This window comes from Bidens hawaiensis, unplaced genomic scaffold (genome assembly GCF_021521415.1).
Source record: "Bidens hawaiensis isolate Kalapana, Puna unplaced genomic scaffold, B.hawaiensis_p1.1 tig00034734_1, whole genome shotgun sequence".
Classification (NCBI taxonomy): domain Eukaryota; kingdom Viridiplantae; phylum Streptophyta; class Magnoliopsida; order Asterales; family Asteraceae; genus Bidens; species Bidens hawaiensis.
The window spans coordinates 56,704-128,792 of record NW_027496036.1 but is presented as its reverse complement, the minus strand read 5'-3'; the positions used below and the strand labels follow the sequence as shown (position 1 = coordinate 128,792).

General features: G+C 36.5%; 2 protein-coding genes across 2 annotated transcripts; one reads left to right on the top strand and one right to left on the bottom strand.

Moving 5' to 3' along the window:
* Positions 1-22,813: 22,813 nt before the first annotated feature.
* On the top strand, positions 22,814-42,783 carry LOC143586632 (putative linoleate 9S-lipoxygenase 5). The gene is made up of 9 exons (XM_077068131.1): positions 22,814-23,140; positions 39,447-39,736; positions 39,845-40,082; positions 40,175-40,504; positions 40,663-40,748; positions 40,822-40,912; positions 40,994-41,315; positions 41,413-41,676; positions 41,928-42,783. The coding sequence occupies exons 1-9, from the start codon at positions 22,909-22,911 to the stop codon at positions 42,682-42,684; spliced, it is 2,610 nt and encodes an 869-aa protein (XP_076924246.1). The 5' UTR covers positions 22,814-22,908; the 3' UTR covers positions 42,685-42,783.
* Positions 42,784-62,336: 19,553 nt separating this feature from the next.
* Positions 62,337-62,798, bottom strand: LOC143586631 (uncharacterized). The gene has a single exon (XM_077068130.1). It carries the CDS (start codon positions 62,796-62,798, stop codon positions 62,337-62,339), a length of 462 nt encoding a protein of 153 aa, XP_076924245.1.
* Positions 62,799-72,089: the final 9,291 nt, after the last annotated feature.

The following is a 72,089-nucleotide window of genomic DNA, read 5'->3' as shown; positions in this document are numbered from 1 at the left end:
TTTGGAGATGGAGATTATGGCACCTGATCAGGAGGGAGCAAAGAGAAGAACTTGAACAACCAAATCCAACACTACCACACTCACCACCACCAACCTCACCACATCAAACACCACCTCAAACCCTTACCCTAGACCAACCAGAAACATCCACACATCAATCAACAACACCACCAACCTATAACCTAAGCCAATCAGAACCAATCTTTTCTAGCCCACCTCAAACACCTACCACCAACCAACCTGAATCTGAACCATTTCCTACATCAGAACCTACAAGTCCACATGTTGATAAATTTCAAAGAAATCATGAGTTGATGTTGGAAAATGATGAATTAAAAAGAAAAGTTGAGGAGGTCAGTGATGAGAATGCTGAGTTGAGAAGAAAGAATGAAGAAATAACTAATGAAAATGAAATATTATTGAGAAAGTTAGCTGAGGCTGAAAAGATGATTCAAACCCTGGTGCAGGAGGTTGAGAAGATCTCAGCTGCCCCAAAACAGGGGGAGAATATGGATGATACTGATGTGAGCATGGATGATGTTGAGAGTGTTGATAATATTGATGCTTTGAAGATGATAATGAACAATTATGATGATAGTGATGAAACTGTAATGGAAGTGAGAGGAGAAGTAACCAATGATGATGAAGAGGTTGTACTGACAGAAGAACTGACTGAGATTGTGGATAAAGAAATGACTGTTGAACTTACGGGTTTGAATGCTACTACTGAGGAACTGGTATACACTGAGCCAGAAGATGATCAAGAGGCTAGTTCCAAGGGCAGAGCATGATTCTGAATTAGATCAACTGTTCAAAGAAATTGATGAATATGAAACTTTTGATGAAGAAGATGAAGTGCAGTTGAGAAAAAGGAAAGAAAAAGGTAAAGGGATAGCAACAGAGGAAGAACCGATTATGTATGCTGAGAAAGATGTAACTTTTAAAGATGATGATGCTGCTGCTGCTCTTGAAGAGCAAGAAAGAATAATCAAAGAAACTTTGGAGAGGGAGAAAATAGCCCTATCACTGACTCCAGAAGAAATAGCAGAGCAAGAAAATCTGATCAGACAAGCCAACATTGAAAAAGAATTGACTGAAGATGAGGCTGAACAAGAAGTTATAGAAGAACTGATCAAAATGAGCAGGGTGGAGGAAGTGGACAACTCTTTGGCTTTGGTAGTAAGCATGTTTCAATCTAAAAGTCAAACATCAGAAACTGCTGCTGAACCAGCCACTGGTATAATTTTTGAAGAGGAGATTGGCGAATCAATTGCTTCAAAGACTGCCAAGAAATGGGCTGAACAGGTAAAAGAGGATTTGAGAAAGAACCCCACTAATAACTAGCCAGAAAGAAGATTTGAAAAGACTTACCAAAGAAGAAAAAGAACATCTGAACAAAGCCCTATCAGGGCTACACCTCTGCAAAGCCTAAGACCTGATGAACATATGCAAGGTGTCCCTGATGTAACAACTAGAGATGAAGCAGATCATCCAGCTCCTGATGAACCAAAGATAGATGCTATGAATGATCTGACAGAAGAGGATGACTCTGAGAACTCTGATGATGACAATAATGATAAACCTGAGAATGATGAAGGGAAAATTGTAACAACAGCTAATGTTATGTCCCCACAAGTTGAAATGACTGATGTACACAGGGCAAACTTTAAGCTTAGTATGTTGGAAGCCAAAAGGCTGATGGAACAGAAGAACAAAGATGCCAATAAATACAAAGATTATTTGAGAAGACATGGTTACTCTGAAAAAGATTTGGCACACTTCTCTTTTGATGAATTGCAAAATTTATACATTAGTGAAAGAGAGAAAGTAGTGGAAAGATGTGTTAAAGAAAATGAGGAAATTGAGTTGGAAGAGTTGAAAAGAAAATTCAATGGAATGTGTGGATATTTGTTGGAGAAAGGCATGAAGCCTGAAATTGTGAAGAACTTGGATAAAAAGACAATTGTGGATCAGTATAACAGAAGGAAAAGAAAAGAAAAATCTACAAGGGTCCAAGCTGAAAGCACAGTTCAAGCTGAAACAACTATTGAGCCACCAAGGAAGAAAAGAAGAATTCAGACAATAAGGGAAAAAGAAAAGGAGAAACTAAAACATGTTGAAATCCCTATTGTTCAAGAAGATGTAAAACCTGAACCAGAAAATGAACCATTCATGCCTTGGGAGAATGAGGAAATGATAAACATCCTAAGGAACATAATGATAAACAAGAGAGGGATGACTGAAGAAGACTTTAATGTGTTAGAGAAAGAGGATTTGAAGACTCTCTTCTATCTTCAGAAGGATGAGTGGGAAAAGGCCTTGAGAGAAGGAGAGAATCCCAGATATTATGCTGATGGCAGATTTGTACCTGCTAGACTGGCAAGAACTCCAGGAATGATAAAAATGTTAATTGAACTGGAGGCCGCAGGACATGACATTGTGGAGATAGCCAACCTTCCTACTGAGATGGTGGAAGCTATATATGTGAAGACATTCAACTTGGGACCTCAAAAGCCCAAGAAATCAATTCCATTCAGACCTCCATTTCATCAAAGATTTCCTAGAGGAAGAGGTCAAGAAGGAAGAGGTGAATCAAGAAGCTCAGTACAACACAGAGCAAGACCACAATCTGATGTGGATCTACCAAGAGAGCTGTACTATGATTCGATCACAGATTCCCTCAAAGTGATTATGGAGAGTAGGTTGCTAAGAGAGATTGTGGTCAGAAGTGACTTCCGTGAGTATAATGAAGATCAATTAAGAAGAATGGCCACACTTCACTTATATGACTACGGAAACAGGGACAAATCAGCAGGAAGACAAATGAATGATTTATCAAATTACTTGCATGAAGAAGCTGATAAAGGATTCAAGTTTTTGAAAGAAAAGAGAAGTTGGAGAATGATTCAACTCCACAGATCAAAAAGGTCAGAAAAGCTGAAGAGAATGGACATGGCTGAACTGAACTACCAAATGAGTGTCTGAGATCAGAATCCACTGTCCAACATTGATGCGTGTATAAAATTGGGAAGAAGAATGAGAAGGCCAAACTATACAGTACAGAAGAACGGTGTCATTGCTGAAGTTGAATACAAAGAAGACACTGGTCACTATGTGCTGAGGAACTCTGATGGAAAGGCTTTGGCGACAATCAAGAAGGATGCAGATCTGACATGCTTACACAATGATGATCTTATAGATATAAGAGACTTGGTGATACCAGAAGGACACACTCACTACCAAGTGCTCAATATCTTCAGAGAAAGAGCTGCATCTGTAATCCAGCTGAGAAGACAAGCAGCCTACAATGAAAGGAAAAGACAAAATAGATAGAATAGGCTTTTCTTTGTAATGTCTTCGGACAACTTTTGATTATGTAATTTTGTTTATGTAATTTGATTGTGAAATTTTACTTTTATTTTGATGTGTATTTTGCTAAGTGTAAGTAACCATAGAGTGTTTTGGGTCAGGTGAGGTGTTCCAATCTAGGGGGAGATTGTTGGGTCAAGAGTTTGACCCAAATGAGGAGATTTGACCTAAACGAAGTATATGGAAGATTGGAATCTTCTCAACCTCCTCAGAAACTGCTAAGTATTGAATCCAAGCACACCTTGGAACTCTGAGCAAGCTTTTACTTAGCCGAGTACGAGATTTTGCCTCCCGGGTAAGGTTTACTTCAAATAGTCTTCTTAAGTGGATATCCGAGCAAGGTATGCTTTTTAGTGATTTCCCGAGTAAGGATCACTGATTTGGCATCTCCGAGCAAGGTTCACTTTGTCAAGCAGGGTTGTTCTTCAAAACCAAGTATTTTACTCATCCGAGTAAGGTCTGGTTAACCAAGTCTAAGAAGCCAAGTAATTGGAAGACCGGGCAAGGTATTTATTAATAAATATGGTCCGAGCATACTTGATGAGTTAAGAGAATATTTCTAAAGTTATATCGAGTAAGGTTCAGCTCAAGCAAGGTACAGTGATTCCCGAGTACGCTTTGCTAATAAGTTATTCAATGACAAAGAGCTGAACAGGACCATAGAAGAACAGAGTTGCTCGTAAGGAGTTATCGGGCAAAGTCTGATAAATTCAAGAAGACTGAAGTCTACTCGGTGAATATTTTACTTGGTAAAATATTCTTTAAGTAAAGTCTACCCGGAAACTGATTCTCGAGTACACTTCTATGTTTACCAAGTCTGAAGGAAGGCCGAGTACACTGCGTACTCGGAGACTGAAGATTAATGAGAAGCCTACCCGGAAGACTTGTTTTACACTTTGTTTTATTTTTGAATATGTATTATCGGATAGGGTTTCTAGAAGGAATGACAGCTGTCCTAGGTTGGCAGGCCTATAAATAGAATATTTAGGGTACGCCGCCAAAGGACATAAGGCAGACAGACACACACACACTACATACGACACATTAATTGAGAGTATTTTATGTGTGACGGCTGTCCTAGGATTCCTTATAAACCCTAAATCGATTACCCCGTTTGTATGATGAACATTATATAAATGGAAATCTTTTGAGTGAATCCTGTGTGTGCCTTCTATCTTTGAATATTCATTGCAACCGTATGTTTGTTATTGATTCCGCCTTTAACAAACGGTCATCTTTCTAAATATAGTAACCCGTCATTAACTCTCTTGTCAACACGATTAATTTTGTGTGAGTTATGACATGATTGATTAAGATCCGAGCCGAATCGAACATATCAGGGGACCTGACATGAACCATCAAAGAAGCCCCGTATGTCTGCTGGGGCTGTGGTAATCATTGGAACCCCACCACCACGTCATACAACGCCACAAAGCTCGGCGGTGCCGCTAACTACTAGCACTCTGATGCTTACTTTGACGACGACGTTGGTGTCACACGAGAGGCTCGGTCTTATTCCTCAAATGGCGTTAACCGAGATACCGAGACCTCCTGCTGTGTTGTCTACAGTATCTCCTACTACATCAATGAGACCTCCTCCTCCGCCAACAACTATTTCTCCTCCTCCTCCACCTCCGCCTAGTGATATCTCATTTATGAGAATTACTCGACCTCAAGGACCTGTTCAACCTGTTCACCCATCCGTATACAACTTGCCGCCAAGTCATCAAACTGAAATGCTGCTAAATCTGCTACACCTATATGAAAATCAAATGGCAGCTGACCGTCAAAATCAAGAACGACTCATGGAGAATCAACGACGAATGATGAGTTATATTTCTTTCTGTCAGAAGGAGACTAAGTCATTGCATACGATTGTTGAGTCTCAGGGGGTGAAATTAAAGGAACAAGAAGAGTTGATTTTACAATTAACTTGTAAAGAAGATGCCCTCAAGAAACTCAAAAATGACGACGATGATCCTGACGAATCTGGTGCAGGAGGTGAGCCTAAACAATCGCATGGTTCATCCTCTAGTGTTGGTGTTAGTGGCGGTGATGATTCGAGCAAACAAATTATTATTTATCAAGATCCAACAGCTGCCAAGCCAATTGAAATGATTGCAGCTAACACAGTGATATTTGTTGATGGATCAGGGGTGGTTAAGAGTGTGGTGAATAGAGACGAGATACAGGTTGGTGAGTTTGTAGAAAGATCTTTGACACGGGAGCAGATTTCAATACTGCTTGGGCTGAATGATGATCAGCTAAATGCTTTAGAAGCTGAGTCCGATGTTGAGGTAGAGAATGAGGAAGGGTTGGAAGTTGATCCGTTGATTCAGATGAAAACGGATTTTTTTTATGAGAATGAGATTGAGATGGAGGATGTGACTGCTGATGAGTACTCGGACTTGTATCAACACACGAACGTTGATCAAGGTGCTCCGGTATTTCAAGAAGAGGTGTTTAAAGAGACTAAGGATGAATTGGAAAAGGTTGTGCAGCGAACAGTACCCTCACTCAAACAAGTGACTGATGAGGACGTAGAAAGATGGTTCAAACGTCATAAAGTAGATCAAGAAAGAAAAGATACTGCTGCTGCTTGGGTTAAGGCTAATCAGGTGACTACCTTCAAGATCGTTTCAAAGGTACACGGTGACATTGTTTCATGGGCTTATGATTCGGACCTTAAAGTATGTATAGTCAAGTGGGAAAAGGGTGTCCAGTATTACGAGAAGATAATGGATGTTCTGACATTACCGCGGTGGGATGTTCGTACCCTCGCGAGACGTCCATTTATCAATCGTGGGGGTTACCGAACAGCTGAGTGGTTTCACCAACACTTACTGTTCGAGGTCAATCATGGCTTCAAATTCTTCAAGCCCTAGGTCCCAAGACGTAAGCGCATTGACGAGATTGATCCAAGGACCGGCTGGAAGAAACTTGTCTTGAAAGTGAAGCCGCCAAAGACGATGAAAAAGGTTCATGTGAAGACAATGCCACAAGATATTTATCTGTCTTTCAACCGTTGGTACTATGACAATCGTACTGGCGAGGCCGTTATTGTTTCGTGGTCGAGACTGCAAACCGAGCTCATCAAGATAATCGACCCGATGTGGTTGGTTAATTTATCAGAGACCGACAATGACGTGCTCTTCAGGAAGAAGATTTTGATCGAGCGCCGAGAAGATTATGACCTGGCTATGCAATTCCAACGATTCGTTCGTGTGTGTCATGAGCATGGAATTCATAGTTGCAGAGACTGGCAGTCCAAGCGCTTCAAATAATTTAAAGACAAAGAGCTCAAGACGAGGGGGTGTCTGTTAGTGCACGGTTTTGCGTCTTGAGTCTTTGTATTTATCGTTAATGTTTTATTTATGTTTAATGTAATAAATAGTTTATTTATTAATCAGTTCTCTAAGTTAAAGGCTAGTTCGCTAGGGGATGTTAGCGAACTAGCCAATCAATGTATTCCCTCCTGATTCGTTAGGGAAAGTTAACGAATCAGGGGGTGCTTCGCTATGATTATTTATGTAACGAAGGGGAAGCTGGTTCGCTAGGGGATGTTAGCGAACCAGATTACCCTCTATATATAGTGAACTACTGTTCACTTTTAATGTAAGTTTTTGAGCTAATTAAAGTATTTTTCAGTCCAGATCTCTCTCAAAGCTTCACCTAATATTATACAGATGATATATTGATAATATATACACATACATAACACTGAATCAAAGTTAATTATGAGCTAGATCCTTAATCATATTAATAGTATAAACGTAGATCTGAGATCAGATTGTAGTTATTGTTATTGATACGAATCATACGGGTTCAAACAGAGTGCGTTCTTTCATAACGAATGGACTCATTCGTTACTTTATAACGAATGGCCACCTATGATGAATGGACCTTCATAACGAATGAACTTCATAGAGAATGGACTCATTCGTTTGATCTGGCTAACGAATGGACCTTCCAACGAATGGGGGTTCATTCGTTAGTTCTCCACAACGAATGTTAGTTCATTCGTTGTTCTTCCTTAACGAATGGGCATAGCGAATCGCTTAACAAATGTAACTCGTTCGTTATTCCTTCTTAACGAATGGGCATAGCGAATGGCTGTTCATTCGTTACACGTGCCTAGGGTTAGGTCAGAGAATGTCAGAACATTCCCTGACATACCCTAAACATTCCCCTATCGCCGGCGCTGCCTTTCCAGCGCCGTCATCACCGGAAAACCGGGATCTCGCCGGAAAAGCGAGATCTCCTTGAATTTTCACCTTTCTTCACTGTTTTCATCCTGTTTGATCAGGATCTGAGCTAGGGTGACCCATAAGTTTTACTTTCTATCGATTTATGCCCGACCTCATCCTGACCTCGTGACTTTAACGGTTGAGGGTGTCGGTTGATCGTTTCGCGACTAGATCTAGTGGGTTTGTATCCATATAAGGTCATACTATTCAAACCTCGGATCAATTCTCGGTTTTCCTTCTTGGTTTCGGTTAGAGAAAGACAGAGAGCTTATGTATGTGTTTTGGGTGGTGTAAGGAATGAGTGGAAATGGATGGATTAATGGATTAGTATGGTTTATATATTATGGGTCATGGGCTTAAGCCCATGGTCTTTCTTCCTTCCTTGTTAATCCAAGTCCATTACCCACATTTATTTATCCCAACACAAGCCCAACTCATAATAACTCATATTATTATTTTATTAACCAAAACAGGAAACGGGATGTTACACGAACCCGTACCCAAGACCCGTTTAACATCTTGGACCACAATTCTCGTAATAATTTTGGTAATTGAATCGTGTATGTTATTTTCTTTGTCATAATCGGCCTAACCGACACTGTAATTAGGAAAACCAGATCCTAGTTGATTCGTATTACAATTATACCAACTCGTTTATTGTTATATGATGCAACGACCTCCATAATACAATCAAACTATTAGAGATCATCCTTACAACCTCGAGAATCAAACCCCCATACTTAATTGTGTTATCATGAACTGTTGATGCCGTTTATAATCGCATTTAGGTTGTCCGTTCTCGTCGCCTACACCATCCATCCAGTCGTGTTAAAGGTAATTAATAGGTGATTCATGATCATCATTACCTGCAGATCAAAAATCCTAATTTAATTTAACAATTGATAAACAGATTGGTCGGTTGATAATTAGGGTTCTTATAATAATTTGGGGGTTTTTGTACATTTTTGTATATAATAAACTGTTTTTATTTATTGCTCAATTGACAACCTAGAACAGATGGTTGGTCTGTGTGTTGAGATTATGGTGGTCGCGGGTTCGAACCCGGCCATCCTGATTTATAGGCTTTATTTCTGTTAATTGTTGTTATTTGTTTTAACTTTTTTTAAATCAATATTAATAAGTATTAATTAGTAATAAATCATTATTTTATCACACCGACATCCTTGAGTACGTTCTTATCAATTAATCTCGTTAAGTTCGTATATATATGTGTGTGTGTGTGTGTGTGTGTGTGTGTGTTTATATGTATGTAAGTATTGTAAATATATATTAATAATAAACTTTAACTTATTAAAACCCAACACCATCATTGAGGATTCTTGCCGTTAAACGTCTTTATAAACTTACTTATATTTATTATATATATATATATATATATATATATATTAAACGTACTAAATAGATTTTCCTTAAAAGATTTAAACAAAATATTTATTTATATCCTATCACATATCATATTTAATTAACTACACGTTATTATTATTATTATTGTCTATTTATTTATACATTAGTATTTTATTTACACAAATAATTATAAATATATTTTATATTAAAATTATTTATGCAAATTATGTATTTATAACTCTAATTTTATGATTTTTGTGAAGTATACGTAATGGTGATTCTATAAAATAATAAAAGTAAGAATGCTTTAAAATATAATAATAATAATAATAATAATAATAGTAATAATAATAATAATAATAATAATAATAATAATGGGTTGCGAAAATATTAATAATAGAAGTCAATCAACCGATCAATAAACATTATAATCCCAAACATAATTTAATCACCTCGAAATCTTAATTCAATAAATTATGTTATATCATTTATAATTAATTTATATTATTATATGTAACAAGGAATCCTTGTCAGTGTATCCCGAAGGGTTCATCATTCTCACATCATCATTTTAATTTCATTCCTCTTATCAGGTGAGTATCTCACTCCCCTTCTTTTTACTCATGTTATACTGTTTTTGGGGACATATGTGTTCGTAGATATTTCACTATTATTTAATACTCAAACTTGCAACTGTTAAGTCATGTGTGTTTAACAATTTATGCCTAGCGTGTTATATGCTTATTTGCTTAATTGCCCGCATTCGGAGAAGTCCAACATATTATCATACTAGAATGATCATACGCCCGTCGTATTAGCCGTCATTCAGTTCATCTGACATCGAGCTTACCAACAACATACTTACTTGCTTATTGGTTAAACTGTTTATCCCACTTGACACAGTTTCTCTTTTATATTATTATTATATTGTCTCAAATCTAGTGTTTTATTCACTCAACCTAGTGTTGACAAAACCTATTTGTATTTTTAACACATATGCATGTCATCGTGTGATGTGATTCTTAAGCTTGTTTTGAAGAAAACTTAAGATTGCATGCTAGAGAAAACAAACAAGAATTTATATTTTATTTTTGTCTTTACTTATCTTATTTATGGTTTATGTACTTGGTATTTGAAAATTGTTGGATTAATTTAATTTAAAATAATATATATTGTAATTTTAATTATTGCATGATAGTACCTTGAGAGTTGTGAGCAATCAGCTTACGCCCCAGCATTTCCGCCTTAGGTTGAGGTGTGACAAAAGCTTCATGTTCAATTTTGGAATGAGGCTGTTAACACTGCTTGCTACATGCTCAATCGTGTTTTGACGGCGAATAAGCTACAAAAGACGAGTTACAAGCTTCTGAACAACCGTAAACTTAATTTAAAGTTTTATGAACCTTTCAGGTGTCTTTGCACAATGTTAAAACATCATGCGAGAAAATTCGAGGAGAAAGCTATTGAAGGTTACTTCTTGGGCTATGCATAGCCTAAGAAACGTGTGTTCAATTTCTTTTCGGTTTGTGTTGAATTATGGTATCATGTAGACTGCCAAAGCTATACAGCACCTCCTGCCGGCAAGTATCTTGATTGAATGTTCGATTAAGAGAGTTTATTTAATTCTTTTACTCCCATAGTTGATCTCCCAGATGAAGACTTGGTGCGTGCTTACTTGGAAGATGAATTGTTTTCCACATCGATGGCTTCTAATTATAATGATGAAGTGAATGATGATCATCCTGAAACATCTGATGCAGGTTCTGTATCACCGGATGATGGTCATTTTGTTGATTCTTCTTCAATTTCGTTTGTTGATATTTCTAAGGTTGGGGAGTAATCTCATAATATTTATGAGATTGTAGCTGAATGGAATCTGACTAACTTAATTGATCATGTTGTTGTGCCTATATATACGACACTTCGGATTTTTACGTATCCTCCTCAGGACAACATCATTGGTTGATGGTTTTCGTACACGACATCATATTGTTAATGCAGGTGATTATAATGTATTGTGTGCTTATGTTGATATGCATTCGTCGGGAATCACGAGTGTTGTTAAATACACTTGCTTTCTTTCTCAAATTTATTGAGTATTAAAATATATAATTTACTATAAAACGATTACAATAAAGTGGCAGGCAAACGGACAACAAGCAGCGCCGCAACCCCCTTTTGAATAGCAAAACCAATCCTGCTAAAAACGAAGTTTTGGGACCTAGAAGCTGAAGAGGTTCCGAGTACGACGCGCTAAACCCTACTCAAAAATTTCACAGCCTCTGGGGCCAGAAAACCAAATGTATCAAAAGAAAATGGTAGAAAGACATGTTGATTATCTAAACAAGCTTTCAAATGGAAGCGATAAGACATGTTGATTTCTCAAATGGTAGCGATAAGTGTTAGTATGGCCCTTGAAGATTCGTCATGGGTAGAAGCAATGCAAGAGGAATTGCAACAGTTTATTCGACTGGGTGTATGGGATCTCATTAATAAACCTAATCGGGTTAAAAAGCCTATATCGGCTAAATGGGTTTTTAAATGTAAAAAATGATGATTATGGGGTCATCTTAAGGAATAAAGCGCGTTTGATCGTGCAAGGGTTTCATCAACAAGAAGGCGTAGATTACCCCGAAGTGTATGCTCTTGTTGCAAGACTAAAGACTAAAGTATATCAAATGGACGTTAAGAGTGTGTTTCTAAACAGGGAACCTCATGAAGAGGTGTTCGTGAAACAGCCTCCTGGTTTTGAAGATCCTAACTATCCAGACTGTGTTTACTATTTAAACAAGGCTCTTTATGGTCTAAACCAAGCCCCGAGAGCTTGGTACAATACGCTTGCTGACCATCTTACGGATAATGGCTTCAAACCAGAAACTGTGGATTGTACTCTTTTCTACAAGACTGTCGGAGAAGATATGCTCCCCGTCCAGATTTATGTCGACGACATTATATTTAGCTCAATAAACAACAAGCTATGTAAGGACTTCGAAAAGTCGATGCAGACCAAGTTCGAGATGAGCTCGATGGGGGAGATAAATTTCTTTCTAGGGTTGCAGGTTGAACAGACTGAAGACGAAAACTTCATTCATCAGACAAAATATGTAAACGACGTCTTGTGCCGACTCAAGATAACTGCCGGAAAAATCCCTTCTACTCCTCTTCTTGTGGGTCATAATTTGTCACCAGACGAATTGGAGAACATTGTTGATCCGACCCTTTACCGAGCTATGATAGGTTCTTTAATGTAACTAACTACGTCGCGTCCTGATAATATGTTTGATGTTTGCTTGTGTGCCAGGTAACAAGCAAGTCCCTGAATGACTCATCTGGCGCGGTTAAAGCGTATATTTCACAATCTGAGGGGTAATCCTGGCGTCGGGTTATGGTATCCCAAGGATGATAGTTTTGATCTTACTGCTTTTTTCGGTTCGGAATACGGAGGATGCAAGATCAACTTCAAGTCAACTACAGTGGGTTGTCAATTTCTAGGAAGCCTGCTTGTTTCCTGGAAATGTAAGAAGCAGACAACGGTCTCCACATCAACCGCATAAGCCGAATACGTGGCAGCCTCGAGTTGTTTTTTACCGGTTTTATGGATTCAGAAACACTTGCGGGATTACGGTTTGAAGTTTCTTACTACTCCCATATTTATTGATAACTCTGCTGCTATTTGTATCACGAAGAACCCTATGCACCACTCTTTAAAAAACATATTGATATTAGATATCATTTTATTTGTGGATGCTATGAAAAGAAATTAATTGACATAGAGAAGGTGCACACGGATTATCATAAGGCAGACCTTTTTACCAAAGAGTTTGATAAAACGAGATTAAAAATTTTTGCTTGGTCTATATGGTTTAAAATCTCTTTCTTATATCCAAGCTCGGATAATCATTTTTAGTTTGTATAGTTTTGTTTTGTTATGTTTCGTTTTCTTTAATATTTTGGTTTTTGGGGGAGAAAAGGGAAAAATACAAAAATATTGTGCTTTTAGTTTGTACAGATAAAATCCAAAAAAATCAAATATTTCAAAAGTCCAAAAACATTGAAAAAATGTGCACATCAAAATTGAGTTTTGAAGCAAAAAGAGAATATGATTAATACAATGATCATCTAGTCCCAAATCCTGTAAGAAATAAGCTTAAAAGGATGTGTGCTTAATTGTATTAGTTCATTGGTAGGCTTTAAAACAAGCAAGTAAGAAAAAGTAAGTGATATAAACATAACGCTAGCCGAATATAGTGTATTAACATCTTTAAGCATGGTTAATGTATGTTTTAAGTCTTAAAATGTTTGAAAGATTGTTGTGTGTGCATGCGTTCATTTTGCTAATAAATTCAGCTTATTTTTCTTTTTCTTTTTTCAGAGAAATTCAACTTTATTTTTTTCTTTATATTTGCTTGAGTCTTGGACTCTCTACGCGTGTAGGAATACCAATCTGAGGGTTAAGGCCAAAGTATTATGCTTTATTTTCTTGGTGTTTCGTACAAGCCTTGGACCTTCTCTATGTATACTATAAAAGTCATGTATTGAACTGGAGGTTAAGGCCATATACAATTTCAACTTATTTTATCTTCTTATTTAGTTAAAATGGAACCTTATCTGCATGTAGTAAGACTGATCTTAAGGGAAAAATTAACCTTCTTCTTGATTTTCTATTTGTTATTTTTGCAATGATTCACAGCTATTCGTTTTTAGTAAATAAACGAACATAACATGATTAAGCTTTTATTGTATGAGATAGTTCAATTGTGTCTGAAATATGGGGGTCGTTTATGATTTGTGCTTAATTGAGCAAATTATATCATATCACTGAAATTTCAGAAAAATTTGTTGCTAGAGTTTAAGTGGACAACAATACCAATAACTGACTTAACACACGTCATAATAACGCTGAAATATAAAACTGTGGTGGAAGGGCGATTTGGTCAATATGATTCTCTGCTCAACCCACATAAATATGTACTGCTTTCGTATAATAGATTTCATATTTGTCTTAGTTTTAATTTTGTTTTTATTTCGAAAATATTCAAAATCCAAAAATATTTTTATTTTTTTCTGCTTTGTTTACGATTTTCGAGCTAACGGGTAAAATTGGTGAAAAAGAAAATACAAAAAGATTTTCTCACGTTTTTTAAGTTAATTCTTTAAGTTATGTGTTTTTCATGGAAAACACGTTTAGGTATTGGTTTTTACCCCAAGTGGTAAAATTTTTAAGGTAAGGTTTATCAAAACAAAAGGTTTTGATACATAATCATCTATTGGAATGTTAAAATGAAATGTCATTTTTACATTGTTATTTAATATCCCATTCGTTACACTATTGTAACGAATGGAACTCATTCGTTAACTTAAATGATAACGAATGAAGGTCATTAATAATGAAAAATGATAACGAATGTAACTTTTCGTTTGTGTTCATTCGCTTCCGCTGGTCTGATAACGAATATCCTCATTCGCTATGATTGAGATAACGAATGAAATACGAATAGCTTGCTATTCGTTATATTTTTAAGTTAAAGTTGATTTGTTAACTTTTGTTAACGAATGACTAAACGGATGGAAGTCTATTCGTTAGTTTTGACCTAACGAATGAGCTCATTCGTGTGCCTAGGGATCCAGGTAAATCTGACATTATATATACCCCATATGAAGACGAATGGGTCATTCCTTTTCCTCGATTTACTCACTTCCTAAACGAACCCTTGGCCAATTTTTCCAGAAATTTAAACCATCTCTAAATCACTTTTCATTGATAAATTCGTGTTCATAACGTATAATTGATCACAATGGTATGAATTTCGTCAAAATTAATGGACATATGAGGGGTTAATTAATGGGTTTATTAAACTAATATTGTTTTAATCAAATAAATAACTTAAATGTTATTGTTTGATCAATCAGTTAATTAGGATCGACAGGCGACATTATTACGATCATAATGATATTAGTTTTATAGTGATTCATATCGGTTTGAAGTTCAATTACACTTTTGAATTGCTTGTTTTACTGCTATGTTGAGCTTAATATTGACCTTAAATGATTGTTAGTCAAACTTTGATATATATCAAATATTTTTCGTTATAAATAATGAATGTAGGTTCATTCGTGTCTACAGTGGCCGAATGAACTCATTCTTCATACTTTGATAATGAATAGTTACATTCATATTACTTTATAACGAATGACACTTCATTCGTCTTGTATATGTAACGAATGGACTTAGTTGTTACTTAGTCATTCATTATTCAGCTATTCGTTATTTATTTAATAACGAATCGTCTCATTCGTTGTAACGAATGGACTCATTCGTCATAATGAATGGATAACGATTAAGCTATGCTACTTTGAACAGCATGATGTATTTCACTAAGTTTTAGTGAAATTTAGAAATGTATATAATGCTCGGGTTTACTATTGTTTGGGTTTCTCTTACAGATATGGCAGATGAACATATGGTTGATGCACCGGCACAGGAAAACCCAGTCATTCAAGATGAACCACAGGGACCACAAGTTCAATCTCCACAGGAACCACAATCTCAACCACAAGTTGCACCTGTCGTAGCTGAGTTGGCCTATGATAAGAAACACAACATATGTGCATTCCAGCAAGATGATTATGTGGGATGAGATACATTTTGGGACGTAATCGCTTTGTTACGTCGCTCACGTATTCATTATGCTATCTCCGCTGATGTCCCAGTACCTTTCAGCATTATTCGTCCGTTCTGGGACAGTGCTCGATACGTTGATGCTCAGAAGCACATAGTAACTGAGGTACAGAAAAAGAGTATAAAGATTGATGCTGATGTGATACGTCGAGTTCTACAGTTTGCTGATACGATAGATCATCCGTGTGTGTTTGACAAAACGATGATCCGAGGCTTATTTCAATGGTTATTCTAAAAAGGCTATCTTAACCGTTCACAGTATAACAAGGCGTAGTTGTGCGAACAAAACAAGTACCGGTTTCGCGTTATTATTCATTTCCTTGGTGGACATAAAAGAGGATACTACGAGTGCAAAATCATGTTGCAGTCCGCATTTGTTGCACTGATACTGAACAATCCGTTCAATTTCTCTGAGCATATCTTTTATCATCTGAAGGAGAACTTCTTGGTTCGTCTTCATCACAAGAACAAATTCTTAATGTATCCGCGTTTATTGTAGCTGATTATATGTGACATTCGTCACAACCGAGGTATACATTATTCATTACGTAGCAAGTAACGATAAATCGGTTAATTCGTAGCGATTAAACGAGTAACCGACTGATACTGATTATGACCCGTACGTATATCGAGGGGTCATATATGATTTATATATATATATATTACATTAGCTAACATGTTGATATTAAGGCCCCAACACGTATAAAACCATTTAAACGAAAAAGGTTTCATTTAACGATACGCTATGAGTTTAAATGCAATCGTTAACATCAAAACGAGCAATGTAGCATCCGTCAAGACGAAAAAGACTTATGGAACACTTATACAAGGTTTTTTAAACAATCCGTGAAAATATTTTGGATTTTTACAACGAGTCAGTACGTTTTTCTTATTTTACAATAATGGGCTGAAAAACACTCGTTTTCGCGATGTTTTTCGCACTCGAACTAGTTTTCTTGTAAAAAACGGAACCCAAACAAAATTTTGGACCGATAATTACCGTGGCACGAAAACAAAGGCATTAATGGGCCAAATGAGAGGCCCAATGGGCCCCCTTTGGTCCGGCCGCAATATAGGGGTGGAACCCCCTTTGAATAAGCTTGTTAAACAAGCCTCACACTTATATATTTTCCACACAAACTTCAATCAACTCAACTCCCAGTAGATTTCTTCATCTTCCAGCCCAAAACCCTAAAGGTAACAACATTTTTCATGAGATTTTCACTTGATTAACATGAATTAAACATAGAAATTTAGGTCTTAATTAGTATTAAACATGTTTAACCATCTAAATACCCTAAAAATCACATAAAATCATGTTTTGATGTTAAACATGTTTACAAGTCAGAACCATGTGGATTTTTGACCAAAAACACATATTAGAATGTTAATATAACGTTTTTATGGTTTAAAGGTTCGGTTTGAAATCCTAACCGAAACCCTAATTAACAAGGCTGGACTATGGATGATTTATGCTTGGTATTATGTTATATGATATGTAGATACACTGACTTTGTGACCCAAGATCCGGAGAGTCGATAAAACCACCAAAAACTATCGAAAACCGACAAGGTAATTACCGTAATACTCGTTTAGGGGCTGTTTGTACTTCGATTGTGACTTGCTTTTTTTAGGTTATGAAACTTTTCAGGGACATTAGGGATCATATAAGTGAGTCCCTGTTCAAATTTGGTAATTTTTTGATAAACAGAGAATATTTGGCGAATTTATTACCGTTTATTAGCGTATAATTATGAAAAATAGTTAAACTTCTTTAAAAATCATGAAATATTTTTAGGAACTTCAAAAATTATGGTAAGATCACTGGTAATATTTTGGGTCATTTGGACAATCCTAAGTACAGTTTGTGCAATTGCCTTTTACTCGGGTTTCAACAACCGAAAAATGCACAAAAGGTTATTTTGGCCAAATAATTAGATTCTGGAAATTTTACAAGGTTTATGCTATGGTATTGTTACCCCATAGAAAAATTATCGTATTTTTCGGGAATCGCTTGGTATAAACGGGTTTATTATCGGTTAATTATAACACATAAAATGAATTTTTATAAATAAATAGTTAAGTATAAAAATTATGAAAATATTTTCTTAAAATTCTACAGATTTTACTTTATTTTTACAAAAATTTTCATAATTTATATATATTTACATAAATATTTATGATTATTTGAATATTTAAATTATATATGTTTTAACGAAACCGACAGTTTTGTGTTTAACGAAATGACTGGTATGTCAAAACATCAAAAAGTGATCAAATATCATTTGGATGAATTTGATAAAAAAAACGAACTCTTTCTGAGATTTTCGGACAATTCGGGTGGATTGTACGCGTTTTGTATAATCAAACCCGTATGAAAATGAAAACGAACCCTGCGATCAATCCAGATACCGAAACTTAAAACTTCTTTTATAAATCAAATAATTTTATCAAATAGTATGTTTACTTATGTTTGTGTGATCTTCCCTATTTCCGAAACGCGTAAACGATCAACTTGGCTACGCACGAAAAACGATGCAACTGAGTCAAATCTGGTTTTAAACATTTCATAACGTATAACGTCACAATCTAAGACTACTAGCATGTTATGGGCGTAAAAGTTATACCAAGACTAGTTATACAGCCCGATTTTGTTTAAATATTGTACTAGTGTTAACCGTACTATACCGATTAAAGGATACGAGCTATAGTCGAGGCATTATACATAGTACAAGTGTAACCAATCAATACTACGATAAGGTGAGTTTCAAAACCCTAATTCCTAAACTGTTTTACGAACTTTTGGGGTGGAAAGCATGTTTACATATACTTATATACTCGAAAACTTGTGATGATGTGAATTATCTAAGTACTAACACTTGAAAGTCCCCACAAACATAAGTGATTAACTTTGCGCTGGTGACGTGTGGATAGTACTATTGGTTTGACAAACCCAACTGACAGGATCGAAGGAAGCTTGTGTTGAAAGAAAAGCCGCCGAGGACAATGAAATGCTTACCTATGAAGACTTTCCCCCATAGTCTTTACAATACATTCAACCGGTGGTATTACGAAAACCACACCGGTGAAGCCGTTATCGTACTCGGTACGGGGTTGAAGACGGAGTTCGTACGGGTTATGGATCTGAAGTGGTTGGTTAACTAACTAGAGTCGGACAATGACGTGCTATTCAAGAATGAAATCTGATTTGCTGATACTAAATATTATGAACATGTTATGCAATTTCAATGTGTCGTGCGTGTTTGCAACGCGTTTGGCGTTCATAGCTATGCGGACAGGAAGACTAAGAGGTTCAAATGATCGAAGACAAAGAGCACGAGACGAGGGTGAGTTTGTTAGTGCATTTTTTTGTCGTCTCGACTTTTGTTTATCTTCTAATTTATTATTATTAATGTAAAAGGGCATTTTGGTCGTTTCACCAGTCCATCTGTATGTATAAGTGGTCATTCGTTAAGTATGTTTAACGAATGAACCCATACGTTATTATTATTAGCCATTTGTTAAGGATGTTTAACGAATGAGCCTAATCGTTATTATTATTGTACCATTGGTTATGGAATGTTAACGAATGAGGTATAGAGAATGAGTTATTCGCTATACTATTAAGTTAAGTTAGAGATTGAAGACGAATGATCCATGTTCGTTATGGCATGTATAACGAATGGGACTCATCTTCTATATATAGTTTGTATGCAGATCATCATTAACAAGTGGGATTTATATTATTCTCTGAGTGTAGTTACTCTACCAATTTGTTCTCTCAACACACACACACACACACTTCGTTAACGTATTGATTCACCTCTAACATATCACAGATCTTGATCCGTAGTAATGATCTAAAATCGATTCGACGGTAATAGGTTTCTCAGTAATTTAAGTATTTAAAACCTTTTGTTTTGGTAATTTAATATTTATTTATTTTTGAATTATTATATTACTAAGAAATTATAGGAATGCTTAATATTCATCGATTAGAGTTCATACCTGAAATAGATTCGATTTTGTAATAGTATAGAGCGACAATTCGTTTTGACAATGGAAAGAAATTGGAACAAAAGTTGAATCCAGTTTTGAGAGTTGGCTTTTTTGGACCCTAAATCGATTTAGGGTTGTTTGTTGGTGACGATTCGTGAATACTAAATTGATTATCCATTTTAAACACTGTTTGATAAAGAGATTTCTGAAATCCAGTTTCTTGTTGACATGAGAGTGACATAGAATTATGATTTTGAAAAAAAAATTGTAATATTGGCATTAAGTGTTTAATTGATTATAAAATGAAACAAAAAGGTTTATTAAAAAATAATAATTTAGTTTGAACTATTTTTAAGATCCAAAAATTCTTAAAACGCCTTAGTATATATGCAAATAATAGAGATTGACCAATAAGAAGATGCCATTTGTTTAAAAAGTCTATTGTTTTAATAGGATAGGTAGATTCCTATACTATTAAAGCAACATGTCATTCTATTAGACTCTTCATATAGGCTATCAAGTGTAGAAGTTTTCATTTTTACAATTTCTCCTTTATGAATGATAAAAAATTTACAATTCTTCTTTATGAATGATAAAAATGGAAATATGTTGTCGGAACGAATCGAACTCACTTCCTTGCTTTTAATATGTTTGGGGCTTACCAACTCAACTATGATTAATTGATGTTAATCTTCTTTTTTTCTTAATTGGTATAGATTCACAACCTTTCATTTTGATTTCTTTTAAAATATACAAATACAAATTTTTCTTACTAATCTATTTATTTAAGGAAATTATTTATATCTTATGAATTCATAAGATATGTTATTTTGTATATCAATAAATTTAACTTATTTATTTTATCGTTTAACCACTTGTATATCACACGGTTCTATCTTATTAATACAATAAAATAAAACTTAAATTGGTATTAGTATTCACATAAAAGCGCAATACTTCAAACTAAAAAATTATCCATGTATTAAAACTTAATTTATAAAAACGGTTATTTATTAACATAAATTATTAAAGAATATCACATAAAAAAATATTTAAAATAAATAAAAATATTTGTATACTTAAACTTATTTGACCTTCATATATTGAGGTCAGACTAAACGTACTCCCCTGGCTGCTTGTCATACGCACCCCCCTCCCCCTCCCTGAAAAAACCAGCTTTCATATTACCCCTTAAAATCATATAATTAACAAATTAACACAAAATTAAGGATTTTAGATTATTTTTTTACAAGTTGCGTTTCTTTTTAAGATTTTGGTTTCGGGTTTAGGATTTCGTTTTTAGGGTTTAGGATTGGGGTTTAGGGTTTAGGGTTCGGGTTTAGGGTTTAGGTTTTCAGGTTTAGAGTTTAGAGTTCCGGTTTAGGGTTTGGGTTTAGGGTTCGAGCTTAGGGTTTGGGTTTAGGATTTAGGGTTCGGGTTTAGGGTTTAGGTTTTCGGGTTTAGGGTTTAGAGTTTCGGGTTTATTTTGTAAAAGATAAAGAGGTAAAATAAGAATATTATAAATATATATACTATTAAAATTAAAAAAAAAGATATTTATAAATATTTACAATATTAATACTAAAAAAAATAAATTAATAGTAATACTTGGATAGTTTTTAATTTGATATATGTAGTGGAGATTATCAAGTGAAAAATATGTTATTGGGACTAATATGTATATAAATAATGTTAAGAGCTAATACTAATTTATGTAATAAGTTTAGGGGAGAGTATATTTAGTAAAAATGGTATAAATAGGGATACGTTTAACGACACCCTTTAGTATTATATTCTTAAAATTGTGTGCCACATCAGCGCGAGTTTGGTATAACTTGAGTGTCAATGCCATTATTGTTTGAGAAGTCAAATGCTTATATGTTTACAATTTGTATCATGGTACACATGGTTATATTTATATTGGTTAATTAATTCTGTTTTCAAGGTTGGAAAAATCGTTAACTATTTATTATACATAAATTCATACTTATCAAACATATATAATAATACAACTCATCATTTAAATATAAAAGCATGTTGCAGATGCGGACATAATATATCTTCAAGGTGGATAGCCTGGATTATTCTGCATAATCTGAAATTTGACTATTAATTAGTTTTTTTCTATGTTAACATGACACTAAGAGGGTGTTTGGTACAGAGAATGGAAAAGGAGAGAAAATAGAAATGGAAATGGAATTGTAGAGAAAGAGAATTGGTATAGAGAATGAGAATCATTTCTCTTGTTTGGTACACGAGAAAATAAACAGAGAACTCTTCCATACCCAACCCCACCTCCACCCAACCTGACACCACTCACCACCGCAGCCCCACCACCACCAGCACCACCACCACAGCACCACCACCACAGCCCCACCACCACCACCAGCCCCACCACCACAGCCCCACACCACCAGCACCACCACCACAGCCCTTTCTTCAACCACAGCCCACCACCACCGGCTGCCGCCACCAAATCCCCTTCTTCAACCACAGTACACAAGAAATTAAAAAGATTCAAATTTTTGGAACATAAGATATAGAAAAAGGAGGCTCAGATATGTCATCACTGCCTCTTTGGAGATTTTGTGGTGGTGGTTGTGGTGGCGATGATGATGATGATGATGATAATCAGAAGCCACCTGCACCACCGCCGATTTCCACCACCACTGTCACCCACCTGCGACCACAATCACCCGACCATCTGAAAACCCTAACCTACCACGAACCACCACTTGAAACCCTAATCTCCGTTCACCCGTACCACCTGCAACCTACAACCGGTTACCATCTCTGTGTTCACCACTGCGAACGGCGGAGACGTGGTGGTGGTTGCAGACTTGGAGACGAGGTGGCGGTTGCAGACTTGGAGACGAGGTGGTGGCCGGAGACGAGGTGGTGGCCGGAGACGAGGTGGTGACATGCTATGAGGAGGCTGCTGAGAAATGGATTTCTCTTTGTTTTAAAGAGAAATGGAATTCTCTAGTTTTAGAGAAATAGAAAGAGAAATAGAAATGAAAAGTGGAAAACAAACAAAAGAAATATTTCTAATTCCATTTCTCCCCAATCAAATCCCTCTACCAAACACCCCCTAAGGGCATAACTCATAAGCATGACGAAAAGGAATATTAAGAAGATTATTGCTAGTCCACAACTGAGGTCTACAAATACCAACTTTTCTTTTGGAGATGAAAAGACACACATCCAAGTAAAGTGGTAAAAGTACAAAAAAACCACCCTTAGTTCCCAATGTGTGTGGAAGACATACTTGATAAGGTTAAGGAGCTATTGTTTGGACAGAACCATGAGGGCCATGGGACAACGCCGTCAAAAGTTAAAGGGAAAGTCGTGTTGATGAAGAAGAATTTTCTCGACTTTAACGACTTGGGTGCGTCGGTTCAGGATGGAGTATATGAGTTGCTTGGGCAACATATCTCTATCCAATTTATAAGTGCAACTCATCCTGATCCGGGATCTTCAGGTACTTTACTTACCTTTTATTAATTATATCATTAACTTCATAATCAGTTTAAATTCTTTATCCTCACTTTCAACTTGCTAACATGATGATTCGTTAGTTATGGATGCATGACCATGGTGTAATGTTATGCTCGGTAATTTAAAGTGCTTAAAGAATTATAAAGCGACATAAGGTTAAGGGTGGTAGGGGTTCAACCCTAAAGGTACCCTTACTACCTTAATAGAAAATGGTATTTACCGCGAACCTGATGTATCCGTGAAGGGTACCCGAGCTACCCCAGTAACCCACCACCCTAAGACATATAAATCGCTTTATTTAAATATGTAATGGCTATACCTATTATGAAAGCAATGGTGTCATTTATCAGGCTAGAAGCGTATTTGTATTGAGTTGAAAACAATTTATTAGTCTATTGTTTTTCCATAAATAATAAGTTAAAAGGGTAAAAAGTGATTAACAAATACAAATTTTGTTTTTATTTTAGCCTTTTGAAATAATTAAATAGTTGTTTTCTAAATGCCACAAATCTTGCTTTTTAAAATGGCTTTTTCAAAAAGCTAGCAAGATTGAGTTTATTTTGTATCCAAGACATGCATATTCCTTTGTGAGGGCGTAGTTATGCTGGTCTCTGGTGAATATTCAAATTATAAGGAAAATATACGGTCCTGATAATTTTCACTCTTAAGTTGGAGTCTCTATCTCCATAATGCGAACCACAAATTTAATGCGGTAAAAAATAACAACACCTAAGAAGAATGAAATAATTTTTTTTTTTTGGAAAATCTTAGAGCTACTTCTGGTATCGGCACTTAAAGTTGTTCTTTGTGTTTGATTTAAAAATAGGGGTTAACTAAAAAGTCTTGGGTAGTGTTTGTTATGGGACAATAGAGGAAGGAATGGAATAAGAGGAATGAAAATAAGGATGTTTGATTAAAGGATGGAAAGGAATAACCCATTCAAGAGGAATGAATATATGGCAGTGGACTTGTATTGTAAATCACGATTTTGATTTTGGAAAAGTTTATAAGAAAAAAAGAAGAAACAATTGGCTGCTAAAACATTTTAAAGTTTTCTATGTTTTTAGGTAAGGGTATTTTTGGCATTTTTAATGAATTGTAATTCATTCCCATTTGATAACCAAACAGATTAATGGAAAGTAATGATTTATTTCATTCTCTCTTTCATTCCATTCTCTCGGTCATTCCATTCCCTCATCCATTCCATTACCACATACCAAACATACCCTTGTTCTTTGCGTTAGTAATTGTTATAACCGAAAAAAAAATATTGTGATTTTTATTCTTGTTAAATTCGAAACCTAACCCGAATTTATCTGATCCATTTTAACTTGAAATTCGAATAACCCAATCTTATTTGGATCGATTCTTGGGTCAATTTTCTTTAAGTTCAAACCCCAACAACCTGACCGGAATAATTCCATTCTAATGTGATGGATGTAGATATGTCTGAGAACCATTTGAAATTTGAGAACTTTAAGAACCATTTTGGAAAAATAAAAAAACCTTTCAGGAGAAAGTAAGAAAATAAAAAAAATATATATATAAAACCAAAACAAATGCGAAATTAAAAAAAGATTAAAAAAACCAAAACGTTTATCTAGCATCCTGATTTCATAAAAACAATTCTCTGTTTTGCTAAATTATACATATATAGATACTACATAAAAACAAGTATATACATATATGTATATATACATGGGGTCAAGTTATTCTATAATGTGGAACAAAAATAAAAAGGATGAGAATGATTTGTAGCCATACAAAAAAATTTCACAAAAAAATAAAAAAAATCATAACTCAAATTTAATAAAAAAACAAAAAAAAAGTAAAAACACAAAAATGTATCCACCTTTTTTCTCGTTTTAAAAAAAAGAAAAGAAAAAATAAGACGCAATGATGAATGAAAAAGATCATTGTTTCTTTTTATTTATCATTGTGTTTGGTGTTTATTTTCGTCGTTTATTGTTTTCTTTTTCTTTGACATTGTGTGTTTTTAACTTTATATTGTGTTACATTATTCAACAATGTGCTATATTTTATTCGGCATTGTATTATATTTTGCGATTTATTGTGTCTTTTTTAATTATAATCGTGTCTTTTGTTCAATTTCGTCATTGTGTCTTTGATCTCGGCATTGTGACTTTTCGTGAAATTTTTTAATTTAATTTAATTTAATTTTTTTTATTTTAGTTTTGAACCGGAATGATGGCGGAAACATTTTAGTTTTGAACCGGTCCCAACTAACTAATTGGTCACTGATTGTCCAAACTTTTAATGTATTTATTTCTAACGGTCCGTGGCTAACAGGGTCCTAACGCCGTTAGTTTCAGGTCGCCGGAAATATGTTTCTGGCCGACAAAAGTCAATTTTTTGTCGGAAAACACCACCTTAAGACCGCGACCACCACCAATTGACTAACCGCCAACCAACCACCATCACTTAAGCACCATCAACTGATTCCGACGATGGTTCTAGGGTTCCGGCGAACTCAATAATTGGGGCTTTTACTAGAAAAAGGTTCCCAAAGGTACGATACAAAGTTACCATGATGTTTTAGACAAAATTGTTGAGTTTTCGGGAATAATGTGTGTATTCTGTCCAAAAACGTTTTTTCGGCGACCTGAAACTAACGACGTTAGAATTCTGTATGTCGCGGACCGTTAGGAACAAATACGTTAAAAGTTGGGACCGTCAGCAGCCGATTCGTTAGTTGAAACCGACAGTAACCAAAAGACAATAGTTGGGAAGAATAAAAACCAACTTTCCTATATTATATGAACGTGTGTATATATATATATTCACATGCAAGCATATGCATGCTTTTATGTGTTTGCACACAAAACAACTCTAAATGTGTGAATTGCAAATATATATATATATATATATATATATATATATATATATATATATATATATAACTAAAATAACTATTATTTCCTTATTGATTTTTACTAGTGTAATTATTATTATATTACAACAAAATAGGTAATGTAACATACTATAGTATAAAAACCATAGTGCAGTAATAATATATTACTAGGTGTAATTAGCATAATTATTACTCTACTAGTACTTATGTTTATATCACAGTATGATATAGTTCTAACGGATCCTACTGTATATGTGTATATACCAATGGATCTTCATGAAGTTAGAGTATTCAAAGCTTAATAATATTACCAGGTTATCAATAATGGATCTGAATTTTGACCTTAACCTGTCACTAATTATTTTAAATTTTGTAATGAGCATTTTATATTGTCACTAACGCCTAGTTTGTCAGAATTAATCTTTTGTATAATCGTAATTATTGATCACTAGGTATATTTTTTCAATGTATAATATTTGTGATTAAATTTCAAGTAATAGTTCATAAAAGTTAAAAAAAAAAGATTTCAATGTATTTAGGAAAATAAACTAGAAATATTTTTGACAAAAAGTTTGTGTTTTCTGAAAATGATTATTCAACAAATTAAAAATCATTTTTTTATTGACAAATTTCTTATAGATATAAGATACTATTAAAAATGATGCTTCAACATGGAAATGGAAGATACAGCAATACAAATTTGTATCAAGATCCGACAATACTGTTTTACTTCAATAAACCTTAATAAATAATAGATGTAGTAGGAATAAGCGAATTATGTGTTTGGTTTTCCACTATAGTATATTTCTCTCAACATGTTTTCATATGCATGTGCGTTTGATGGCCTTGATTGAGAGCATTTTCAATAGCTTTTTTTTAAGTTTTGTGAGAGAAATTTTTTTAAGAGCATTTTCAATAGCTTTTTTTTAAGTTTTGTGAGAGAAATTTTTTTAAAAAAATTTAGAGAATGGTAAGTGATTATAAGTAGAAGAATTTTTTTTTAAAGAGATGAGTAATTTTGAGTAAATTTAGAGGAACATTGCTCCTCTTCTATTTATTTTTTAATATATTTAAAAGTGGTTGTGGATGGAGGAGACAGAAAATATAATAATAAAGATGTAAAAAAATATTATTTAATTATATATGAGAGAGAAAATGTAAAGTTCTTTAGTGTAATTATAAAGATAGAGATGTAAAAGCTGTTGTGAATGCTCTAATACATTACGATTAGGAAACATTAATTCCCAAAATATCCCAACTTAAAAAGTGATTTCAAATATGTCTCTTTAAAATTCAAATCCCCCCTTCATCCCTTTACTATCTCGTCTTCGTCTCTATGTTAGAAAATCGAGGCGGTATATTTCTTAACTCGCCGCCTCCCCTCCATAATAGCTCATAACCCGTCGCCTCCCAGCAATGCATGTTAGCTCGAAACTCATCGTCTCCCCTTCATGTTAGCTCAAGACTCGTCGCCTCTCCGCTGTGTTAACTAAAAATTCAATCTAATAAATCTTGTTATTTAAACAATTATATCTAAAAAAGCTACACACAAAATGATTTGATGGTATGCATGAGTATTATAAATCATATTATTATCCAAAATACAATATATAAGAACTTAAAAAAAATAAAATTTATAATATTCAAATATATTTTAATTAAGTCTCGAACCTTGTTTTTTTAGTAAAGATAAGGTTGATTTTTTTCAAGCTAACACAACGGGATGAGACGAATTTAATCTAATATGGAAGGGAAGCGATGGGTTTCGAGCTAACATGGCAAGGAGGCGGCGGGTTATGAGCTAATATAAAGGGGAGGCGACGAGTTAAGAAACGTGTCATCTTGATTTTCCAACATAAGGACGAAGAGGAGTTGGTAAAACGACAAATAAAGAATTTAAATTTTAGAAAGACATATTTAAACCCTCTTTGAAAACGGAACATTTTGGAAATTTTTCCATACAATTATACACCGTTTTCAAAACATAAGGAGTAACGTTAGTTAACGATAAATTGTTAAATGATTAATGAAGAGGTATGTACCCGCCTCAACACCGAGCGAGGCGGGTCAACCCACAAGATATAGACAAGAGGCTTGAAATCAAGATATTATGAAGGCACAAAGCCAAAACCTATGCGCATGGCGCATATCACATATGCTCATGCATCACATGCTCAGGCATCACATATGCTCATGCATCACATATGCTCAGGCATCACACATGCTCACGCACCATATATGCTCACGCATATCACATCTGCGCGTGACGCATCCGCGCGTGACGCATATCACATGCTCACGCATATCACATCTGCGCGTGACGCATATCACATGCTCACGCATATCACATATGCGCGTGGCGCATCCGCGCGTGGCGCATATCACATGCTTGTGCATATCACATCTGCGCATGAAATATCTGCGCGTGAGAATAAAGAGAAGACCTCGCGCATCCTCAGGATAGGCGCATATCACACATGCACATAATCAACCTCGTCCTTATCCAAATCAGGATAAGGACAACCTTGATTGTGCACGTCAGACAACCTTCCAGAAGGTATCTTTTTAAGGAATAAGAATATGCTGATGTTGACAGCTGCCAATGAAAGGTGGACAACTCAGCAAAACCCATGTGCAATAATCAATGTAAAAGCACCAGGTGTCCCAAGGACACGTGGCGCGAAGCAATAGGAGGAGGCCAAAAAGGCCCTAATTGGGTCTGAGCCCAATCATTGGAAACCCTAGCACTATAAATACCACATCAACTCCACAAGGAGAGGTATGCCCTATTACACAGTATTAAGCTATATTAAGCAATACACTCCAATTTCCTTACTCTCAGATTATCATCTTCTCCTACAAACTCTTATTCTCACACCGGAGGGTTACCCCAAAGAGGACCCCTCTGTCCCTTTCTGAGGGGTAAGTTTACGGTGCTGTTCATTTTGTAGGTGGAAGAATCCAGATCCCAGAGAACCATCGGTGAAATAGCATAATCACACCGAGGAAAGTTGATCGTCTATCAGTGAGTCGATCCACGTTTCTTCATTGGCGCCATCCGTGGGACAACGGCAACAAAATCTCTTCAGTTCTCTAAAAAAAAAATTTCACCATGGTTTCTGGTGTTCGTAACGTCGATCAAGTTCTGGAGGATATTGAGCGTGAGGATGTTAATGAGGGACAACGGTTTTTGAGGGTGCCGCGTGATTCTACGCGCACCACCAGTAACCATCCCTTCATCACAACTCCTCATAGCCAGACTGAAACTCCTCCAGACGATCTCACGTTCCAAAATCTTACCGGCGCGAAACAAAAAGGACCAATGGGTCCAGAAGATGAAACCAATGACCCTAAAGAATGGCTCATAAACGAGCAACAACGTCTAATGGACAAGTACAATGAGCTGGTCAGACACAAAAAGTCAGCCGACTTAACACAAAGGCTAGCGTTTGACAAGCAAACCGTTCATGGAACAAAAGGGGCGCGCGCGCCGGAAGATGGTCATTCTGTTCACACTGAACACGCTGAGTTTAGTGATGAAGAAGTGCACAGCATGAGGAAGACGCGAGATACTCATGCAGGAGGCTCACAGCTCCGCGCGCACGTGAACATGGCGCCTGGAGCCAAAGCCGATCTGGATCTGTACACGCGGTACAGCCCACCAGTGAGAGGGCAAGTGGACGTAACCACACCATACAGGCCAGCCATCTTGGTAAAACATTCAAAATTCACTGAGCGCATCGCGAAGGCCCCCATTCAGCACAAAACCAAGATGCCAAGTGGTTTGGGCAAATATGACGGCACAACAGATCCAGACGATTTCTTACAATGTTTTTGCAACACCGGAAACCTAGAAAGCTGGACGATGCCAACATGGTGTCACATGTTTGCTCGCTGCCTCACGGTCGCGGCGCGTGTCTGGTTCGAGAGCTTGCCGACTGGGCAGATCGATGGGTTCGAGGAACTATTGGAAAAGTTCCAAGCCCACTTCGTACAGCAGCGCAGACACACGCGCGACCCTGATGACATCATGCACTGCGTGCGCAGGAATGATGAAACGATTGAAGACTACATAACTCGTTTCAATCAGGAGTCTCTGGCAATCGGAGGTATCACTGAGCAACTCTTGCGCGTGGCCTTTATACAAGGCGCGCGCAGTGATCAACTCCGCCGAGCTCTCGTAAGCAGAGATGGCATGCCAACCACTTGGGCCAAGCTAATGGAAGCATCGCGAGTCTTCGCGAGAAATGAAAAACAAATTGCCCAAGATAGAGCGAGAGAAAGAGGGCATCAAGCTGAGACACCGCGCAGCAACGAAAGAAGGGGCAAACAGAACTCTGTATGGTCCAGGTTGCAACCAACCAGTTTTTCTTCCGCAGAAAAGCAGGCGCAACCAAGCTCATCCCAGCCCCAAAAAGACGTTCGTAATCGCGGGGAGGGTGACAAGAGGGAAGGCGGCAGAGATCCTAACAGACCTCTGCCAAGAATATGGACTCCCCTCACTAAAACGCCTTCACAAGTGTTAAGCACTGAGAATGTCCAGTTCAAAAGCCCCAAGCCACTACACTACAAGGGACCATCAAACAGTGGCAAGTACTGTGAGTTTCACAAGTCCACAGGACACAACACTGATGCATGCCACCACTTGAAGGATGCAATTGAAAAAGATGTGAAATCAGGCAAGCTGGCTCACCTGGTGAAAAACTCAAGACCAGAAAATGAACAACCAGAAGGAGCCTCAGCCAGCAAAAAGTTCAAAAGAATCTGTGTAGCCGAGGGAGGAAGGCAAGGGCAAATATCAAGAAAGAGAAGCGCGCAAATCCAAGGAGATTGGCGCGAGCAACAAGTAATCTTCCCAAGAATCAGGGGAGGCCCTTCTATCAGCAGTCCTCTTGTCATCACTACACACATTGCTCATTATGAAGTGTCAAAAGTCCTGGTAGACACTGGCAGCGAATCAGACATCATGTATGAGCAATGTTTCAGGAAGTTGGATCCGGCAGACCAAGCAAGGCTCGAAATTGTGAATGCACCAATCTCTGGTGTTTCAAATTAAATCATTCATCCCCTAGGTCAAATACAATTTGAGCTAACTATGGGGGATGAGAAACACAAGCGAGCCGAAGTTGTCAACTTCTTGGTCTTGCCCACCACTTCTTGCCACAATATGATCTTGGGTAGAGGAACGATTGCCCAATTTAACGCCATACCGTCGCCAGCGCAAGGCGCGTTGGGGTTCCCAACACCAACAGGTGTAACTTTTGTATACCAAGATCATTTGTGTGCAGTGACAAGTACTCCGCGGGAAGGGAGAATGAAACTTCCAATGGCAGACAACGCGCCAGAGGAATGGATTCTCAACCCGAAATTCCCGGAGCAAACAATCACAATTGGCGCTACTATATCAGACGACACGAGGTTGAGAATGAAAAGACTTCTCACAACATATATGTCGGTCTTCGCGTGGCAACACTCCGATATGACTGGGGTTCCGCGAGACCTGGCGCAACATTCTCTCAACACGTTCAAGTCTGTAGAGCCAATTGCTCCAAAGAAGAGAGTCATGGGGGATGAGAAGGCGAAGGCCATGAATGAGCAGGTTGAGGATCTACTGCGCGCAAACATCATCCGCCCGATACGATACCAGACATGGGTAGCCAATCCTGTGATGGTAAAGAAAGGTAACGGGTCGTGGAGGATGTGCATTGACTTCAAGGACCTCAACAAAGCATGCCCAAAAGATTGTTACCCCCTCCCAAACATCGACGCAAAGGTGGACTCCGTGGCGCCATTCAAGCTCAAATGTTTCCTGGATGCCTACAAGGGCTATCACCAGATTCAAATGGCACCACAAGACGAGGACAAGACCGCCTTCAGAACCGACAAGGGTGTTTTTTGTTACACAAAAATGCCCTTTGGTTTGAAGAATGCGGGAGCCACCTACCAAAGACTTATGGATGCCGTTTTCAACGAGCAAATTGGAAGAAACCTAGAAGTCTACGTGGATGATTTGGTGATCAAAAGCAGGGAGGAAAAACAAATGCTCAAAGACATCGAAGAAACCCTTGGGCGCCTAAAGGAAGTTAACATGAAGCTCAATCCGAGAAAATGCACTTTCGGCGTACAAGAGGGAAAATTTCTAGGTGTAATGGTCACCAGGGATGGTTTCAAGGTGAACCCAGAAAAGGTGGAGGCCATCCTTGACATGCCCTCGCCATCCACCATGAAAGAAGTCCAGAAGCTGAATGGTAGATTGGTATCAATCAACAGGTTCCTAGCGAACCATGCAAGCAAATCTACCCCATTTGTCAACACATTGAGAAATTGCTTAAAGAAAAGCCAATTCAAATGGACTCCTGAGGCCGAGCAAGCTTTCAGTGAGATAAAAGAATGTTTGATAAATCTGCCCGCGCTCACAGCTCCACTTCCTGGTGAAATTTTGACATTGTACCTATCAGCAGGAGAGCGCGCCATCGGCGCAGTATTGTTGGTGGATCGCAAGGAAATCCAAACGCCAATATACTATGTGAGTCGGGTGCTGACAGATCCTGAGACGCGCTACTCCATCATGGAAAAGTTAGTTTTGTCACTAACACACGCGTCGCGCAAGCTTCATAGATACTTCAATGGTCATCCTATTGAAGTTCTGACTGGTTACAACATCCAGCAAGTCTTGCGGCGTCCCGCGCTCTCAGGAAGGCTGACAAAATGGGCGCTGGAATTAGGAGAGCACACGATCGCCTATAAGCCCCGTCCAGCAATAAAGGGACAAGTCTTAGCTGATTTCATCGCAGAAATCCCCGAAGGAAAAATTGAAGAGGCTCAGCGCGAGGTAGACCCTCCGCGAGCCAATGACGAAGAAAATGTTTGGAGTTTGTTCACTGACGGAGCTTCGAACAACGAAGGGTCCGGCGCAGGCCTCAAGCTGGTGGATCCAGAGAATCATGAATATACTTACGCCATCAGGTTGGACTTCAAGAGCACCAACAATGAAGCTGAGTATGAAGCCCTGCTGGCTGGCCTGCGCATCGCGCACAAATTCGGAGTTAAAAAGCTAGAGGCCCATGTTGATTCATACTTGGTAGCAGCACAGGTCAATGGCCTTTATGATGCTAAGGAGAACACCATGCCTCTGTATCTAGAGCAGGCGAAAAAGCTCATCAAGCAATTTGACTGCTTCAGAATCATACATATTCCGCGCAGTGAAAACAAGTCTGCTGACGCGCTGAGTAAGATGGCATCAACCAGCTTCGATCATTTTGGCAAAGATGTCAGGGTAGAAGTAATGAGCAACCCGTCGGTGGGAGCGAAGTCTGTCCTTGTAACTCATACAACACCTTCATCATGGATAACTCCAATAATGGAATTCTTGAAGGAGGGAAAGGTACCGGACAATCGCGCACAGGCGAGGAAGATAAGACACAAGTCGCAGAACTATGAACTGCTTGATGGTACATTATATCGACGCTCTTATCTAGGACCGCTCATGAAATGCCTAGATGCTGAGGAAGCAAGCTATGTGACCAGAGAGATACACGAAGGAATCTGTGGAATACATGCTGGCCCGCGCATGGTGGTTGCCAAGGCAATGAGCGCAGGTTACTATTGGCCAGGCATGTACTTGGACGCTTTAAAAGAGATCCAAAAATGCAAAGCATGTCAGAGCTATGCGCCAAACACCATGCGGCCAAAGAACAACTTGATTCCGGTGACCTCCGCATGGCCTTTCCACAAATGGACAATCGATATTGTGGGTCCCCTACCACAAGCGCAAGGGCGAGTAAAATTTTTGGTAGTGGCAGTAGACTATTTCACAAAATGGGTCGAAGCCAAGCCACTAGCAAAAATCACAGCCGAGGCGATGAAGCAGTTTATTTGGAGCCACATCATATGCCGTTTTGGCCTTCCCATGGAAATTGTGAGCGACAATGGCAAACAATTCACTGAAAGATTCCAAGCAGACACTTTAGCCTCTTGCTTGGCTTCCGCAAGAGCATCACGTACCTTTACGTAATCATAGCGAAGCTCTTGGGAGGCAGCAAAGAAAGCCGACCCAGCAAACAGATGATCGTTGAGCAAGTCCTCGCGAGCGCGGTCCTCCTGAAACCTCCTTTCAGCTGGAGGCACAGAATGAGCCCAGAAGTCCTCACACACACCCATGGACTGAAATGAGCTGTCCTCAGTAATATTCCATCTCGGGCGGTAAATGTGGTCGGCTTCCTGCAAACACAAAGTAATGATCTAAGTCATCAAAACACTAATATGGAAGTCCGCGCAGCGGAGCAAAAACGAACCTATACCTGCGGGGATGAAGCAGAAAAGTCAGCGCCAGCCCCACGAGAAGACTGCGCCGCGAAATCTCGTGGCGCTGCAGGGCTGGCGCGGCCGCTGTCGGAGCCTTCAACTTGAACCTCCTCATCCTCCTCTGAAACAGGCCTTTTCTCCTGCGACCTAGAAGAACCAAAATCAGTCTCGCGAGGAGGGCTGCGCGCAGGAGGAGGTGAGGGAGGTCTCGACGCCGCAAGGTCGGCGCGTAAAACGGCCTCCTGCTCCTTAGTAATCCCGATGAGGGGAGATTCAGCGCATGCAGGAGCAGGAGCAGGACCAACGGCGCTGGCACCGGCGCCAGCAGTGCCGCCAGCAGCTTGTACGCCAGCTATGACTCCTATGAAAAAATCAACAAAAAGAAATGGTTCATGACTTGATCTAACAGAAAAAAGTCAGAAAATAAAAGCGCAATACATACCTTGGCGCACCGCCGTTCGCGAGTTAAACATCGCCATGAAGTCCATTCTCCCCTTTTTTGAGGGTAAAACAGGGGACTTCGAAGCGACCTCCGGCGCAGCCTCGGCACCTTGTTGCGCCTGAGGTTGATCCACCAACGTCGCCGGCTCTACAAGCATTTGAGAGAAAAGATTCATTAGTAATCCTATCAGAATAGCGCTCATAAAACCATAAAGTATAAAGTATACCTGTCGATGAGGAAACGACAGGCGCAGCGCCGCTTCCCTTTTCCGCAGCGCGAAGGGAGGAGGTGGCGGCACCATACCGCGTGTGGACAGGAGGTCTGCCCACATTTTGAGGCAGGGAAGACAAGGAAAACTTGGAGGTAAACTCCTGGGTTTTCTCAAGTCCCCTCGCCTGAGTAGGAGGATCCTGAGCAACAGGGGCAACATCTTTCTTCTGTTTCTTACTGGCCCCTGCGCCACTTTTCCCCTTAGCTTTACGCTTTAGTTGGGGCACCTCAGCCTCCTCCTCCTCCTCTTCCGCGAGCTCCAGCTCGTAGTTCTCAAGCGCGTCTACAATACGTGCAACAGAAATGTTAGCCAAATTTGGTATTATAAAGGCGTAAGCATAAGTACAAAGGCTTACCAGGCGCATCGCTGTCAAAGAGAAATCCCAGATCAACAGGGATGAACATGTCATCGAAGCGATCGGGGAAGCCAACCTCCCCAGCGCCCAGCGCGACGGAGCCACCCTCCATATGCTCATCATAGGCGGCGTGGACATACTCCTTGCTGACTGCACAAAACAAGTCAAATGATATCAGCAAAACGAATTATATTCGCGCAGAAGTAATGCAATGAGTTAACTTACACAAGCCGTCAACTTGGATAACGGGCTCAGTCGCGCTGTCAGCCCACCTCCTGCTCATACCAACCCCCACCAGCGCCTCCTCGCAAATTTTCTTGGCGGGGGATGGTTCAGCAGTCAACTTTTTTACCCAGGCGCCAATTGGGTTCTTGAAGACACCCACATCCGCAGGCGCAGAAGAGATCGCGCGCATGGTCATGCGGATGGGGATCACACCGGCCTTAATGTAAAAAAATCTCTCAGACCAGTCATGAAGGCTCTTGAAGGAAACAGTGCAGCACTTGACCTTCTGACTGCGAGGAATGAAGGAGAACCAAGAATCTTGGATCTTTGGCTTATAAAAAAATTGAAAGCGACGAGGGGTGGGCTCCTCGCGCTGAGATTTGCACATGAACTCAAAATGAGTCATGCGCACGAGTCCAAACGGATGGACTTGGGATATATGAATCCCATAAAACCTAAGCAGCGCACCCACAAACCTTGTCATTGGGAGACGAAGATTGCAGTGGGTGAAAAAATGGCAATAAAGGGATATATAGCCGGTGGGCGGGTCCGCCGCCGTTTGCCCGGCCGCCGGCAACATGCAGCCATACTCAGGGAGAAAACCCTGAGAGGCGATAAGGCTGTCAAAATCGGACTGCCTCAGTTTACAGGGGATCTCATCCCACTTCTTCACTGCCTTGGTCTTCCCTACCTCCTCCGATGAGGCCTCAGCAGCCCTCTTCCCCTTGCCGGTCTTCTTCAACGTAGACATTACTAGCGATTTCACACGGCGATTGCTGGGGGAGATTGTGTTGTCTGGGCTATCAAACATACAACAGAGTCAGGCACAAGTTGCTTCTGAAGAACGGAAATCTGGAAGATAGGCACTTAATCGGAATAGAAAGAAAGGAAAGCTCTGAATAAACAACAAAGAAGATGAAGGATAAAAAACTCTAAGGGCTTGCTTTTATAGGCCCAGGAGAGAGAAAATTTGGTACTGATCGGACTTCACGCGCCTCTACTCGCAGGTGTAAGCCAACGCGAGCGCGACACGTGTCCCTGACACTGTGTGAGGGGACACGAAAAGAAACGATACAGGTGCTGCCAGAGTTCACGCGCCACCACTCGCAGGTACGGACCAACGCGAGCGCGACACGTGTTCCTGACACTATGTGAGGGGACATGAAAGGCAACTGTAGCACCTCGAGCACACGAAAAGTCTGACACGTCTCCATCACTGACGCATGTCAGCAACAACCAACCACGTACAGGGACGATTCGTTTTCAACCAAAAGGATAGAATTTCGCGCACCGATGAGTAATAAGAAGAAAAGACAAACCCTATTAAAAGAGCAAACTATTAAGTCTAATATCTATCTTACCTCGCTCGCGCGAGACAAGACACACATTAGACTGGGGGGGCTTGAAGAGGTATGTACCCGCCTCAACACCGAGCGAGGCGGGTCAACCCACAAGATATAGACAAGAGGCTTGAAATCAAGATATTATGAAGGCACAAAGCCAAAACCTATGCGCATGGCGCATATCACATATGCTCATGCATCACATGCTCAGGCATCACATATGCTCATGCATCACATATGCTCAGGCATCACACATGCTCACGCACCATATATGCTCACGCATATCACATCTGCGCGTGACGCATATCACATGCTCACGCATATCACATCTGCGCGTGGCGCATCCGCGCGTGGCGCATATCACATGCTTGTGCATATCACATCTGCGCATGAAATATCTGCGCGTGAGAATAAAGAGAAGACCTCGCGCATCCTCAGGATAGGCGCATATCACACATGCACATAATCAACCTCGTCCTTATCCAAATCAGGATAAGGACAACCTTGATTGTGCACGTCAGACAACCTTCCAGAAGGTATCTTTTTAAGGAATAAGAATATGCTGATGTTGACAGCTGCCAATGAAAGGTGAACAACTCAGCAAAACCCATGTGCAATAATCAATGAAAAAGCACCAGGTGTCCCAAGGACACGTGGAGCGAAGCAATAGGAGGAGGCCAAAAAGGCCCTAATTGGGTCTGAGCCCAATCATTGGAAACCCTAGCACTATAAATACCACATCAACTCCACAAGGAGAGGTATGCCCTATTACACAGTATTAAGCTATATTAAGCAATACACTCCAATTTCCTTACTCTCAGATTATCATCTTCTCCTACAAACTCTTATTCTCACACCGGAGGGTTACCCCAAAGAGGACCCCTCTGTCCCTTTCTGAGGGGTAAGTTTACGGTGCTGTTCATTTTGTAGGTGGAAGAATCCAGATCCCAGAGAACCATCGGTGAAATAGCATAATCACACCCGAGGAAAGTTGATCGTCTATCAGTGAGTCGATCCACGTTTCTTCAATTAATATTTTAACATAATACTTCTCTCACTAAAATAAAGTAAATATTTGAACACCCTACCTTTTTTGTAATTTTAGTATATATACATATGTATAGGGTGAGTTTAAAATAAAAAGTAGAGTGTGTTTAAAAAGTGTAATAAGAAATCTGGTGCGTTAGATATGTTGATCTGATGGTGGATATGGAAAGTGTGTTTTCTGTGCGGTGTGTTTAATTTTAGTTGTGATGTGTTTATTGTGCGGTGTGTTTTATTTTAGTAGTGAAAAAACACTTTTTACCTTTTTTAGAAAAAAATTACTTCTTATTATAACCTTGCTATATATATATATATATATATATATATATATATATATATATATATATATATGTTAACGTACAAATGAAATTAGTGTGTTAAACGTGAGAATAAAGTAGAGTAATTATGTAATTAAATCATAGAGTAATTACATAATTACTTTACTTGATTTCACGTTAATTTCATTTGTATTTTATCCAAACTATATATATATATAGGGTTGGTATCATTTAAAAACTCCAAAAAAAGTTAAAAACTCTTAGGAACCCTTAACAACCAAACAATCTTATAATTTTTTATATATTAACATTATTTAATAGTAGTTTTATCATAATTTATTTAAAAAATTTTTGTTGCATATATTATCACAAGTTTACATATATGTAAAATTTACGTACTAACAAATTTATATAGGTATCAAACAAAACATAGATATGTATAAAAACTAATTTTTAAAATTGTAATTGTAGATATAGATACAAAAATGATAAAACTAATCTCAAAGAACATTAACATACAAATTTTTTTTATAAAAAACGTTAGTTTTCATGGGTTCCTTCAAGTTCTTAAATAATTTTACAGTTCTGTAATAATACTCATTCTACAAATATATATATATATATATATATATATATATATAAACACATATAGAGAGAGAGTCTTATTGAATTATTTGTATTTAACCTTTTGAGCTAGAAATTTCCTTAGAAAAGAACAATTAGGGTTTACAAAGATACATAAAACAAACAGGACACAAGCTGTGTTGATATAGAAAATCATAAAAATTTAATCAAGAAATAGTGATTGTAAATTTGCGCGTTACGTAAAATGGTAACATACTTGAACGCATAAAGAAGATTAGATTCACACACTTTTATACACAAACATATTTGTACAATTAATAAGTTAACAATATAACCATTTTTACACGTGTATAATTCTGAGAAAATTTACACAATTTTACATACTTATTAAAAGCTGTAGAAAATATTATAGAAAGCTATTTGTTGCTGTATATTCTTTAAACATGTGCTAGCTAGTAATATTTTAATTACTATATCTCACAATGATTTATAATACTGTAATAGTTATATAGAATTCTTAGGATAGAAACTTTTGAGTTTAAAAACAATGATCACATTTAAATTTTACAGAAAGAAGTTTGAGAGGAAAGCTTGGAAAAGCAGCAAAATTGGAAAATTGGATTAGCATAATTTGCCCTGTCACAGCCGAGGAATCATCATATGAAATCACATTTGATTGGGATGAAGAGATAGGACTGCCAGGAGCCTTTTTGGTAAAAAATCTTCACCCTAATCAATTTTATCTCAAGACACTAACTCTAGAAGATGTTCCTGGTCACGGTCAAGTTCATTTTGTTTGTAATTCATGGGTTTACCCAACCTATAACGATTATGGTGATCGCATATTCTTCGCGAATAAGGTACCGTTTAACATATAAATCCTGTTTCATACATTTTTTTTTTCTAGAGACTGATGTTCCACTTTGAGCTTATTTGACGAGTCACGTACGTTTCAACAATGATTTCAGGCCTATCTTCCGAGTGAGACACCCCAAGTACTACGTCCTTACAGAGAGGATGAGTTGGTAATCCTGAGAGGAAATGGGCTGGGGATGCTTCAAGAAAGGGACAGGGTTTACGACTATGCATTGTATAATGACTTGTCAGATCCGGATAACGAGGCGAATGTGCGCCCAATTATTGGAGGGTCGTCTCAGTATCCCTACCCTCGTAGAGGTAGAACCAGCAGACCACCAACGGAAAAAGGTTAGTTGCAATAAAACAAGTTCATCTAGGACAGTGATTATGAATCTATAAGTACAGGATATGCTAAGAGATTTGGTTTCGGATTTTTATAGATCCTACAACTGAGAGTAGGCTCCCAGTAATTGAGATTAGTACGATATATGTTCCAAGAGATGAGCGGTTCAGTCACTTGAAGAGGTCTGACTTCATAGCTTATGAATTAGAAGCTGTCCTGAAGTTACTTCTTCCCCAGTTTGAAGATCTATCTGATGACACACCTAACGAATTTGACTCATTAGAAGATGTCATGAAGCTTTATAGTGGAGGACTCAAAATTCCTGGACATTTGCTACTAAAAGACAGCTCTTTACAATTGATTAAAGAAATATTTCGTTCTGATGGTGAGGGACTTGCCAAATACTCGGTACCACAAGTCATCCAAGGTACTAATTCTACATGTCTCAAATTAGACTAAAGAAAAGGAGAACGTAAGGTTTTATACACAAGAGTACATTAATTATATATGAACCATCACACTTTTAATTTATGTCATACACCTTTCACCACAAACACATTGATCATACATATTCTTTTTAACTAGATAACCCATATGCCTGGAGCACTGATGAAGAGTTTGCAAGGGAAATGTTGGCTGGAGTCAACCCAGTTTCGATTCAGCTTTTGAAAGTAAGCCATGGGTTCTTTGGAGTTACAATGTTCCACTAGAGAAGAATAGCATATCTAACTTGTAAATTTGCAGGAGTTTCCTCCAACAAGCAAACTGGACGTTGAAGCCTACGGTAACCAACATAGTTCAATAAGATCACATCACATAACGGAACATCTTGATGGTTCAAATATTGTAGAAGAGGTAAAGTCGTAAGCTGAATTTGTGACATAATAACTTGTTAATGGTTATTATTTAAACATAGCAAAATCTGTCATACAGGTAGTAAAAGCCAATAGGCTTTTTATACTGGATCATCATGACTCACTAATGCCATACGTTAAGCGAATAAATGCAACTTCCAGCAAGATTTATGCCACACGAACTTTGCTCTTGTTGCAAAATGATGGAACTTTAAAACCAATAGCTATTGAGTTAAGTTTGCCTCATCCAGACAATGAAAAGCTTGGCGCCATTAGCAAAGTATGCACACCAGCAAAACTTGGAGTCGAAGCTGAAATTTGGAAGTTAGCTAAAGCATATGTAGCTGTGAATGACTCCGGAGTTCATCAACTCATCAGTCACTGGTACCTAAACCATAAGAACATCTGAATAATTCCTATATTGAGTACAAATCCATGTATAGTATTAAACTATCATTGATATCCATTTCATGTTTCATAGGTTGAACACCCATGCTGTTATTGAGCCATTTGTGATAGCAACAAATAGGCAACTAAGTGTTCTCCATCCCATCTACAAGCTTCTTCAGCCTCATTTTCGTGATACAATGAACATCAATGCTTCAGCTAGGACTATTTTGATCAACGCTGGAGGTGTTTTAGAAACAACTTTCTTCACTGGGAGATATTCAATTGAATTAAGTTCACAGATATACAAAAAATGGGTATTCCCCAACCAGGCTCTCCCTAAAGATCTTACACTGAGGTAAGCGATTTGTTTACCACCTTTCAAAACATAAACAATCAACTTATGCCCCCCTTACTGATTAAAAGACGAAGGAAAAAGTCCATAACATATAAAGTTTAGTTATGTAATATTGTCACCCGACATATTATTATCAAACTTAGATTAAAAATCCAACTAGCATAATAAAAACAAAAATGACTTCCATCAAACTTAGTTTAATGTAGAACTTGCATGATAAGTTACATGAAGCAAGTCCTTTTAATATGCAGGGGGGTGGCAGTTGAGGACTCAAATTCTCCTCATGGCCTACGACTAATGATTGAAGATTACCCGTATGCTGTAGATGGGCTTGAGATTTGGTCAGCGATTGAAACATGGGTTGAGGATTATTGCACGTTCTACTACAAAAACGATATGATGGTGCAAGAGGACACTGAACTCCAGTCATGGTGGAAGGAACTTCGAGAGGAGGGACATGGAGACTTGAAAGACGAGCCATGGTGGCCTACTATGAGTTCTGTTCAAGATGTTATCGACAACTGCACAATAATAATATGGATATCTTCTGCTCTTCATGCAGCAGTGAACTTCGGACAATACCCTTATGCAGGATACCCCCCTAATCGACCAACTTTAACTCGTAGGCTTTTACCCGAACCGGACACTCCTGAGTACGATGAGTTAACACAGGATCCTAAGAAAGTGTTTCTAAAAACAATTAGTCCGCAATTTCAGTCCCTTCTTAGCATGTCTTTAATAGAGATATTATCAAGGCATACTTCAGATGAGATCTACCTTGGGGAAAGAGATTGCCCTGAGTGGACACTAGACGAAGAACCTTTGAAGGCATTCAAAAAATTTGGCAATAAGCTCAAAGAAACTGAGGAAAGAATCATGAAGATGAATCAAGATGAGAGGTTGAAAAATAGGTATGGACCTGTTAAGGTGCCTTACACTCTACTATACCGCAGTAGTCATGAAGAGGGACTTACTGGGAGGGGCATTCCTAACAGTGTGTCGATATGAAACTTCTTTACCTAATGTTTCTTACATATGTATGCTTGTATATCTTGCTAATTTGGACAAATTTGACGTTCTTTTTCTATTTGTGATGTTGTGATCTGTTGGTTGTAATTTTAAGGGTGAATTTGTTTAGTTTTTTTTTTTTTTTTTTTTTTTTTTTGGTTTTTGATTTCTTTATAACCGGAAAACCTTTCTAAATTTTGTAATCATTTTCAGATTAAATTATTTCGTCAGTAAGAAATTTATAACCAAATAAGACTGAAAGTGTTTCTTAAGAATGAGACCTACGTAGTTTATGAGAAAACAAAGTAGTAAAATTCGTTGGGTGAAAATGGATCAAATGAATTCCATCATACTGAGATTGAGTCGTCTCCATGAATTTTTCCAACATTTCACGAAGGGGTATGATAATTAGCGCTTACAACCGCTTGTAACTGCTACAACACCAAAGTCGTATCTAATGTTCAATTTTGATTCTAAAGATCAAATTTGATTTGGATGACCAAAGTTGATTCTAGTGAACAATGTGGTACTGAAGATCAAAGTTAGTTAAGATCATCAACTTTGGTAATGAAGACCATAGTTAGTTTTTCGACAACCTTGTAGATTTTATGCATTTCCATTTAAGTAACTATTAAGCAAAATAAAACAATTTTTTTATCAACTAGCGAGACCTGCGCTAGCTCGAATAAAACAGAAAACTGAATCATATCTGTAACCAAAAAACCGTATCTTAATTTATTACTCAATTTTTGTTTTGGTTATAACCGAAAACCGATTTTTGGTTTGATTTGCGGATTTTTTTTTTTTTGGAATGTGCTTTGTTAAATTTATTTAGGTTAACCGAATTAATCGATTAAATTGCATCTATTCATTAATATATGCTAACCATTTAACATAATCTTTCTCAAAGCCCATGTCTAATCCATAGTCACTTACGAAAGAAAGAACCGGGACAAACGTCTTCCTTCGGTCGGCTTGCCATCGAAGGATGTTAGCCAACTCAGAAGAACTATAGGCTCGGGTAGGTCAAGCGAACTGATTCATTTCATTCTTCGCCTAGTCTTAGCACCCGCACAGTAGAGGGGAATAAGCATTCCCTTTCCGACAAAACTAAGCATCTTGCCGCTAGGTAAAGACAAATAGGAGGAACCCCAAAACAAGTCTAGGCTTAAGAACAGTGATGCTAGTTCAGTTGTTGAAGAAAATGTCCCGTTGGGGGCAAGATCTCTGGCTTCAGCTTCGGCTATCACCTAATAACCAAATAACTTATCATAGACAAAATCATAGGGTCGTGAACAAAGTTCCTCATCGCCGATCACCATGATGTTTCTCTTAATCACTAAGCCTATGATTTGGTCTATGGTGTTGGTGATAAGTTATTTGGTTATTAGGTGTTTGTGGTTCTTTCTTTCTTAAGTGACTATGGATTGGACATCGGCTTTATACTTACGATATGCGATTTTATACTTATATATTATAGTAATTCAATAGTTTGATTGGTATACTCTTTGTTTTCTTGAATTTTAAAAAAGCAATTTAAATCGATTTTTTCAATTTTAACCGAAATCAATCTGAACTGAATACAATTCGATTATCACATTGTAGAATTCGTTTAATTCGATTTTCGTTTAGGGATACTAAAACCCTCAAAACCAAACATATCAAATTAAACAAATTGAATAAATCGGCAATCGAACCAATGAACACCTCTATCGCCAACAAATTCTGTCCCTTGGCCCACACAAGTAGGGTTGTAAACGAACCCAACATTCAATGAACAGTTCACGAACTATCAAGCAAAAAGTTCATTTACGTTCGTTCGTTTAATAAATGAACGAACACGAAAAAGAAATTTTGTTTGTTTAGTTAAATGAACACACATGAACATAGGCTTGCTTATTCATTTGTGTTCGTGAATGTTTAGTAATGTGGTTATTTATGTTTTATGTTCGTTTACGTTCATTTGTTTATGTTTGTTAGTTTAATGTTTGTTTTTATACTTTTATAGTAATTTTTTTGTAATAACCAACCACACAATATTAAAATTTTATAATTTTATTGTTTATGTTCAGTTGGTTTCATTAATGGGTAATATTATACAATCTTGCTTTAACCAATGGATTTTGTGAACTGCCTTACATACACCATTCAAAGGTTCCCCAAGAGTTATGCCAATTGAAGAACTGGTTATGACTGGCTGATAGCATACCTACTAGGCACTTATGTTTGGATAAAGACACATGCGTAATCGGTTTGAGTTGCTTTTGTTTTCAGTTTTTTATTATAACGCTTTTAGATCACGTAATCTCATGTAAACGTTTGACTGACCCCTTAAGACAAACAACCCGCTTAACTTATATAGTATAATCTTTTTGACTATTTGTAACGATTTAATGTGTACATCTTCTCTTACGTTCGGTGGTTTGTTTGAAAACCTCCCGTCTGCATGATTGTTAACCTATAAAGAAATAGACTTTTTATAATACCTGAATCGTATCTCATGATCCAACTGTAGACCATACTGGCCTGCTTTTATCATTACAAACCTCGTTTATAAAGACTAGTTTAGTTTATAGGTTCAAAACTTAATTTCTTTTAAAATGATATAATTTGGTTTGAGATGGGCCATATGTAACACCCCGTCTAAACTAGAGCTGACGTGTCACTTTTAAAGTAGGTCAGAATTCAACGCGTCAATTTCCATTAAATATAGAACATTAATTTGCTTACATTAAATACAAAACTGAGTAACAAAACATCATTTCTTTCTTTTAATACAAATCTTGATCATTAATCTTTTACCCTAGCCCTCGATTGATTCTTCACGGATAATATTGAATACCTAATATTGTGCAAGAAACAATAAAATAAAAGCACGTCTGAGCGAAACACTCAGTGGACAGATAACGAAACATATTTATCATAACTTCAACATTAATCTTGTAACATATCTTATAATTTCTGCTTGTAACATATCAATTCGTAACTTTGATCAATCATATAATAATAATTCCATATCCAAATTATCAACCAATGAATAAAAAAAATAAAATCGATAATGGTGTCATAAGATTTTGCGATGGCGTGCTTAAAGCGATATTTTCTCTCATGAGTATGATACATACGTCCCTAGTATATCAGTAATTCAGTCTGTAACATTCGGTAGTGAGACGATGCATCTTTTCCCGTGATCGATCTATACGTCTCAACTCACTCATGTTTCTCATTAAAAAAATAATAATAACAAAAACTCTAAGCGCGCAAACAGTAGACACGTCAAAACACATGATGGAATCCAACAACAAACCAATTATTTTGATTAGGGTTCAGAATCGTATCATAAGAATTAGAAAAAAATCAACATCATTCCGAAAATCAATGGTTCGTATTAATCAAAAAATAACCGTGCTATTAAATTAACACTCAATAGTATAAAAAGACACAATGGAAAGGTCTATGTTTTGTCAAGAAAATGCGACAAAGTTTGGTATTTTAAGTAAAAAAAAAGAAGTAATATCAACGGCTGATTTATGTTTCTGACTTAGTGATTTATGATTGAACAATGATGGAGCAACTATTTTACGTAAGACTATAAATGCTTTTAAAAACATGTAAAGAATAGAAAACATAGAACATTTAGGTTAGAATCTTGGTCAACACCTCCAACAAAATAAGGATTTACATTTGTTTTAAATGCTAAATTAAAATTGAACTTTAAATGCAAAATCAAATTCATTTAGATGAATTTTTAATTCAATTCTATTTCAAAATTTAATATGAATTCTATAACTTATATAAAACAATATTTAACTCATTCAACAAATAGACTTATAAGAGTCAAATAACTATGTGATTATATTTTAGGGTTTGAAAAATCAGGGTGCTACATTATCACCATGAGACAGTCCATATCATTTTGGTTTGATCCCTTTTTGACTGGTAAATGTTCATATGGGGTGTCACAAGTTTGAGATGGTCCATCTGAATGAGACATGAGAAAGACTATTCTAAGATGAGACATGCCGTATATTTGGTTTACAGGCAGTCTCACTTTGAACCTTGACCTGTATCAAGATGAGTTCAGACAAACCATATAACAGGTTAGATGGTCAATCTAATCCTTTTGTTTGTACTGTCAAGGGTAAACATGATTTTAACATGTTTCCGACATCCGTTAATGTGTTCTATGATTTTAAACATGCTTGAAAACACTTGTAAGAAACAAACTTAAACGGATGGTAGAACATGCCTACCTTACTTCCAAGTGATTACAAAACCTAGGGGTGATTGTGAATGCTTCTAACACTTTTGGAAAGTTGAGCAGAGTCTTCTTATAGCTTGAACACCCCTCTTTGGCTGGTAGCTTGCTTAAAACACCATGACCACCTTCTTTTCTTGTTCTTACAAGTTTGCTACGATAATCAAATGTTGTGTGAAGGTATTGTTCGTTCAAAGTTTGCTATTTATAGGCCAGAGGGTTGTCGTAAGTCAACAATGGTCGGCCAACACATAGTCGGGTAACAACTAATGTTGATAGGGGTGGTGATACGGACCATCTGACGATGAGACAGTTCGTCTCATCATGAACTTCGGGGTTAATATTGGTTGAGACAACCTTGTCACAAATAGTAGGCGTAAGAGACGTTCCATCACAAATAAAATCTTAATACCGAGGTTATGTTTGATATGGACCGTATCAAAACGAGATGGTCCGTCTCATCTAAAATTTTCTTATTTGCATATTAGACCCAAGACTTTAAGTTTGAAATAGTGACCGTTTGGCCCTTCAACTTATAAATCTGCCAAATTTGGCACGTAAAATTTAGAGATGTTACATTATGTTTTTTGATTATTTAAATTTAGTTAGTATATTTCCTAATAAGGCAAATTAGTTGGATAGCCAAAGTTTGTATTAAATTGTTTGGTTTATATATATGCTATTATAAATATAAGCCCATTTGATAATAAGATCAATGAATCCATGGAAAACATTTGTTTATAGACCTTCTCATCCAAGGGTTTGATATTAGAGTGATCTAAGTTATTGAGTGATCCTTCTTTAACCTTTCATAAACGACAAACAATGGTGGTAAAATTTCATCCACCTCATTTCTTATCTTCAAAGGTGAATGGTACAAGTTTTGGCATATTTGTATTGATGTGTAGATTTTTAGATCTTATTCTTATACAAGTTTTTTAAAGTTTTAAATTTATAAAAATAATTTTTTCATAGACTAAACACAAAAAACAGGCAAATAACCTGCCGTATATGATACAACTTATGTAAGAATCAAGTATTGTCCAAGAACACGACTTCCCCTATTCAATCGTTGTTGTTTTCTAACCAAGGTTTTATTTTTAGCTCAGATTCAAGAAAGGATTTCACATACGCTTTGATCTATCAAAGATAAGATGAAAATGTGAAGTGATCGACACCAAAGGCCATCTACAAATCCTAATCTATATCTACCTCGTACGGTACGATTTCATTGAAAAAGGTTCTCTATTTATGCTTAGAATTCAATGAAAATCAGAACAAAAGTTGAGCGGGTTAATTATATGGATCAACAAAGTGACAATGTTGATCCTACCCAAACCCTAGAATTAGATATCACAAATATATGGCTTAGTTTCGAAGAAAATGCGAAAGTTAGAAATAAGTGACCCTCATGATTGAGTAATTCATTGAAAAGCTAAGCCAGTTATGTGAGATAGAGTTCAATATGTTATTTCTTGTTTAATTACTAATAGTTAGATGCTTAACAGTACACCAAGACTCAGTCTCAATATTCAGAAAGGTCCTCAATTAAAAAAGGAAAGATAAGCAAATCTGATGAGTTTCTACACCCCTTTTCTCTTAAATGTTTTTGGGGGTTGGTGTGCATATGTCATGTTTCAGGTAAGTTAACAGTAGTTAGCAGTCAGTGATGTTTAAAGCTTTAGGTCGATCAGTCATACGATTAGACCCTATTGTGTAGGTACCGAGGCCCCACGTACTGGTAAATGCGTGACGTGTGTCGGTAAATGCAATCACATATGTTCAGTTTAGGAAAGTTAGTTAGATTACTATTATGCTTTATACATGTTTCAGTTATGTAAATGTTTGTGCTTCGACATGTCAGTTGTTATTTTATTAATTTATAATAGTTGTCAGTTAGTTAAGCTAGAACTCACTTATCGTGTAATTGACTTTTCTATGCACATTAGGTTAGCATGTTTAGGTTGTTTGGAATAAGGCTTGCTATAGCACTTCGGATTATCCACGTAGCTATGCCATCCATTAGTTGTTTAGTGATTAAACTCATATTAGCTTTTTCTTGTGTTAGATTTTATAAATACTTTCGTTGTTTTATGTCAATTATAAAGTTGCCAAATTTGGAAAAATTTGAGATGTTACATTATGTTTTTTGATTCTTTAAGTTTAGTTAGTATATTTACCAATAAGGCAAACTAGTAGCATAGCCAAAGTTTGTTTTCATTTATTGAATTGTTTGGTTTATTTATATGCTATTATAAATATAAGACCTTTAATAATAAGATCAATGAATCCATGGAAAACATTATGCTTGTAGACCTTCTCATCTAAGAGTTTGATATTAGAGTGATCTAAGTTATTGAGTGATCCCTCTTTAGACCTTCATAAAGGACAAACAATGGTGGTAACATTCAATCCACCTCATTGCTTATATTCAAAGGTGAATGGTACAAGTTTTGGCATATTCATATTAAAGTGTAGATTTTTAGATCTTATTCTTATACAAGTTTATCAAAGTTTTAAATTTATATAAATAACTTTTACATAGAATAAACACAAAAAACATGTAGAGAACCTGCCGTATATGGTACAAGTTATGTAAGAATCAAGTATTGTCCAAGAACACGACTTCCCCTACTCAATTGTTGTTTTCTAACCAAGGTTTTATGTTTAGCTCACATTAAAGAAAGGATTTCACATACGCTTAGATCTATCCAAGATAAGATGAAAACGTGAAGATATCGACACCAAAGGCCATCTACAAATCTGGATATAGATCTACCTCGTACGGTACGATTTCATTGAAAAGGTTCTCTAATTATGCTTAGAATTTAATGACCATCAGAACAAAAGTAGGTCAGGTTAATTATATGGATCAACAAAGTGACAATGTTGATCCTACCCAAACCCTAGAATTAGATATCGCAAATATATGGCTTAGTTTCGTCGGAAATGTGAAAGTTAGGAATAAGTGACCCTCGTGATTGATCAATTCATTAAAAAGCTAAGCCAGTTATGTGAGATAGAGTTCAATATGTTGTTTCTTGTTCAATTACTAATAGATAGATGTTTAACAGTACACCAAGGCTCACTCTCAATATTCAAAAAGGTCCTTAATTAAAGCAAGGAAAGATAAGCAAATCTGATGAGTTTCTTGACCCTTTTCTCTTAAATGTTTTTGGAGGTTGGTGTGAATTTGTTATGTGTTAGGTAAGTTAACAGTAGCTAGCTATTAGTGATGTTTAAAGCTTTCAATCAGTCAGTCTTACAGTTACACCCCATTGTTTAGGTACCGAGGCGCTACGTACGAGTACATGCGTGACGTGTGTCGGTAATTGCAATTACATATGTTCAGTTTAGGAAAGTTAGGCAGATTAGATTATTGTGCTTTATAGATGTTTCAGTTATGTTAATTTTTGTGCTTCGACATATCAGTTGTTATTATAGTTATTTATAATAACTGTCAGTTAGTTAAGCTAGAACTCACTTATCGTGTAATAGACTTTTCTATGCACATAAGGTTAGCATGTTCTGGTTGGATGGAATAAGTCTTTCTAGAGCACTTCGGGTTATCCACGAAGCAATGCCATGCATTAGTTGTTTAGTGTTTAAACTCATATTAGCTTTTCTTGTTTTAGATTTTATAAATACTTTCATTCTGTTATGTATATTTTGAAGTATAAGGACGACTAATGCATGTGTAAATTTAACATATTAGACATCCAGTTATGGGTGTTTCACATCATCTCACGTTTTGTGTTTCGGCTGTGGATGCGGTTGTGGCTCCGGTTAATGTGGCCGCGTCATTGATTTTTGGATATGGCATGCAATTTTAGTATGCCTGAGGCAAACAATGATATAACAGTCATACATTTGTTACCTATTTTTGACAACATCATCGACAGAGGTGCACCCGACTCCTCATTTATAGCATATGATGTAAACTACGAATATGGATATTATCTAGTCGATGGTATATATCCAAAGTGGGCCACTTTGGTGCTTTGTTTTACTTGCTCGGATGATAATAAATGTAAATATTTTCAGGAAAAACCCTGAGTCGGCGAGAAAGGACTTTGAAAGGTCAATCAAGGTATTAAAGAAACACTCGCTGGAGTATCATTAAACAACCTACTCGTATTCAACAATATGATAAATTAAGAAACATAATGTATGCTTACATTATTTTACATGTAAATATTGGAGGACTCGGGCAGAGTTATCTATCAAGATAAGTACAAAAATGTATAGGCGCCGGTCTCAAATCTTGCTATTTTATTAACAACATGAAAAATGGATACAAATCATAGTTTTCGATCGGATTTGGTTAAATATCTTCGGAGGAATAACGAAAATAATGGCTACTGACTATAATAATTTTGATTTTGTTATCTACTTTGTTTTTGATGTTTTTAAAATTTAATTTAAGTTTTGTTATATTATTATTTACCTTTTATTTTATTTTGTTTAACAAGAAAAAGTAAAAAGGTTAAAGCCTCTTAGGGCTTCGTACCATGACGAGGCTTTATAACCTTGGGGCTTTAAAGCCCCTTCCACAATGGATGGTCTAATAGGTAACCACTACTGAAGAGGGAAACACCGCCAAAGCCCAAACTGATGTGACATTGGATGCATAGGCCCCACATGCCACTTTTGAACCCGTACCGGCCGTCAACGTCATAGATGAAGTTCAAATCAAAGAAAGGTTCAATTAGATAGTCAATTCGGGATGTTCGAGTCATATGATGGGAGAAAAAGGTCATTTGAAGAATCAAGTAAGATACGAAGGGAATTGTTAGTGCATGATTTGTTGTCTGTAGCTGATCGAATATATAGGCTTGGGGTAGTTTAGTCATTTGGTTACAATGTAATATGCTCCATTCGCTATGGAATGTATAGCGAATGGGGCCCATTCGTTATAGACTAAGCTCATTCGTTAGCCTAGGAGCATATACACCATGGATGTAGCGTATTTGGCTCGTTAAGTTAGAGAGCTCATTAGCTATGCGATTTAGCGAATGAATGCTCATTCATTAAAGTAATGCTCATTCGCTAAGGGTGTTAGCGAATGAGAGGCTTTTCGCTAGTGGAGATGCTCGTTCGTTAGTCACATTAACGAATGATGCCTAGAAAATAAGGATGGCTTATAAATATGCTAAGTTAGAGTATGTGCATAGAGATTTGTGCTTATTTATTCATCAAGTAACGTTATGCTGCCGGGTTCTCTCTAGAATCGAGCTTAACTGTATTAATGTATAAATCCTTAACGTTATCAATCAAGTAATCATTTGGCCCGATCATCGTTATTTATAGTCTCGTATATCATTGATGTATCCAATTGCGACTAGGTCTTGGCACGTATGACGTTTCCACAACTGGTATCAAAGTAGACGGTTGCTCGTGTTACATCTATTCGTTGCCAATTTCTGATTTGAGACACATTCATCGTGTTCTTCAAGTTTTGGTTAATGTTTAATCAGTGGATGATTATTGAAATTGAAAGTTAATTTGTGTTTGAGATGTGAATCCGTGGCCTGTTTGAGATTCTGGTGTATTGATTTGATGATTTGAAGATGAATTGATTGAATCCTCCATGGATGATGTAACATCCTGGCATTAAGCGGAATACACCTGGGTGAAACTTACAGATAACTCATAAGCTTGTAACACTATTAAAACGACAATAATTATATTTATTTTATTTCATAATGTAAAAAGTAGACAATTATTCAAAAATAATAAGAAACACTTCATTGAAACCATAAATAAGTTCTTTATTCAAACAATTTAAGGTATACTTATGATCTTCATCCTTATCAAACCATTGATTCAATCTGTAGAACATTAAAAATTATATATTTGTCAACAATTAAGTTGGTGAGTTTTCATAAGTTTTTGAGTATACACAAACAGACAAACACACACACACATATATATAGGAGAGATATTTTGAAAACCCTGATGAGTTGTAAGAACTTTAGGAACTCAATATGGACCACACATTTAATCAAATGAGTAAGGAATATGTGGCTTAGAATAAATCTGATTAAAAAATGAATCAGGAGAAAGAATAAAGATTATTAATGATTACACAAGTTTAAATGTTAGTTAAACATGTGTAATAAGTTGATTCGGTGTGAAAAAATACTGTAATTTTTTTACGTTACTTACATTTACGTATTACATACGTGTAAAAAAATTAATTATTTTTGTTACGTTCAGTTCTTTCGAGTTCTTAAAACTCAAAGTGGTTCTAAAAAATCAATCATATATATATATATATAAATGGATTCGGCTACGCTTGGTTTCCTTATCCATTCGATTCATTATTTTCATCGGTCTTTCAACGAAGTTCATTGCCTTATCAATATGTACCTCGTTGAGAGGTATATGGAGGTTCCCGTCGGCTATACACATTCGAAAGTTCGAAACATGAAACATGGGATGAATACCTTGAAGCTCTTGTAGGAGCTCGAGGCGATAAGCAACATCTTCGATTCTTTCACGGATTTTAAACTGGCCAACAAAACGGAGGCCTAGTTTACCCTTCATACCGAAATGGGCTACTCCTTTCCAAGGTAAAACCTTGAGGACGAAAAGGTTTCCTACTTCGAATTCCAAGGGTCGTAGTCGTTTATCAGCGTAAGACTTTTTGTGACTTCTAGCAGTAACCATATTATTACGAATTTGAGCTTTTTATTTGGTGGTATCTTGTACCATTTCGAGTCTAGTGAGCTGAGTTTCACTGATTTCGTTCCAACAAACAAAATAACGACATTTACGGCCGTAGAGCGCTTCGAATGGAGCCATTTAGATGATCGAATGATAACTATTATTGTATGAAAACTCAACCAACGGAAGTTGAGTATCCCAATTACCACAAAAATCAAGCACACAAGTTCTTAGCATGTACTCAAGGGTTTGAATGGTTCTTTCAGACTGACCATCCGTTTGAGGATGATAAGCGATGCTAAGATCTAGACGGGTTCCCAAAGCGGTTTGAAGCGAATTCCCAAAATGAGAGACTAAACGATCATCACGGTCAGATATAATTCTCAAAGGTCTACCATGGTGACAAACGATCTAATTAACATAGATTTGAGCGAGCTGATCAATCGAAAGCTTCGCAATCGTAATCACTAAGAAGTTCAGCCCATCGTAGTTGCCTCATGTTTAAATATTTTTGGTCAAAAATATGTTGTAGACTGTTGTGGTTGGTGAACATGTATAATTCTTTTCATGAACCTTAAGTTGTCGTGATGCATAGACGATAACCTTTCCTTGTTGCAAAAGAACGCAACCAAGACCTTGATTCGTGGCATCACAATGGACAACAAAATCCTCGCTTTCTTCGGAAAGGGCTAGGATAGGAGCGTCACAAAGCATACGCTAAATGTTTGAAAAGCTTCAATTTACCTAGCCCCCCCCCACCACTCATAAGGTTTACCTTTATGAGTTAAGGTGGTGAGAGGCAAAGCAATCGTGGAAAAGTTCAGGATGAAACGACGGTGATAACCAGCATGACAGTCGATACACATTTAAAAGGTGGTGAGAGGCAAAGCAATCGATTCTTAATCGTGAGTTTATTGAGTTCACGATAGTCGATACACATTTAAAAGGCATCATCTTTATAATGAAAAGAACAGGTGCGCCCCAAGGTGAGGGTCTTGGGCAGATGAAACCTAACCTTGAAGTTGACTCGCTAGCTCTTGCATTTCCGAAGGTGTGAGACGATAAAGAGCTTTCTCAACAGGATTTGCACCAGCCACGAGATCGATACAAAACTTCACTTCACAAGTAGGAGGCAAACCAGAAACATCGTCAGGGAACTTTGGGAAAATCACGAAATACCCGAATGTCTTTTATTGTCTTATTTTATTGTTTCTTTTCCACAATGTTGGCAAGGAAAGCCATATACATAAGTATTTTTTGGCTTGAGTACACGACATAATCTTGATCCCCTTGGAAGGCTTTTCGCCAAAAATACACAAAATCTGATCGTCGTCTAGCGGAATTCGAATATACTTCTCAAAGCACACGATTTTGGCATGGTGTTGAGCTAACAAATCCATGCCTACTATGATATCAAAACTTCTGTGTTGCATAGGATTTAGATTACAACCACGAATAACAGAGTCAATCAAGATAGTTTTACCATTTGCGACTTCAATCGTAATGGACTTTTCGAGTTTAGAACGAGACGACGGAAGCATAGGCTCCTAATTAAAAGACACAATACTCATATCGGCACCGGTATAGAATAAAATGGACGTATAAACGTTATTAACCAAGAACACACCTTTCACCAAATTGTTGTTATGCTGAGCTTGATTCGCATTAATCACGAATGCCCTCCCGCGAGAATTGGGGACGACTGGTGCAACTTAAGAAGGCGAGGGTTTATTAGCTTCAACCGCTTGAACCACTTGGTTTTCCATAAGCTGCAGAGTTGGTTGAAAGGTTTGAACTTCATAGGTTTAAGCAGGGTACACAGGTAGAGAAATCATTTTGACTTTATTTGCGAGTCGAGGACACGCATTGCGGAAAGACTAGGATCTCCACATTTGAAACATGCTCGAGGGGTGGGATAAGCTTGAGCAATGGGATAATCTTGAGTTAAAACACAGTTTTGGTTAAAGATGTGGGGAGTACGGGTGGTTTGGTGAGGGTTGGTCGGGTACATATGATTTCGAAGCATTCACCTAGCAGGTGAGGACCGTGGTAAGGTTTCTTTGGGGGTGGATCTTGAAGGTTTTGGGTTTGTTGGTATAAAGGTTAAGGTGGGTTTTGTTGGGTTAAGGCAAATATTTGCTTTCGTTTTTTGGAGTGGTTGTTGTTGTTGTAGTTTGGTTTGGGCGTAGCTTCGGCCTTGACCTCTTTGGAAAGTTTGGCCTCGGTTTTCTCAACAGTCTTTTTGCTGCCTTTGAGGGTTCCTACCTTAACGTGGTTGTCAGACAAGGATGCAACAAGAACAATGGCCTCGCGAAGAGTTTTGGGAGTACTGCTTTGGACCGAGTCTTGGATTTTCCTTGGTAAGCCTTGAATATACTTGCTAATCCCACGAAAGAGAGAAAGAAGTGACAAGATATGGCACCAAGAAACTAAGCTCATTAAAGCGAGAGGTGTAACGTTATCACCACCATCTTGCTTGAGATTCCAAAATTCCCCCTCAATATTCATGAGTTCATTGGGTGACAAAATTTTGCGGTCATGAGTTCCTTATGTTCTTCCCATGGTAAGGACATGGCTACATTAGCACCACGAGTGGATTTTTCTTGAACCCACAAAGTTAGGGCTCTTTTTCCAAAGACACTTGAAGCAAAGCGTGTCTTCTTGTACTCGGGACATTCGATTTGGAGGAAAGTACTCTCCATACTCTGGTACAATTGGAGTAAGGAAGTGGCACCTTTCGAGCCATAAAACTTAGGAGTTTTCGCATCGGTGAAGGTCTTATAACGACAAGAGTTGGAGTTCAGACCCGAATTGGCTGAGTTCGAGTTGGAAGCAATGGTTTGGTGCATTTGAAGCACCATTTCCGGGAGCAAAACAACCCGTGTCTTAGTGATCTGGGCTGTCATCTCGAGGCTGGAGTTTCTTGCGGGGCGACGAGGGAAACGAGTAGGTATACTAAATAGAGAATAATAAGAGTATGATTTATCTAGTGACGACTTTCATAAGTAAAAATACTTAAGCCATTTGAATAAAGTAAAATAAAAATTCATAATACTAAAATCACATGAAAACTATATTAAATTGATATTAGTATATTCATGTATCACCATGATTTTTCTAATAAAACTTAATATTCATAAAGAAATCGAATTGAAAAATTCAAGTGTTCATGTATCACAATGACTTGTTGAACTTTCTAATTAATACCACAATATAAGAAATTGAGCCTTTAGAACCATATGTTGCATGAACCACCATGACTTGTACGCAATTTAAGAGCATGAGTGCAACCATTCTCTATTCACAGAGGAAAATAGTCACATTTGACGAATTAAAGTTGTGGTTCGTATGACGTTTAGTGTGGTTTGATTTGGCCTAATAAGTTCCAACACCCTTTTCGAACCCTCCAGATAAGCTACCGGGTCCGGTGCTTGATTGGGATTTATGCGCATTGCTTATCGTTAGGTTTAAAAACCTTGGTGTCAAGGGTTCGAAAAACAAATGTGTCATCCTCTCTAGTTATGACATACTCATTACGTAAAACCATCTTTAAGGGGGTTGAAAAATTGACTTTTTGAAAATCGTAAAACAAATCCAAAAGATTATATATAAAAAAATGTTTATGCATAAGCCTTAGAGTTTGTGTTTGAATATGCGTACATGCGACATTTCAAAATATTATAAATATAAATTTGAGCGTATGAATGTTATTCTAATAAAAGTGTGGGCACATAATACAAAGGGTATACAAGCAACCTGGGGCCTTAAATAAACTATAACTATACTAGGCCGATACGTCTAACAACCTATCTTATAGTTACGACTTTGATACTAATCTGTTACACACCGGATGTAGGCGGAATACGCCCGGGTATAACGTGCATATCACTCATAAGCTCATAACACTATTAAAACGACAATAGTTATATTTATTTCAATTAATGACGTAAAGAGTACACAATTATTCATAAATAAAAAGAAAAACACTTCATTGAAACCAAAAATAAGTTCTTTATTTAAACAACCTAAGGTATACTAATGATCTTCATCCTTAGCACACCATCGATTCAACATATAACACGTTGAAAATAATATATTTATCAACAATTAAGTTGGTGAGTTTTCATAAGTTTTTGCGTATACATATATATATAAAAAGACACGATTCAACGTTCGTAATGCAATAAATATTCAAGCGTAAAGTAAATGAAATAAATTAATTTCGTCCTCCTGTTCCTTTAGTCGAGGCTGTAGTAATAGATGAATTGAGAACCAACTTACAAAACAACCAATGTCGTAACGTTAGACGGCGCAGGGACATCCCGTCGGACCCTCCCACTATGTGTATGCGTTTGCGTAACTTCCACCATAAGAATAGTGAACACGTTGCAAGCAAGTTCATGTATAATCATAAACAACATGCAATAATAGTATTAACATGTATAATTGTGAATTGGTTTATACACAAGCTTATAACTAACAAATTAAAACTTGTGACATGCTACACCCCTATAATATTAAAAGCGTTAAAATGGGGTTATGAAGAACTCACTTGGAATGAGAAATATGATAACGAAGACACAATAACGATTAGAGCAAACTAGTTGGTCCCACGAGAAGTCCGGATAACTTGTCCTAATTGTTAAAGCGTAATTATAATAAATACTTAAACAAAATAATCGAACAAGACACAAGGAAAGTGGTTTATAATATATTTGGGATCGTTAAAGTGTTCACCTAAAATTTATGCAAGCAAGCTTATTTAGCTTACGTATTTTTAAAAGTGATGGGTATTATTATTATTATTATTAATATTGTTATTGTTATATTATTATTATTATTATTACTATTACTATTATAGTAAAAAAATATAGATTTATAATTGATTATATATATATAGATATAGATATATCTATACTATATATAATGTATGATAAGATGGCAAATTAAGACACTTGGTTTTAAGAGATTTATAAATCAATCAACACATTGTACAACCTTTAATACATCTAGGATAAGGGAAAGCTTGTCCGCTAAAATATTCAAATACGGTTATTATATAATAGTTATAAGATTAACCCCTTCACTTTAATTAACTTTTATAAATTTAAAAATAGTTATAGCTATGATCCTCGATCATTCACTCATATGTGATTTTTATTTTCATTTTTAACTTAACTTCCCTCATGATTTTTAAACGTTAGTAACTTTTTCATATGCTAATATTTTTTTTAAAAACAATTACACCATAAAAACGAGCATGTTTTTCTTTTTAATTTGAGTATCATAATGTTATAGTTTTTTTTCATTTAACAAAATAACATTTTACGTATGAGCATTTGCAGTCTGGGTTTGATGGTTTTTACATTAAACTGTTGGTCAAACCGCCAGTAACCGGTTTTTGTCGTCGAAAACCGAAAAGAACCTTTGAAAATTAAAAACGACCGACCAAAAGTTAATGAAAAAATCAACGATGAAATCAAACCAATAATCCGTTTGAACATTTTTCGGTTTCAAATTGAACAACGAACACCCATAAACTTGTTACATGATTACAAATGTATGTGTTTCCCGCTGCATCGCGCGTGTACCCGTCTAGTATGTCTATACTATATTAAAATGTATATAGGAAGGACATATTGGTAATTTTACCAAAAAAAACTCTTAGAATTAAGAGTTACAATGCATTCAAGCATACTGTACAAGTCTTCTTAGCAGCTGGAATTTTTGTTGAAAAACGCCAAGTCTTCTTAGCAGCTGGAATCTTTGTTGAAAAACGCGGTTTGCAGGATTCAAATTTGAAATTCAAAACCTCAATCTGACACATACTCAATCTCACACACACATTCATCTTCATGGGACTTCATCTTCTCTCTCTCTCTGTATAATCATCTCTCCGACACCATCTGTAGTCGGAACCCTTGGTAGCGACAGAATAGTGGTTGCAAACTCTTTATGGCGATGGTGTTATGGTTCGCTGGCCTTCATCGTGGCCGACTTCGTCTCTGTTCTATAAATCTGAATCACATGTGTATGCCATTTCCGGATTCTGATTCGGATCCTTGGTGGCGGCCGCATGACGGTGATGTATCCAAGACAGGTGATAAGTCTTCACTTTATTCTTGAATATCATATAAGTACTATTTCTTTGGTTAATGTTGTGTGTGATGCTTGGGTTTTTCATCTTTCTGCCTAATGTTTAATCGGTAGAATTTGTTGCATGTGGTTTTTAATTTTCGCACATTAGTGTTGCTTCATTTGATTTTTATCTCAATTGCTCTTACACAATTTTAGTGTAGTCACAGTGGTTGTAGTTGGGGTTAGTTTAGAGTACCAATTTTTATAATGCTTCTGCTGTGTATATTTATCACTTTATGTTATGGTGTTTGACTTTTCAACATCTTTATATTTTTGTTAGTTTGATTGACAAAGAAAAAAAAATTGGTAAGCAGGAGTGGTCATTGATGTTCAGGTATTCTTTTATTATCTATTTATGTAAGACTTATTTATAGTTATGTCTATGTGTTGCATTCATGTTAACCATTTATTAGCTTGCAGTAGAGATCCATATTTGCTACCATCAAGTGAGGCTCATATTAAGGTAATTTTTTTAGTCATTTACTTCATAATTTTATCTGTCCTATGAGGTGAAAGTCCTAGGTTTTGGTCTTAAGACTAAAAACAATTGAGGCTTTACAGGTATATTTTTGGTTTTTTACCACAATTCATATTCCTTGCCGTGTTATTTCAATTTTAATTTATCGATTTCATTATCGTTTAGATTCAACATCGGCTTCAACATCTTGATGCTCTAGGTACGCGTATGATGGATCCTCAATAGCTTTTGTATACTTTTGAAACCCTAACCATAAACTGTTTTCCCGTCCCTTTAAAACCGTGTATTTGAATACCCTATTTTAGGGTATTGAAACACCCTATTTTCGGGTTTTTTTTGGACTTTTTTTCCGGGTATAGATTAGATTTTTCAAAATGTTGCACTTTTTATTGGTATTTTTAGGATAATTTTCGGGCAATTTCGGGTATTTGAAAAACCCAGTTTCGGGTATTGGAAAAAACCGGGTTCGGGTATGGTACCGGTTCAGGTTTTCGGGTATTACCGGGTATAAATGGAGTCTGGTTCCGGGGTACGAGTTTTGGTACTGAAATGCATACCTTTTCCGTATCCTACGGGTAGGGTCTGGTGCGTGTTCGTGTATTAAAACGCGGGTATAAAAAAACTTGGTTCCGGGTTTTTTTCGGGTTTCATTTTTTGTGAACCTCTAGACCCTTGTGCTTTCAGATCAACAATCTGATTGCAAAATGGCCTATGACTTGTTGGATTATCAGGTTTGTTTTGCTATTAAACTAACCACTGCATATATTTTTTTTTACAAAAGTTATTGTGGTCTCGGGTTGTATTACCTCCCAATGTAGCGACTAACATTAAAAAACTTTGTAAATATATTATTACAATGATAATCTACAATTTTTTGTTTATAATAATTTAAGAGTTGTAATATATGCATTGAAAATATACTTTTGTTAACTTTTAACATGTTTGATTTATTAAAGCACAAAATTAAATATGACAGACAACTTTCAAAATGTTTGACATGTTCCGTTTATTCCCTGACGTTTTAAATCTCTTTTAAAAAGCGCAAAGCTACTTTCTTTTATATTATAGGAAAATTGGATATTAATAATCCCAACTATCAAATATTGGTCAATAATAATCCTAACTAACAATGTGACCGGTGATAATCCCAACTATCAGTTTTGTTACCAATATAGTCCCAGTTAAATAACATAGTTAACTCCGTTAATTATTGATGACATGGCGCGTGACGTGGCATGTGGCTGTTAAATAGGGTGGTTATTGTTCCAACTGGGTTGAGCTGGACGGGTTAAAAATTTTAAATACAAAATTTTGCATCAAACATGATTCGAACTCGGGACCTCAGCCATCAAATCTGATGTTTATGTCTTTGCCAGCTGCAATAAATGAAATCTGATGCTAATATGTCGGTTTAAAAGTTTAAATATCTTATCTATGTTTGTATACTTTTGTTGATATAATTGATTTCTATAAACTTCTAAGTATTACTTTCACCTAAGTTTTCGGTTAACTTATTATATGTCATTAATACTACTTTATAAAATACTATGTATTTTGTAAAAACTTGAAGATCAAATCCAACATCCCAAAGCTAAAATCAATAAGTAGTTTAAACATCCAAATATTACAAAATAAGGAAACGGGTTCATGCATCTAACCATAATAACCCAAAAAGTTGAAAACCAAAACTCATCCAAAATGCCAAATAGATATCTTGTTCAAAACATCCAGATATTACAAAGTCATTGAATTATTTCAAACATAATATAAAATTATGGTTATGTGATAGAACTTGATGCTTGGGTTGATTGTTGAGTTTCTTGTAAAGATTGAGACATGTTCCAACCACCATCTCCTTGACCTCTCCTGCTCATTCCCCTACCCCTACCCCTGCCCCTGCCACCTCTTGTTGAAGTACCTGCACACTCATTCGAAATAAATTTTTTTATTAGAATCAGGTTCAATTCTTGAGCCACTTTTCGGTCTCCCCCACGAACTTACTGTCTTTGGTGTAATTAAAGTTTGACCCCTATTAGGACATCTCCTAATGTTATGATCTTTAGACTTGCAATTGATGCATCTCATTTGCAGTCCATGTTTTGTCAATTTTCATGGTCGTTTGGGATCCTCATGTGGATCCTTCTTCCTATTCTTCTTTGTTCTACCGGGACTAATTTTGATTGGAGGAGGGTTCAAAGGGAAATCAATGGGAGGCCAATATCTATCACTAGGCAAAGGAGGGATTGCCAATGCATAGGACTTCATGTACATTTTCTTGGTATAATAATCATTAACAAACTCCTCAGCATTCTTGCGTATGAACCCAGCTACTGCACATGCATGGTAACATGGTATACCGGTTAAATCCCATTTTCTACATGTGCATCTTTTATTAACCAAATCGACACAAACATCATCCAAGTCCTTAACTTGGAACACATTAATTGACGATAGGTATACAACACATTTATAAGCTTTATCTTTCTCCCTATCAAGTTTCTTTTGTATCCTAGGACAAACAATGACATCCTTTTGGCCCATTGCTTTATGCATTTTAGCTAGTCTTGTCATTATTGCTACCCTTATGTCCTCTAACATGTTAAGAATGTGTTTAGATCTAGACTTAATAATATATCCATTAAAAGTCTCTGCCATATTACTGACAACGACATCACATTTAGTTTCAATATCAAGAAAACACATCATCATCATCATCGTACTCAGTATATCCCACCAATAGCAATGTTATGGTAGGGTCTGAGGAGGGTAAGATGTAGACAGCCTTACCTCTATCCCATAGGGATAGAGAGGCTGCTTCCGGTGAGACCCCCGGCTCGATAGTAGTTTTGCATCAAGCCTTGGACATAAGGCACATAGCACTCAATCATCGGGACACCGGCTGATCGGTGCATGTGCCCTTGTCTTTCGGCTATCAACGCCACCACATGATGCCTGATTAACCTTCCGCCACTTTTAACGTTATTTTCACGAGATTAGTAAAATAACGTCAAAATTAGTGCAATTTTACTTTTGCCCACCCGAGGGTTCACACATATATACATATATACATCAAGCCTTGGATGATGATGATGATGAAGAAAACACATGCAGAAGCATCTTGGATTTTGATTGATGAAAGCTTCTGTTGCATCAGGTGAAAGAACTCTCATCTCTTTAATTGCATTTTTGTAGTCGGGCTCACAATAGGCTCTAACAGCTTTCCAAAATAGTCCCTTTAAATCATCACCTTTGAATTTTTTATTCCAATTTGAATAGATATGCCTAGCACAATTTCTATGTTCAGCATTTGGCCACACTGTCGCAACTGCATTAACTAATCCTTGCAAATGAAAAACAGTTTCATTCATTAGTTGACTAGAAAAGTATGTCTAAAGTAGGACATGTCCAGTAGCTTTTATCTATCTAAAAGTATATATCTAAAATACAATATAAAGCACTATCTGGTAACAATTAAAGCATATATCCCATGTGTATGGGATATATCTTTTTAAATCAAAAAAGAAAGACTTCATAATTGAAACTGATTTGACTAAAAGTACATATCCCATGTGCAATAAGAAAACAGATGCTAAAGTCCAGAAAGAGAAAGTGTCATAATTTAATTGTTTGTATATAAATTAGTTGAGACTTGAGACATTCTGTTAATGTCCAATTGAAAAACAAAAAAGTTGCATCATGTCATGTAAAAAGCTAAAAGAGACCAAATAAAAAAGCAATTCATACCTTCTGTTGATTAGATACGAGTGTCCAACCCTTCCCACCATAATTTAAAGCTAAACAACTTTTTAACTCCATCAAAAACCATGCCCAACTATCATTGTTCTCTCCTTCAACTACTGCCCAAGCTAAAGGGTACATTTGGTTATTCCCATCTCTTCCTACAGCAGCCAACAACATGCCTCTAAGAAATGTTTTAAGAAAACAACCATCAAGGCACAATATCTTCCTACAACCAGCCATAAATCCCTTTTTAACTCCATCAAAACAAACAAAAATTCTCTTAAATACATCTACATCGCTGCTAATCTTGGGTGGGATTGTCACAAGTTCAAATGTGGAAGTTGGATTTGCATACCTTAGAGCTTCTAAATAAGAACCTATCTTGCTATAATGTTCCTTCATAGAACCAAGAAGCTTCGTATGGGCACATCTCTTGGCCTTATAAGCCATCCATGTCTCTATCAAAACCTTGAACTTCTCTTTTACAGCTTCTTGGATATCCTTTGCAGGCCAGTGAGGCTTGGCTTTGAATAAGGGCAAAAACTCATTTGCTATAAACCGAGAAGTTAACTGTTTATTTCTTGTCATGTTTCTTTGACAAGTGTGCTTGTTATTTGCAGTTTTAACCCTATAACAATCCTTGCTCTCATCCAGAGAAAGGTAAAGCTTGAATGCACACCCCTTCTCACATTTCACACCTACTCTTCCTTGCCTATTCTTATCACTAACAGAGACGCTAAGATTCCTTCCGTTTGTTACAACATATTTTCTCACAGCCTCCTTAAATGCGTCTCTTGAAGGAAACCTTGTCCCAACAACCCAAATCCACTTATTCCAATCTGTTTGCTCATCTACCACAGGAATATCTTGTTTATACTTTTTTCCTCTAATGTCATCTTCCTCACTTTCCCCTGGTGAATTAACATCACCTTCAGACTCCTCGTAACTGCTATAACCTAGATCATTAACAGCATATTCATCTGCTCCATTTAAATAACATTCAACCAATTCTTTTTGAAACTTCTCTTCTTCTTTATTAACCTTTTCTATTTCAACAACGGATTCTAACCACTCGTCATCAGTATCTGATTCAGAACCAATTCTTTCATCACGACCACAATCCTCAAATTCTTCCACATAACCTTCATCGCTATCTTGTTCTGAACCAGACATCGAATCACTCTCATTACTTTGTGGCTTATCCGTTGATCCTAAACAAACAACGCGAATTGAACGAACAGCCTCTTGCTCGAACAAAAACAAAAACTAAAAAAGCAGACGCAATCAAAACATAATTAATGTAACGATTTTGATATAGTGAAATCGTCACTATAGAATCGATTGCAAGAACAAAAAGGGTTGAAAACTTACCTTTTCTTTGAGAGGATTGAAAGTTAGAAGAGCCGACTGTAGATTGAACTAGGTTAATTTTGTTTGAGAGGATATGATCTGTACATTTAAGATTTAAAATAAAATGAAAAGTCCACCTCACCGCCAACTAATCAACACATTACGCGCCATGTCATGAATAATTAACGGAGTTAACTGTTTTATTTAACTGAGACTGTTATTGGTAACAAAACTGATAGTTGGGATTATCACCGGTCACATCGTTAGTTGGGATTATTATTGGACAATAGTTGATAGTTGGGATTATTAATATCCAATTTTCCTATATTATAAAAGCATAAATTAAATATAAGTATACGACAATTTAGTTTCTGCTAACTATGCAGGCTGAAAGATGCGAACATAGAGAGAAAGAAGAGGAAGAGACAAAGCAAAGACGTTGAAAAAGAGAGGGTTCGGGAAGTTGAAAGAAAATGCTAGACAAGTTGTATAGCGGCTGACCGGGAGGCACGTCAGAGATCATATGTTTACGGTTTGCCTAAATCTCACCATCTCACACCCTACTATCAACTTTGCTATTGGTACGGTGTTTTACAGTGTATGGTTTGTTGTTGAATCAAGCTTAATATGGTATGTTATTTAATGTTACTTTTGTAAAGTGCAAAAATTTTAATTTATTTTATATACAAAAACCTTAACTTTTTAGAAAAACTTGGGTTATATGTTAATAAAATTTGGTCTTTCATTTTTAAGCGACCTGACTAACAAGTTGACCAACGAGCCAAAAAACCGAGCTTACATAGGCTCAGCCTTGGCTGTTTATGAACTATGCAGTTCGGCCCGGCTTGCCCTACTTACACCTTCATTCTGTTAGCACGCTTGAATTCTTATATACTTCTGTTTGTCATCATCATATATACTTCTGTTTGTATGTTATATTATTAGTTATGATATTTTTTTAATATAATATACTTAAGATGAGGAATAACTTAGTTATGTATTTTTAATCATTTTGCAGTCTTGCATACCCGATGTGTAAATGATGGCGAACAAGGCAGTGGTAACTTTATCACTTTTTTTGTTTTCCAAATTTTTTATGATCCTTTCATGTGTAACATATATTTTTTAAGGTTATGTTTATTGTTGGTAATATTTTAAACGCAGGTTAGAAGACTTTCGGCTTGTGAAACAATGTGTTCTGCTACTACAATTTTCAGAAATAAAACTGGAACAGTGACATTATACATGGTTAGTCCCTTTGTCCTTTGATTTCTTGTATTATATTATCATTTTTATTAGTAATTTAATTATATATATTCTTAATTGTTTCAATGATAGGTATTTCAACAATCTAGAGAGAAATAAATCATAATCCATGATCGGAAGGTTTCTAATATTCTTTATGACGTATAGCTTGCTACATTAGTTTATTATGGTAGTTTTAAAGAATTTTTATTGAATGTTGCTTTTTTATTTTATTATTTTTTATGACTTGCACCGTTTTTGAAGCATTTACATGTTTGAAAATGGGGTATTATTTTGTGTCCAATCTCTTAAATGTTTAAACTATGTTTTCAAGTGATGTTGATTTTGGATGTGTAGAGAATTAGAGATGAATGACAACTGTATTTTGTAAAAGGAATCATATATTTATACATATTAACAATAATACTAACAATTTATGCGTTAAAGAATAGATGACATTACCACAAAATGGATGTCGGGGTCGATCCAATTGCTACTTAAGTGTTATGTCTTAGTAGTTTTTATGTTTCTTTTGCTTAAAAAAGAAAAAAAGAATTAGACGCTCATCTCATGTCTATGTATGATTGTTGTTTATGAACCATTAACAAAGAGTTTGGACTTACAAGTTTGTCATTCATATTTATTTGTATAAATAATTTAAAATTTAAATGTGTTAAAGGTTAATATTCGTCACTATAAAGAACAACACAAATACTAATCGAATGCAAACTGCAACGTGCCTGTAATTCTCATTAACAGAAGTATTATACAGTTTATCATGACAGGATTAATAAACTAACAGAATTAAGCGTCGCATTGCAAAGTATTGCCGCCGCATCGCGCGGGCACATACTAGTATATATATATATATATAGATACTCGAACATGTTTAACGGTGTTTGTTTTGTTAAACAAGTGTAAACAATAGATTTTAATATAATTAAAGTTTTAAATAAAATGCTACACTGATTAAAACAAATAATGGGAAAATAAAAAGAAAATAAAAAGATCACAAAAACCGGACCAGGGGGCTCGAACACGCGTCCGTAGCCGGGTCTTGGGTTTAGACATCCATGTGAACTGGCCAGCTGAGCAGTGGCTAACTCGTTTAAACTATGCAGCATAAAATATGTAACTAGAAACTCATATTAGCCCCTAAACCATAAGATTCCTAGAACGGATTAATCCCAATTAAAGACCCTTTGCCCAATGTCACATGAAATTGACAGAGGGATTTTAATCCTCACCAAAAAGCGATTAGGAAGGACCAAACAATTACCTTAATTGAGCACAAATCAAGGGTTAACAGCGAGTTACGGTTCCGACCAAAAATGTGATATCAAATGGGCTTCTGGACAGTTTTATAACTGCAATTGGGATGGGGTTTTGTGTCATGATGATGAAGTAAGGGTGCAGTGCTCGTTAATTTGATTTTAGACTTGTATTTACAGGCTAACAAGGTCAAAACGGGTCTGATTTTAAGGGTAAAAAGAATTTATTCGATCTAGCTATCAAATAACAAACTTTCTATGTTGATTTAATTTCGCGTTGCACAAGAAACAATTAATTATGTTAAATTCTATGATTTATTGCAGATTTGGCGGGTCAAATGTGATAAAAAGGGTAGGGTGTCTGTGGTGACGGGAAAGGAGGAGGGAATGAGAAGGAAAGTTTGAATAATTTTTGCAAACAACTCCTTGATCTTATGTTTCGTGGTTAGAAGTTGTAAAACTAAAGGTAGGGTGTTAAAGTGCACATATTAGATACATTAAACGATTGTACATATATTAAAACGAGTCACGTGTAAATAAAACAATAAAGATAAAACCGAATAACATAGATTATATCTTAACATTTTCATTAAATGAAAGGACCCGATAACAAAAGGGAAACAAAATGAATACAAAAATATTAAACGAATTTGACGAATGTCACAGATGACAGCTTAATGAAGCTTCTACTGGTTGATTGAATATATAAGGAATCAACGTGTTATTGATTAAATCGATGACTATATCGTATTCCCGGATCAAATCCGAGTCTTCGTGGGTAATTTAATGGATTGATTTGAAAATTGGATGAAGATTTGAAGTTTTCGGTGATGATAGCAGTTTCCAACCAACATAACTGTTTTTTCCGGTGAAATACGCTATTCTGGTGGCTATAGTAGCCGCTTCAACGGCTCATTCATTAGTTTACTATTCATGTTGCTCATTCGTTATGGGTTCTTAACGTATGGAGTTAATTCATTAACGGGTTTAACGAATGAACACTGGTTTAACCTATGATTTCATTCGCTATGTTGTGTAGCGAATAAGGGTATTTATAGCGAAAGAGACCCTTTCTATTAATGGGTAGCGGATGAGGATTAATTTTAGCGAATGATAGGATGTTTAACGAATGTGACCAGTTTAACATATGATGATATGATTTTAGACAATGAGGGTGTATACGTATCACATGGAAGACGGGTGTCGTAGACAAGAAAGAGTATTTTGGAAAAATTTTCTTGATCGAAAATTTTCTAGGATATTCCAAATAAGCGGGACATTCGTTTTGAAAATTTTAGCGATGATATTTTCCGCCCGACTTTTCACGCGTATCTACTAGCCGAGGGGGAGAACACAATTAAAATAACAGGGAGTTTATCATCGATTTTTATAGATTGTTCAAGACCTTGCCGAATTTCTCAAGAAAATGGGGAGATAAAAATTTCAAGGATGTTATTTGATTGATATCTTCCTACCTTTGCAAGAGTTTCTTGAAAAATTATTATAATTCAGGTGGTAATCCATGATTGCAAAGCTACGTTTGACTGAGTTCAAGACTGTAATTGTTCTTTGATTGTTGATTGATTTGTTCGAGATTGATAACTTGACTATGTAGGCTACGAGTGTCTGTCCATTTACTTCTTTATGAAGGACTTTGATCCTGAAAATGTGTTTTTTATAAGTACTCAGCGGATTACATCTATTGATGGGGACAAGTTCTTGAATGGGTTAATCTAACTGAAGAACATTAACAAGTCTTGTCATTGAATTGAAAAATCAGGTGGTTCAGGATTGATTAATAAAGGTTATAACTCTGCATCATATGCCCAAAACATTAGTGCATCCAAGCGAATAGAATGTAAATGAGCTTTAAAGAGTTATTTTGGGATAAACGTTATCAAGAGAGATAAAAACCGAAGTGAAATATTTTGAATGATCAGGTTGTTCATGAAAGTGTGTGACAAGGTCAAACGTAAAGATATTTTTGATTTACCGGTGCTGATGGATAGTTGATGACTTGCTACTGATTGTTGAAAGATTGATGCATATCATATGCCAGTTGAATGATCGGGATGATCACATGGAGTTGCTTACTTTGAGGGGGAGATCTGACATGAGAAGCTACAAGTTATTGGTTTACTGAAAAAACTTAGACATTGCCTATCTGCACAAGCCCGAGAATAATCAGTCAAGGGGGAATTATTTATTATGACTGATGATTTGCACTTAAAGTATTCGATTGCTACGAAAAATGGGGAGTCTGTTAGTGCATTATTTGATGTTCGTAGCTGATCTAATGGGCTAGGGGTAGTTTAGTCATTAGATTACGATGTAATATGGTCCATTCACTATGGATTGTATAGCAATTGAGGTCCATTCATTATAGATTAAGCTCATCCGTTAGCTTAGGAGCATATACGCTAAGGATGTAACGTACGTGGCTCATTCGTTAAGTTAGAGAACTCATTCGCTATTGAATTTAGTGAATGAATGCTCATTCGTTATAGTAATGCTCATTTGCTAAGGGTGTTAGTGAATGAGAGGCCATTCGCTAGTGGAGATGTTCATTCGTTAGGCATGTTAACGAATGATGTCTAGCGAATAAGGTTGGTCTATAAATAGGCTAAGTTAGAGATAGAGAATGTGCATAGAGATCTGTGCTTATTTATTCCTCAAGTAACGTTAAGTTACCGGATTCTCTCAAGCATCGAGCTTAACCATATTAATGTATGAATCTTTAATTACGTTATCGATATAGTAATCATTTGGCTCGATTATCGTTATTTATCATCTCGTATATCATTGATGTATCCGATTGCGACTAGATCTTGGCTCGTATGATGTTTCCACATGAATCTAGCATGTTAGAATAGATTAAAATGTTTATCCTCTTGCTTTTGACGAATTACTCATTTTTAAATCTCAACTTGGAACATTTATAAAGAGCAAAATGTTATAAAAATGCTTTTGTACAGAAGATTATAGTTGACTATAAATCTGCGACCGCAATATTAGACTTCTAGGGTCATTTTGGGAAGATATTCAATCACAACTTTAGGTAAAGTCAAAACCCTTAACCAAACATTTCAATAACAATTCCTATAAATACTAATGAGATTATTGTTTACGTACACCATCTAAAAAACAATCAAAACTTCCATCTTCTTATACATACATGCTCCGGCTTTGTTCACTCGTCTCCGAAAAGGAACTAGAGAATGAAGCAGTGAAAACCCAAATTAAAGAATCCGAAAACCATACTTAGATGTGTCTTTGCGTGAATAACATCTTCATAAAGTTGTCAACTTGATGATGGGAGGAAAAAGACGATTGTCAAAGGGAAAGTGGTGTTGATGAAGAAGAATGTGCTTGATTTCATTGCATATTTGAATCCATTAATCATAATTACATACATTCAACTATGTCAGTTATTTGACCCAGCTGCAGTGATTTTGTTTTCGCAAAAAGAATCCGCACATGATCATATATAAGTTATATATAACCTCAAAATCCAAAATTCTATTATATCTTATTTAGTCCGACCTTTTTTTTGAACGTTATTAACTTGGTGGCATTAGTGTCTCTCCTAAAGGATTATTACACTTTCCAATGTCTCCTTACCCAACTTGCGGTGTTCTTCCCTCTTTTCATGGCATACACTTGTTGGATTCGAACCTTTGTAATTTCCTTAGGAGGAAAACGTTATAGAGAAACATGTAGGTCCTTAGAACGGAACAAACAACTATATTCTGAGATCTCAAATCTTGTTGTGTTCGGTTTTATTTCTAAAGTTGGAAAGAAAGAGGGAGAGAGTAGACAGAGTAGGCATGAAAGTACGGATAAGATATGAAAAAATGGTTATAGTTGCATGCACATGCTTCTCTATTTATAGAGAAGCATGACATAGAGAAGCATGACATGCATGTTTCTCATTAAGAATCGGCCCAATGGTCTCACAATACATGGTCTCGGGTCCAAACGTACATAAACAAAACTTGAAAGCTAACAGATTACATCGTGAATTATATAAACTAATACAAAATACTATAATACAAAACAAGGCCTTACAAAACCCTTGACCACCCGGATGAACTTCGCAATCCGACTTTTATTATATTAGTTGTGCATCTGATTTATGTGAAGAATCAATAATAATTAGCCACTTATAAATACAAGTAAATTAGAATGGTTGTTTTAATATCCTATCAACTACTCCGTTTGATTGCTTTGGTTGAATAGCTTTAATTTTTATGTT

Excerpts from the sequence above, each read along its gene's own strand:
- LOC143586632 (XM_077068131.1), top strand. The coding sequence starts at position 22,909 with ATGTGTGTGGAAGACATACTTGATAAGGTTAAGGAGCTATTGTTTGGA. Across the intron at positions 40,083-40,174 it reads CAGACCACCAACGGAAAAAG|ATCCTACAACTGAGAGTAGG; the intron begins GTTAGTTGCAAT and ends GGATTTTTATAG. Across the intron at positions 40,749-40,821 it reads TTTCGATTCAGCTTTTGAAA|GAGTTTCCTCCAACAAGCAA; the intron begins GTAAGCCATGGG and ends GTAAATTTGCAG.
- LOC143586631 (XM_077068130.1), bottom strand. The coding sequence starts at position 62,798 with ATGACAAGACTAGCTAAAATGCATAAAGCAATGGGCCAAAAGGATGTC.